This window comes from Cornus florida, unplaced genomic scaffold, assembly GCF_030987335.1.
Source record: "Cornus florida cultivar Cherokee Brave unplaced genomic scaffold, ASM3098733v1 CherokeeBrave_3.0.0_Hap2_Chr11, whole genome shotgun sequence".
Taxonomy (NCBI): Eukaryota; Viridiplantae; Streptophyta; class Magnoliopsida; order Cornales; family Cornaceae; genus Cornus; species Cornus florida.
In genome coordinates, this window is record NW_026775581.1 from 16,373,450 (window position 1) to 16,445,538 (window position 72,089).

The 72,089-nt window shown below is 36.6% G+C and overlaps 4 protein-coding genes and 1 long non-coding RNA gene across 5 annotated transcripts; 1 reads left to right on the forward strand and 4 right to left on the reverse strand.

Annotated features, from left to right (window-relative positions):
* The first annotated feature begins 7,482 nt into the window (after positions 1-7,482).
* LOC132286900 (RNA-dependent RNA polymerase 2) lies at positions 7,483-39,632 on the forward strand. The gene is made up of 4 exons (XM_059789323.1): positions 7,483-8,191; positions 33,013-34,913; positions 38,433-38,583; positions 38,682-39,632. The coding sequence occupies exons 1-4, from the start codon at positions 7,658-7,660 to the stop codon at positions 39,441-39,443; spliced, it is 3,348 nt and encodes a 1,115-aa protein (XP_059645306.1). The 5' UTR covers positions 7,483-7,657; the 3' UTR covers positions 39,444-39,632.
* Positions 15,877-17,466, reverse strand: LOC132286418 (L10-interacting MYB domain-containing protein-like). Its single transcript, XM_059788747.1, has 2 exons — positions 16,940-17,466; positions 15,877-16,852 (listed from the first exon to the last, which is right to left on the reverse strand). The coding sequence occupies exons 1-2, from the start codon at positions 17,315-17,317 to the stop codon at positions 16,652-16,654; spliced, it is 579 nt and encodes a 192-aa protein (XP_059644730.1). The 5' UTR covers positions 17,318-17,466; the 3' UTR covers positions 15,877-16,651.
* Positions 17,770-20,677, reverse strand: LOC132286419 (uncharacterized). The gene is made up of 3 exons (XR_009472783.1): positions 20,565-20,677; positions 20,081-20,158; positions 17,770-18,494 (listed from the first exon to the last, which is right to left on the reverse strand). It is a non-coding gene; the product is annotated as an uncharacterized LOC132286419 (long non-coding RNA).
* Positions 39,633-46,086: 6,454 nt separating the features above from the next.
* Positions 46,087-46,964, reverse strand: LOC132286466 (uncharacterized). The gene has a single exon (XM_059788809.1). It carries the CDS (start codon positions 46,739-46,741, stop codon positions 46,235-46,237), a length of 507 nt encoding a protein of 168 aa, XP_059644792.1. The 5' UTR covers positions 46,742-46,964; the 3' UTR covers positions 46,087-46,234.
* A 3,806-nt stretch (positions 46,965-50,770) lies between these two features.
* On the reverse strand, positions 50,771-53,705 carry LOC132280849 (probable alpha,alpha-trehalose-phosphate synthase [UDP-forming] 9). Its single transcript, XM_059782608.1, has 2 exons — positions 51,784-53,705; positions 50,771-51,231 (listed from the first exon to the last, which is right to left on the reverse strand). The coding sequence occupies exons 1-2, from the start codon at positions 53,703-53,705 to the stop codon at positions 50,904-50,906; spliced, it is 2,250 nt and encodes a 749-aa protein (XP_059638591.1). The 3' UTR covers positions 50,771-50,903.
* Positions 53,706-72,089: the final 18,384 nt, after the last annotated feature.

Below are 72,089 nucleotides of genomic sequence, written 5' to 3' on the forward strand. Positions count from 1 at the left end.
ACAATTAAAAAAATACAATAAATAAATAAATAAATACCGAGACTATCCTTTTAAAATTAGGGGTATTACACCTTTCCCATGAATCATGGAGTTGTTCACCGGGGATTTGGGAGAACGCCATGATCTCTCTTCTCATTTGTGTGGTTTTACCCACAGTGTAGTACTTTTTCAAGAATTCCTATTGCAGCATGTCCCAAGTAGATATTGAATTAGTTGGTAGGGTATGCAACCAAGTTCTTGCCTTGTCCTTGAAAGAAAACTAAAAAGGTCTTATCCTGAAAGAGTGGACAACTTGGTAGTTGAACACAATTCCAAAAACACATCCAAGTGCTTATAAGGATCTTCTATTGCAAACTCATGGAATGTAGGAAGCATTTGGATCATAGCAGGCTTGATCTCAAAGTAGGTAGCATCAGACTGTGGAAATTGAAAGCACGAAGGGGATGTATATGATGTAGGAATGTAATGATCCCTCATTTGTGGGGGAGCAGGTGCAGGTGGCACATGAGCTACCGCTGGTGGTGTATTAGTATCATTAGCCTTGTTTTTCTTAGAGTATTCTCCTAACAATTTAGAATTCTTTTTAGGTATTCTAAATTGCCTAAGAATTTTTTTCTAATTCAAGGTCGTATTCAAGTGTGGTTCTAACAAAGAACGTCGACCTAACATGCACTATGTCCAATTGCACAAGCAGTAACAAAAATTAAAAATTCCAAATAAAGAAAACAACAAGAACTCGCAAAAGGTCTTGAAACCGAAGCTTCTTTTCCTTAGGCGTCTTTGTTCTTGCTGCTAGATTCCTGCACTTGAAAAGAAAAAGAAATAAGGTAAGATATTAAAAAGTCCAAAGACTTAAAAATCAAAATAGGACTAATTGTAAACTCAATAAACCATTACACAGTCCCTGGCAATGGCACCAGAAATTGTTACGTGCAAAATTACTGCTCATAATAGTACGAATCCTTGTAAGATAGAGCTATATTGAAGGTGGCGAACTACAGAGATTGTCGTAGTTTATTTAAGCGTTCAATTAATACGATTTTGATTTAGAGAGAAAAGATTGTTTGATTTGTTTGTTTATCACTAACATAAAATAAGTTTAAACTAAAATAAAGGATAAGATCAGAGAAAATAGATCTTAGGGATTAACTTCACCATGAACCTCATACTATGGTAAACCATTCAACCTTGGGATTTCAACAATTTATGCATCATATGGAATTAAACTCAATAACATTCATTTAATTCATGTTTTAGGAAAGATGTTTCATGAATTTCAACTAACTATAACCTATCTCCGATTAGTACGAATTATCTACCTACCTACTTCGAACTAACGTTGCAGTATAACTCGTCTTTCCTAGGCAAAAATTATGAAAATATTCATTCATAAAAAATGTTGGAACACCATTGCATGATCTCTATTCTTATTGTTGAAAAGCCCTTATACCGCCAATCTCCTACACTAAGAATAGGTTGAAAACAGTTTAAGAACAATTAAATCTAAGACAAGGTATTAATCATTCAAAAATCATTATTTCATTAAAACACCAATTAATCTAAGTCAATTGCTCATAATTATGCAATCAAAATATATAAATTATTAAATTTCTAAAGTTAGAACAATCAAACCAAAATACTCGGATTCGGGTTATATTAATGCCCTAAGAGAAGAATTAGCTACTCATGACGACGCAAAATATCATCTGTGTTGTTGTGGTTTTCATCATCATGTACTACACTTCTCTTCTGAGGATCTTCACCTTCAATACCACCAAAAACCCTAAAAGCCGCCACTAAATCTAGAATAATCAAGAGAGAATTGATAGAGAAAAACAGACATCTTTTTTGTGGCGTGTGCCTCCTTTTATAGAAGAACTGACTTCTAATAAGGCTTGGATAGGCTTTAGGTCTTCTAGGGTCATCTAGGCCCGTCTGGGATGAATTGTGAATTAATTATAATAAATCCCATAACTTGGAAATCTAACTTAACAACAAAGGCTCGAGTAGAGAAGCTTTTGCTTGAGCTTTTTGGGCACAGGTTCGAGCCTTTTAGATGGTGCTCGAGCACAACTTCTATACTTAGTCAAATTTCTTTAGTTATTTTTCGAAGCGTCTTTTTCATCAACACTTAGAATATTTTTTAGAGGATTCTTAATAGTGCTCGAGCCTTAGGACTTCTGCTCAAGCTTTTTAGCAAAGGTTTGAGCTTTCTGACTTCTGCTAGAGGTCTAGAAACATGGAACTTCCGAAGCATCTTTTCACCTTTCGAGGCATATTTTGCTCGAGCACTTTTGCAAAGGCTCAAGCACCTTGTGTCTCTACTCGAGTAAAAACATCTCTGCTTGAGCTTTTTGGCCTTGGTTGATTTCCTTGCTTCAGTTGACTTTGTACTCAAGCTGTGGAACTTATGTTCGAGATTTGGCACTTAAAATTCTCCTAAATCACCATTTTGACTCCAAACTTGTTTCAGATGATTGGCAACGACTCTGTTAGCTTCTATATCAGTCTTTTCTTCTTAAAATCCCGGTTTTAACCATTTCTTAGGGAAAGTACTTACAAACACGAAATAAACATAAATCAGTCTAAAAGTGGATAGAAGTACTACTTAAGGTCTTAACATACGTATATTTAGGGGCTCGAATATGCAATATTCAGTGCTCATCAGAAGCCATGTCTAGCTTCTTCCAAATAGGGTATATGTTTTCATGCTTAAATCATATTAATATTGTTCTTATTCCTAAAAATGAGTCTCCTACTTTAGTTCTCATTACCGACCAATTTCTTTATATAATGTTGTTTATCGAATTATTACAAAAGTGATGACTAATCATTTGAAATGTGTTGTAGATCAAGTTATTAGTGAATCTCAATCTGCATTTATTACAAGGCGTCATATCACCGACAATATTCTTTTTTCTTATGAGATTCTTCATTACTTGAAAAATAAAATGAAGGGGAGGAAAGCTTTTTTGGCGCTCAAGCTAGATATGAGTAAAGCCTATTAGCACAAAGAATGGAAGTTCTTATTCAGTATGCTTAAAAAGTTGGGATTGAATCACCATTGGATTAAAATGTTATACTCATGTCTCTCAATAGTCCCATACTCTTTGGTTATAAATGGCACTTCAGTGGGATTCTTTTATCCATCGCTTAGGTTGCGATAAGGTGACCCTTTATCGCTGTATCTTCTCATGCTTTGTGATGAGGCGTTCTCTATAGCTCTCCAGAGGGCCCAACAAGGAAAAGATTCTTTTAGGGGTGAGGATTTGTAGAGGTGCACCATATATCTCTCACTTGTTCTTTGTAGATGACTCTATTGTCTTTTGCCAGGCTTCTGAATTAGAAATTGGATCTCTAAAGCACATTCTTCATGCTTATGAGATGGCATCGGGACAAAAAGGTGAATTTTGAAAAATCCAGCATTTTCTTCTCCAAGAATGCTCCCATGTAATTACGGCGTGCATTGAGTCAATTGTTGGGATTGTCCGAGGAAGGGTTTAAGACAAAATATCCAGGGATGCCAGCGATTATTGGCCGGTCCAAATATGATGTGTTTAAATTCTTGCTCTAACAAATAAAGGATCGTTTAGCATCTTGGAGGCAACATACACTTTCAGATGGTGGTAAGGAAGTCTTGATAAAGGCAGTGCTTAATACTCTTCCAACCAATATTATGTCTACTTTTCGGTTACCTCGTACTTTGTGTCTTGATTTATTGAAGCAGGTGCAATCATTCTGGTGGATGAAGCATGGTCTACTAAAATCAATTCATTGGGCTACATGGGATTTATTATGCTAAAGTAAGAATGATGGTGGGTTTGGGTTTCGTGGCCTTAAAGCTTTCAACATGCCTTTGTTGGTTAAACCTGCTTAGAATTTCCAAGTTTCTAAATATAGAGTGGCTTATTAGTTGTTCAAAGTGAGATATTTCCTATCATGTTCCTTTCTTGACGCGCATCTAGGATCAAATCCATCCTGGGCTTGGCGTAGTAGTTGGTCGTCGCAGGAGTTGCTGAGGCACGGACTACGCTGAGTGGTAGGAAATGGTAAATCTATCCATTTTTGGAAAGATAAATGGATTCCTCCCCTTTCCTTGCCATTGGGGCTGAGGGAGTTTGAGTCTCGTTATGCTTGGGTTGATGAGCTACATGATGGCAAAGAGTGGCGTATGGATGTTTTGTGGCAATTATTTTCTTCAGTTAAAATCTATCGTATATCTCAGATTTCTTTAAGTCATGGCCAATGGAGGATGTCCAAATTTGGGAAGTTGATGCCTCAGGAAGGTTCAGTGTTAAGTCAGCATACCAATTAGCCGCCTCTCTATATTATAATCCAAGTTTGCGGAAAATGGAGGAAGGATGATGGTCCAAGGGTGTCGGGTCAGTTATGGAGTAAGCCGTGTGATAAGCGCTGAATACTGTATATTCAAGCGCCCTAAATTACATTAACAAAGTCCATTAATTGATTATTTTATGTAGTTTAACTCCATTTGCATGTTTTTGTGCATTTTCAGGTTAAAGTGCAAAAAGGAAGCAAAAATGATGCCTTGTGGAATTTTGAACAAAAAGGGTGCCAATTCTGAATTTCTGGCAGCAGTGAACCTGACTTTTGTCGCCATTTTCGACCTAGCAAACTCAAGAACTGGACTTCCATCATAACATGAAAGATTTAGAGGTCTGAATCAGCTTTCCAAATCTTCAAACGGTTCATCATTCGGAGTTCAGAGCAGAGAGTTATGATCTTCTTAACAGAGGTGCGTGGAACTGCCTGGCAGCACTGAAGTACTGCCTTTCTCCCCATTTTCGACCAACCAGACTTGAGAATTGGGTCTTCATCAAAACATGAAGTTTTTAAATCACTGAATCAGCTCTCCAAATCTTCAAACAGATCATCATTCGGAGTTTGGGGCACAAAGTTATAGCAGTTTTACCAAAGTAGGTCAGTGCTGAGCAAGAAGAGCATGTTGCACATTACACTAATTTAGAGTGCTCGAGACCACTCTTCGAGTGCTCAAAAATCAGGCAGATTGCACTCAGAAATGGCTCAATTTCAGCCACTTGCACATTGGTTTCCTCAATGCCATCTTCCTTCTTTATGAAGTGGTTGGAGGTGTTCCTTGGAGGAGAGAGAGGGTTTTGTTGGAGGACAAAAGGCAACCAAAGGCCACACATTTCATATCCTTGAATTTTGGCAAGATAGAGAAGAGAGAAGAGAGCAAGAAAGGTGTGTTCTTGGAGCTAGAAGAGGGGAGCTCGAAAATGGAGGTCAAGGCTTTGCTTCCTCCTTCCTCTAGTGCATCAATGGGTAACTAAACCTCCATCTAGGGAGGTGATGAAGCTCTACCTTGTAAGCATGTCTAGTTTTTGATTTATTTTGGGGAATGAAATGCATATTTGGCTAGTTCCATGGTCTAGAGCATGTTACAAATTGTAATGAAGATTTTGAATGTTTGAATGACTATGTTGATTTACATACTCTTGTCTTAGATTATTTAATCTCATAGTTGTATGGCTTATAGTTTCATAGTGACAATGGAACTAAGATTATGGAACGGTTTTAATGGCATGGTTTTGAGTAGCTTGTTAATCCATAGCTTAAGAATTTCTTTTGATGAGTTAATCTTGTGACTTGATATCAAGTGCTTCCACCAATTGATTAATTGTTTGACAATCTCTAGCTTAGTGAGCATGTCTAGGGTTGCATCTTAGTTTAGGTAACTCAACCATGTGAAGCTTTGATAGGTTGTTCTTACTCTTTAATTAATTGAATTTCTTGAAGATATTATAGTAGTCATGTATTATTATATATCAAGGTCATTTCTACATTAATTCCCCAAATTAATTATATAATTAGCTTGTGTAGAGGTTTGGAGTGGACTCACTTCCCTAGACTTCCTTCTCTAAATCTTCTCTTTTAATCTCCTTCAATTTATTGTTTTATGCATTCTGAAATTGTAGTTTAGTGACAAACAAAATAAACCCTCTATGAACACCCCTTATCACTCTAAAATGACTCTAGACACTTAGGTTGCCATAGATTAGCGCAGTCCCAGTGGTTCGACTCACCCGACCAATAGCCCTATTTTACAATGATTCGTGCTATTGCGAAGGTTGATGTATAGTTGATCAACCGATCACCGTGGCGTTTGTCTCTACCTTCCAAAGTTAAAAATTTTATTTGGAAATGTTGTTATGGTGTAATCCCAACAGGGTTTGAGTTAGTTCGATGAGGATGCTTGGAGGATCCGGTGTGCCAGCGGTGTGGGTTGGAGGTAGAAGATATTAATCATATATTTTTTTTGATATTCTCACTCGGTTCAGGTATGGAAGTTAACCCCTCTTCACTGGGACTTTATTCAAAATCCTCCTTTATCTTTTGTTGAATGGTGGGATAGAATTTCGGGTGCTGCAGTGCCTTCCAAGTAAAATAAATGTGTAATGGTAAGTTTAGCTTTATTTTGTGTGTGGACGATTTGGAAGGTTAGAAATAAAATGGTTTTGAGAAGGAAATGTGGAATCCTTTGCCGGTGGCTAATCTTGCTACGACTCGTTTTCTGGGAATTTGTGAATGTGCAGAAAAATGCAAACAACTTGTTCCTCCTTCGCAACGGATTGTGTCCTTTAACCGTTGGATTCGTCCTTTGCATGATGTTATTAAATGTAATGTGGATGTTAGTTTTTCAAGGTCTTCTTTATTGGGGAGTGGAGGTGCGGTGTTTCGGCAATCAGATGGATTTGTTCTTCAAGCGCAATAGTTTTTAAGCCGTTTTCCTCCACATCGATGCTTGAGGCTGAGACATTTGCATTTCGTCGTGCAACTTATTGGGCCAGAGTTTTTAATTTTCAATTAGTCTGCTTTGAGTCGGATGCTAAAGTGGTGGTGGATGCCATAGCGGGAGTTCAATATGATTATGGTGCGAATGATTCTATGTTGTCCAATATCTAAAATGAGCTTCAAGCTTTTTCTAAGTTTTCAATTGTGCATGTTCAAAGGGAGGGTAATCGTCTCGCGGAGTGAGATGGAAGCGGACTTGGCAATGGAGTATCTAAGGTAGGGTTGGGCTGGGCTCCAGCCCACCCCAAATTTTTTATTTTATTTTATTTTATTTTATTTTTTTCTATGGGTAATTTTAACCTAACCCAAAAAAAAAATATATATATATTATTATTATTAGTATTAGTTCACCTAAACATGCCGAAGTCAATTAAGCCACAATGCTAAAATAAAGGCCTAAACTAAACAAACCCAAGCCAAACAAGCCCTAATAAAAAAAATATGCTTAAAAAATTGTGTTATTAAATTTATGTTTAATTGTAGTTCATCCCACTAATAATTTTTGGTTCCGCCCTTGGGAACTTGGTGCTCATTGTGTTTCGCCTTTTGGAAGCTTATGTTGCTGATTGTGTATGAGTTTTTTCTTACCTTTTGTGTTGTTGCGACGAAAAAAAATATAAATATATATATCTAAGCATCGTTCAGGTGAGAAAAAACAGGACAATATTTCAAACAAAAAAACAAAACAAAACAAAACAAAAATTATCTATCCATTATCGCTCAGGTGAGATAAAAAGGCAAGGAATCTAAATCCGAGAGCTGAAAACGAGAGGCATAAAAATCTCTCTCTACCTCGGCTCAAGTCTCTCCCTCTCACACCATGACTCTGGTGGACAGACCTACAGTTCGAATCTCAAACATCCCGCGAGCAGCCATAGCCCAAGAGCTTCTCGAATTCTTCGAGTTCACGACCGGCAAAGGATCAATCTTCGCCTGCGAAATCGTCACCGAGCGCAAGAACTGGAAGTCCAGAGGCTTTGGCCGAGTCCAGTTCGAGTCCCTGGAAGCCAAATCAAAGGCCGCATGCCTCTCTCACCAGGGAAAGCTTCTATTCAAAGGGTCAAACCTCACTCTCTCCGATTCCTTCGATGATGTCATTACTCGACCTATCGATCCTCAAAATCGGGTTCAAAATGGGGTTTTGCATACTGGTTTTTTGGTGAAAGATGATTGTATGTGTGTGTTGGAGTCTTGGGAAGGTGTCAAGGCCTGGTTTATGCCTGAAAGGAGGACTATTGAGTTCTGGGTGGGTCATGGTGGGGAGTGTTATAAATTGGAGGTACTGTTTGCTGATGTTTTTGGGGCTTCTGGGTATTCTTCGGATGGTGAGAAAGCTAATGCAGTTCTTCTGAAGGTATAGATTTTTCACATATTTGGTCCCTTTCTTTTCTTTCTTTTATTTATTTATTTATTTATTTCTATTTTTAATTTAATTTTTTTTTTTTAAATTGAAGGGTTTTGTTAATGCTTTGGGAAGTATTTAGATAAGGGTAAAATCACAAATAATCTTCTATTGGATTACTTGATAATTGTGACTTAAGCTTACAACTGACTTCCTGGATGCTTTAGCTTTAATTGGATAGACTTGTCTCATTGCATTTGTTTTTTATTTATGACTTAAATTGATATAAGATCCATATTTGGTAAAGTATTTGTTGGGAATCTTGTCTCAAATTTCTTCTGTGATTATGTTTGCATTTTAGAGTTGTCTTTGGTTTAGGGTAGTTTTTGTTAGGAGTTCTGCTTGAGGTACTATAAACTTGTATTCTGTATTCATCAAGAAACTTGGGTGTAGTATTTTGTAAATAAAAGAGTAGGTTATTGGTTGAAACCTATGACTGAGATATAGTCATGTGATATGATCTGTGAGGTTTCACAGGAGTTTGTGGAGAGATTGGTCATATAGTGGGAAGAACACCAAGGAGGAGGGAAATTTTAGGGCTTAAGTTCATATGCGTGGGTTTTGCTGATACGTGAACTTCACCCTCTTTATTTCCCCTAGAGTTATTGTGATATCTTGTTCTGCTTGTAGGTAAGGCAATTTGGTATTATAGCCAGGTCTGCCCTGGGGAGATCCGTTCTATTTGAAGGAGTCATTGTAAGAACCAGAACATTTAAAAGAAGTTTCAATAGGGCATATGGATTTTAGTTAAATGTTGGAGGCAATCAATCAGCTTCTGTTTAATTACGATGATTGTGAAATTGTGATCAATTACGTAGTGGGGTTTGGATCGACTGTAAGATAGCTTAATGGTAGTTGAGATAAAATGGAGATTATATGGAATTTTATTCAATTTCATTTTGTTATCAAGAAGATCCATATTTGTTGAACTATTTGTTTGGAATTTTGTCTCAAGTTCCACCTATGATTATGTTCATATTTTGGAGTTGTCTACTGTTTAGTGACATTGTTAAGAGTTTTACTTGGGGCACAATAAATTTTTTCCTCTATTCAGCAACAAAATTGGGTATAGGACTTTGTAGATAGAAGCCTAGGTTACTGGGTGAAACTTATGGGAGAGATGTAGTCGTGATATATTTTTGTGCATGTGCCTGGATTTGATATGTGTACTGCACCCTCTTTATTTCCCTTAGAATTATTATTATTTTCCCCCTGTAGATATAGGCAAATTGGTATTAGAGCCATGTCTGCCCTGGCTAGGTTAGTTCTATTTGAAGAAGTCATTGCAACATGAAAACACAAAAGAAGCCTCAGTAGCTGCAAATGGATTTTAAATAAAAGACGTAATCAATCAATTGGCTTCCGCTTAATATGATGATTATAAAAGTATGCTAGATTACTTATCAAAAAAAAAAAAGTGTGATAGATTACACGGTAGGGTTTGGATCAACTGTAAGTTAGCTGAATGGTATTTGAGATAAAAAGGAGATTATTCGGCTTTTTTTCCCCAATTTTATGTTGCGATTTGGTTTCTAAGTTGTAGGCTTTTAGCTCTAATTTTTATTCAGGAAAGTTCTTGTTGGATGTTTTATTTGGGGCATAAGGAATTTGTATCATTTCTTTAATAAGAAATTGGATATATGATTCTTCAAATAGGTTATTGTTAGCAAATATGATAGCCGCGATTTATGGAATGATTTACCATATTAGCAGAGAATTGATTATGTTATAGAATATGGTCTAGAATATGTTGTGATTTGATTTAAGTTTTTTCCTTGTAATATGAGCATGTGCTCTTTTTATCTATAAATACTAAATCTGTGAATGAGTGATTTATCTCATTCAAGCCTTTATACAATTCTCTCATTTCTTTTCTTTTTTATATTTCTACTTGGTGACAGAGCCAGGGTGGTTCGATTGCAATAAGGGCATTGCGAGTTCGGTACCACCCGTTCGGGAATGGTCTAAGGTGACATCACCCATCCGGGAAATGTCAGGTAGGCAGGGTGGTCCGACCTCAATGAGGGCGTTGCGAGTTTGGCACCATATATTCAGTAATGGTCTGAGGAGACATAGTTGTTTCTTTTATGGTCTGAGAGACATAGTTGTTTCTTTTATGGTCTGAGAGACATTGTTGATTCTTTCATCTACATTGTTTAATTATATGTAAATTATTTTTTTTTTTATAAGTAAAATTGTACTAGAAAACGTTCAAAAGGGGAACGCGTCCCAAGAGCTATACAAATGCCGAAACCAAAAAAAGGTGTCCTATGGACCCAAAGAACTCAAAAAGTCCACGATTTCATCTAAAGATGTACAATTTCTCTCCATAACCCAACTAAAAAGAGGACAAATAATAGAAAACTTCAACGCTCCAATGGAGAATTCCTCCCCATTAAAAGATCTTCTATTCCGCTCTTTCCAAAGACCTCACCAAACACATAGGGGGGTCGCCCTCCAATAGTCACGAGCATGAGCCCCCACCCTTTGGCCCCTCCATACGTCAATCAAATCTCTTGAAGTCAGGGGCATAACCCATTGGACGCCAAACAGACCCAAAATAAGACTCCATGAGCCATGGGACAGTGCCAAAGAAGGTGATCTATAGACTCTCCATCATTTTTACACAGATAACATCAATTGACTATGATTTGTCTTATCTTTCTCAAATTGTCCAAAGTCAAAATCGTGCCCCAAGCTGCAGTCCAAACAAAAAAGGCCACACTTAGAGGAGCCTTTAGATGCCAAACCGTTTTCCATGGGAAATTGGAAATTCGGAGAGGCAGAGAAAAAAGGAACGGACCTGAATAGTCCCCTGCGAAGAAGGCACCCAAGTCAAGGAATCCGAACCAGTACCATCCACCTCCTGTCTATACAAAAGGTCCAGCAAGCGAGTGACGGCGTCTAACTCCCAATCTTGAAAGGATCATTGGAACCGCACATCCTAAGACAACCTACCGCTATCGAGTCGATAACAGTCAGCTACCAAAGCATGTCTATCAATAGCAATCTTGAACAACCTTGGGAACAAACAAGACAATGGGCGATCCTCGCACCAAGTATCCTCCCAAAACCGGATGCCTCTTCCTTCCTACCTCTGAATCTAATATGCTTAGTGAACTCATTCCATCCCTTCCCAATGGATTTCCACACCCCCACGCCGACAGCAAATCTGAGCAACCTAGATGACCATCCCCCTCTCTCCTTTCCAAAACGACATAGTAGAATTATATGATAGGGTGGGAGAAATATAAGATTAGAGAGATCGAGAGAAATATGTAATTGCTTTGTTATATAACTCATCCATAGCTCTGTTATTTATACTAGAGGAACACATGTGAATCTTACAATAAAGGAAAGAGAAAAATGATTAACTTAATACAAAAGCCATGAATCGATGCATGTTAAAGGGGGCACAAAGTGGGCAGACCACTCAATCAAGGGAGCAACCTCAATGAATCAAGGTCCCTGATTCTAGGTCCATGATTCAAGGCATGATTAGGGGACACATATATATCAGCTCACACTCCCCCTCAAGCTGTAGGGAAGATATCAACCAAGCTCAACTTGACTATATCAAGACATGAAACAATTGTATCATTTCCACAATAAGACTGCAATGCTACCGAACACACTGGTATCAAAGCCAAGTCAAAGGACAATGTTACCGAACACGCCGACAGCCCCACAAGGCAAAGGACGATGCTACCGAATACATCGACAAACACAAAAAGGCAAAGGACAATGATACCGAACACTCTGGTAGCCACAACAAGGCAAAGATGCTACGACGTCTCCTCAGACCATGGATCAACAATGTTTCTCAGACAATAAAAAAAAAAAAAACCCACGTCTCTTCAGACCATGGATTCAAACTTTCAATGCCCTCATTGCTGTAAACAAATTATATATGAACAAGGAACAAAACCTAATAGAGGCAGAAAACACATTGTCCAGAACAAAAAGCAATCCAAAATAGAGAGCTCTAACAAAATCAAACGACGAAAGAGAAATCTGAAAAATGACAGTAAGCACGTGGTGATGACTACCAGAACGGAATGGCAACGGAGATAGAGACCTTAAAGTTGCAAGAAGGGGATGATGATGGACCGCTGCCGGAGATGAAACTTATGCCGCCATCTCTGGCGGTGGCTCTGATACCATGTAGAATTATATGATAGGATGGGAGAAATATAAGATAAGAGAGATCTAGAGATATATGTAATTGCTTTGTTATATAACTCATCCATAGCTTTATTATTTATACTAGAGGAGCACATGTGAATCTTACAATAAAGGAAACAGAGAAATAATTAACTTAATACAAAAACCATGAATCAAGGCATGTTAAGGGGGGCACAAAGTGGGCAGACCACTCACTCAAGGGAGTAGCCTCAATGAATCAAGGTCCTTGATTTTAGGTCCATGATTCAAGGCATGATTGAGGGGACACATATATATCAACTCACATTATTGAAGATTTAATGGAGAAATCAGTGGAGGAAATTTTTTTCAGTAATTGATGTTGTTTCCTATTATTGAAGATTTGATGCTAGAGAGGAATCAATGGAGAAAAATCCTCCTTATTTCCTATTTTCTATCTCTTTCAATTCTCATAATTTCTTCTCCTATATAATGATTTGACAGAGTATTATAAAAGTGATGTAGCCCTTTGGACTCTTTGTGCCGTGGATGTAGGCCCTAGTGGCTGAACCACGTAATATCTGTGTGTTCTACTCATTTAATTTCTTCGCGTTTTATGTTTTTCAACATGGTATCAAAGCCTAATTTCTCTTCCTAGGTTCGGACCCCTATTTTGGGGTATTCCCTTAGGGCCCGTTTGGCATGCGTTTTACTTTAGGCGTTTTGTTTTTGGCGTTTTGTTTTTGGCTAAAACAGAAATAGCGTTTTTACTATTAGAGTGTTTTGGCAAAAATCGGAAGCACGTTTGGGAACGATGTTTTACTGTAGAAATGTCGGAAACAAAAATATGCAAAACACGTTTGGTAAGTCATGCATTTCAAGAATTTTAAAAACAAAACATGTTTGGTAACTCCAACTGTTGTAAACAAAATAAAACAGAAATAAAAAATATGTTTGGTTAAATTTATTTATAAATTTATTTCTATATAAATAGTCTATATATTTTTAATAAATTTATTAAAATTTGAACACATAAACATATATATATATATATATATATATATATATATATATAAAACCAAAGTGTAATTACAGAAGCAACTGCTTTAGCGAAAATGTAGAATGTTAGTTCTAATAATTGAACCAATAATTTCAACCATTTTGCATGTTATCTTGATCTGAAACTACACTTCAAGTTATTTGAAATTTCTTGGTATAGTTTGTTCCTTTGGTGATGATTGTCCATAGGTTTGTATTTCATTCATTTTGCTCATTTTTCGCATTAGCGAAAGAAGAAAAAAAAATACTACACAGCTCTGATAATAATTTTCGACTCTTGTAAGTTTGCACTGGTGGGAATTTAACTCCAAAATACAGATTCTTGCCTTCTCTTTTGTAAAAAAATGTAAACCCCCACCAAATTATATATATATTAATTTTTGCAATAACTTATTTACAAGTTATTTGCAATAACCTACTTCAAATTTATTATCATTATACCTGTATAGTCCAATTCAATATTAAAAATAAATAATCTCTAGTCACATTTTACTATACTACATGAGAGTCAACATTTGTAAAAAAATTTGCAATAACCTATTTACAAGTTCTTTGCAATAACCTGCTTCAATTTTATTATCATTATACCTGTATAGTCCAACTCAATATTAAAAATAAATAATCTCTAGTCACATTTTATTATACTACATGAGAGTCAACATTTGTGAAAAAAATTTGCAATAACCTATTTACAAGTTCTTTGCAATAACCTGCTTCAATTTTATTATCCTGATACCTGTATAGTCCAACACAACATTAAAATAAAAACAAACTCAATTGAAAGTATAATTGAAATAGAGTGTATAACATTTACAAGTCCTGAAATATTCAACCAACAAATTAAACACGTTTAAGTTGTACATAAAATGTTTGGAACAAAGCATTAACAATACGTAGTTGTCGCTAAAAATTAATAAGAAGTTCATAAAGTGGATAACAATGGCAACGACACATCATCTTCATAACAGCACATGTGGCCTTTAAGAGAGCATCAACACACTTCATATCTGCAATAATAGCATTTAAGTTGAATTATATATCTGCAAAAAATATTTATATTACATATATATATTGCAAGCTCACAATAGCAACAAATATATTACATATAAAAGAAAAAATATACCGTCACCTTCAGAAGGATCAAGAGTGCTGAAGAGAATTCCAAATCTGATCAGCAATAGTATTACGCAATTGATCCATTTCTCGAAGCTGAGCCGAAGGCACATGCTCAACAATCTCATCATCTTCACCATCACTTTGAGGAGGATCATTACCATCAAATATGTCATCAGGCTGATGCTGATTTTTGATAAAATTATGTAATGTGCAACAAGCCATTACAATCAATACTTGTGTTGAAAACTTATAAGGAGGCATTGCCCTCAAAATAGCGAATCTCATCTTCAATGACCCAAAGCATCGCTCAATTATATTTCTCAAAGATGAATGCCTATGATTGAACACTTCCTCCCGACCACGAGGTTGTCTAGTCCTACGGTATTCCTGAAAGTGGTAAGTATGACCTCGAAATGGGGCCAAATAACCAGGCTTATTGGCATACCCTGAGTCCACCAAATAATACTTACCTGCCATGTTTAGAATACATAAAGATATATACAGTATGATAAACTAACCATATATTAAGTGAATTTATAAAAAAATATTACCTGCTGGTGGAGCTGGAAAGTTCATTGCCTCATTTTCAGTACACTCATTTAGGATTCTCGAATCATTAGCTGAGCCTTCCCACCCAGCTAGCACATATGTGAACCTCATGTCAAAGTCACATACAACCATTACATTTTGTGTGGTATAACCCTTTCTACCACGAAATGGAAGTTGTGTTCTTGCTGGCAGAGTTGCAGGAATGTGGGTTCCATCTATAACTCCCACACAATGCCTGAAGTAAGGGTAAAACCTAGAAGACTCTCTAATCTTATTCGGAATCACAGAAAAATTAGGAGGGGTAATGATATGGGTGCCCAACTGACACACTGCATGCAACACAGCATGGAAGTGTCTAGAAATGGTTTCAGTGGAGTGCTGAAATCTCTCTGCTACAACACAATTCCTTTGATTATGAGATAAAGTGAGCAAAAAGATTGCCACTTGTTCATAAACAGTTAAAAATTTAGAATCCTTCAGCCCTATACCTTTCAGGGTACTACACAATATTCTAAAAACTTCAGGGTACATCCTAAAATTTTCATAACATCTTTCTCTATGGCCGTTTAAAATCTCCATAACATATGTTTCCCCTTGTAAAATGGAATCCCTACAACGCCTCTTTTGATAGAAGTTCTGCTCTTCTAAAAGAGCAGCAAATATTAAGACACTCTCATTATCCTCCTCATCGTCAGATAATTGAATTATTCTTCTTATATTGTTCCACACATCCATTGCCCTATTTAAAGATTTAATACATGCAAAGCATTTAAGTTAATAAGCAAATCAATTAAATAATAAACAAAACATTTAAATAATAAAACAAACATTTAAATAATGGTATTAAAGTATTTGAGTACTAACAGGCATCCAAGAAATAAAAGTATTTAAGTTATTATAGCCATCCAAATGTGAGATAATAAAAGTATTTAAGTTATTACAGCAATCCAGATGTGAGATAATAAAAATATTTAAGTTATTACAGTAATCCAAATGTGAGATAATAAAAGTATTTAAGTTATTACAGTTATCCAGATGTGAGATAATAAAAATATTTAAGTTGTTACAGTCATCCAAATGTGAGATAATAAAAGTATTTAAGTTATTACAGTCATCCAAATGTGAGATAGTAATAAGTTAAACGATGACACAAAACACAATCATCCATAAAGAAAAACTCAAACATTCAGTGCCCAACCAATTCTTACATCCTCAGGTGCCGAAAGAAAAAATTTCTGTCACTTCTCAGAATCATGTAATAACTTCGATACCTTAGCGAATTGGGCCATCTCAATTCCAGGTATTTTTTGTAAAAGGAGCATGGAGGCGTCAAACATTTCATAATCTCTATCCTTTTTTGAGGGAGAGAGAACTTCATCATCTCCTTTCTCACATGAAGATACACGAGTAGAAGTAGAAGATGCTTTAGCTGCTTTCTCTATTGCAGCTTCCATTCTCTCAGCTCTCCTCTCAGAATTCTCATTCATGTTTGACAAGAGTGCAGCTATACCAGGAGATAAAGCATCTCTTTTGGCTTTCTTACCTTTACGTAAAGGTGGGGGGACTGACCTCACAACCCTCTTCCTCATCATCGTCATCATTGGGAGTGGGCAAAATGATTGTGGGTGGTGCTGTAGTGGATGGGTGGGCATGCATCCCTCTTGCATATGTGTCCCCAAATATAGTCGACATCTTGTCAAAATGCTTACATCCATACTTTTTATACTTATTTGCATTCGTAACAACCTACAAATTTTGTTACAATATTAACCACATAACCAATAATATACAAGATTTTATTATTTATTTATGACTAATAATTAAATTACTAACCTTGCACAACCTGTCCCATCTCTCTTCCTCAACTATAACCATGCCCGTCTCATGGTTATATCCCACGCCAGTCTCCGATAATAATTTCTTAAACTCAGTATAAATTTTCCTCAAACCATTAAACTTATTCCGAAGTTGGGTTAAACCAAATTTTCTCCCCGTGTGAACATTCATTTGTTTGACTAAATTACTCCAACCACTTTTACTAAATGTTGTGCCACTACGATTATTAGCCTTAACTTCTTCCACCATAATATTCACGAATTTTTCAATGAGTGACTCATCCCATAACAATTTTCCATCGTTCGTAACTTCAGTCACTTCTTCAATTGTGAGAGAATCACCGCATTGTTCCACATTCTCAACATTCATATCCATCTAACATATTAATAACAACACAATAATTAATAACAAAAAAAAAATAATAGTACACATACGTGAGAGGAGAAAGGAAGCACTCTTACTCACAAAATTTCACTAATAATTTTGGGTGAGATTTGTCCAAACTCAAAGGAGTTTCAATGATATTGTAATCTAAACTTAGGGGTGTATGTGAAATTCGCCCTAAAATGTTAGTACTTTGACATTTGAGACAGGTTTGTCATGCATGTCACTGTGGTAAACAAACAAGTAGTATTAAAGAATGATCAATTGATAGGTTAAACCACAGAGGCCTCTGCTTTCTTTGGAGATTGGTATTTCCCAAAATAATATGTTCTTCCAAACTACAAGGAATTATATAAATTATGTGTGTTGCACTCAACCATTTTATGAAATATAGGTCAAACAAAAGAATGAAATTGACATTTCAAAGAACCTCTTTGTAATAGAAGAAAAGTAACTTTGTCCAAGTCAAAAACAAGTCTGTTATTCTACCACAGACACTATTACCCACAATATAATCATTTGTACATGTTAAAATTTGTATGTAAAGGTTAAGGAGTACAAGTCTGTTCAAACTCTTTTCCTTCATTGCATGGGAATCAATTGGATGTTTCTAAGGAACAAGACACCTTTTATACATTTGCTAGAAAGAGCTTAAGATTTTAGGTTTTACTTAGTTCCTAGGAAACATACATATAGTTAATATGGCATAAGTGCTGGAAAGCCCTACGAGAAGTTCACACATTTAATAAAGAATACTGAATCAAAATATAAAAAATAAAAAACAAGAAGAGAAAGGAGAAATTGGTGATAAATATTACAATATTAGGTATTTTACTAAAGGGAAATATGGTCATTTCATTGTAATAGCAATTGTATATATATACACATACGTGAGAGGAGAAGGGAAGCACTCTTACTCACAAAATTTCACTAATAATTGTGTTTTCTTATTCTAGAAATCATAAATTCAATAAGAGTAAAAGATACAGATATTCTTCTGAACTTATGCATGTATATTTAAAAGTATGGGAAATGACATAATGATAAAGACTGAACCAGAAAAGGTGGGTGTGCATAAGAAGCTTACCTCTTTTTGGTGCTGTGAATCTAATGAGAAGAAAAGCTACCAACTCAACAAGAGATATCAAACTCTAGTTCAGTAAAGCAGCTGCAAGAAGGAAGGGTGGAAGAGGTAAAAACAATTATTATTCCAGTTAAAAAGAATGATAAAAATGTAACTAAATATTTAAATATATATCTATAATGCATTGATTATGTTTAATGTTTCAACATGCTACTGCTTATCATAAACATGAATTAGGCATAATCATAGTGACAAAAAAATAAAACAGAATGACTTTGAGAGCCTAACTACAAATAGCCACTAAAGAAAGAATTGCAGTAACAATCTCCGGTGACATGCGTAGGGGAAAAGGACAAAAAAATTCATATTTTAACTACTTTATAGCCACGTTAGAGACACAATACTTTCATGTCAAACACCTAAATGAAACGCCAATTTCCAATTAATTTGCTTCAGGGTCAACATGTGAGAAACCTTAAGTTATCCCAACAATAGATTCCTAAGTCTCTTGGTATATCCATTGTCGTACATATAATATTTAACATTTGCTCTTGTCCATTACAGAGCACGATCTGAATCAACTAGTGTGGATGCTAACTGGACTAATTTCTATTCCCCACAATTAATATCCATCGTCTTGCCTTTTTCTCCTTCCTCAGTTTATATAGTTTCAAAGTTTGCTTTGGTACTCCTCCCCTCATCTAGAAAACCTGTTTCACTTTGGCAGTTAAAAGGATTTTCGAAAGGATATATATTCAATACCATTGGTTTTATTTATTCTCCTTTCCATCAGATCACTTAACTGAAATTACATAATAATTCCCCTCTCAACAGAAAAGATATTCAGGATTCAGAATTGAAAAGGTAGGACAATAAAACCAGACAAGATCACAGTCATGTTTACAACCTTGTATTCATAAACACTTAGAGTTGATTAATGTTTTGTTCCCGTTTTCAATTAGTACCAGTAAAAGTATCATCATGATTCGATTTGAATCCATGATTAAAATATGGTGGTGGGGGGTGGAAGTTAGCTTCTATAACAAGTAGATACGAGTGACATGAGCTAACCAGTATTTATGCTAAAATAGGGAACAAATTATCCTTAGATGCCTCTTAATCTTGCTCCTAGATTTACTGTGGTCTGATTAATATATTGAGGACTTCCATTGTAGTTACATAACAATAGGCATTCTATATTTAAAAGGATAAGCCAGACTATGAAATTAAACAACCAAGCCAAATTGGAGAGAGGAAAAAAAAAAGTTTGAACAGAAAAACAAAGTTCACAACAGTCATTTATACAAATATGTATTTACTCTCTTCTTCTACGACCAATTATGCAAAAATCTCAATAACCATTTTTTTTTTAATAGCCCAAACGGACTACCATACACATCAGAGAATCTCTTATTGTTTTCTAGCCTAAATCTTTAAATGTATCATTTGCATTCCACGTCTAATTGTTCCTTTTTCTATTTTTGGAATCTTTAGTTGAAGTGTTGGCGTCTCATGCACAAGTAGAACCTAACACTCTTGACTGGCATTTTAATGATTTAAAACATTTGTTGCATATGCTTATATAAGGTATTCAAGATTAAAGACAGTACATAACATATGAATTCATATTCATATATAAGAAAAAGTTCAACACTTAGAAATTAAATTACCAGAAGGGGCTTTGCCCTCAGAGATTGAAGTGGACTTGAGTTGGTCTGAGACTTTATCAGCTTCCTTTGAATTTGCCTCTGAAACATGAATAGAAAAACAAAGTATACAAATTATTTTATATATCAAGATATATATATATATATATATATATATATATATATATATATATGAATAATTGTGTCAGATTTACGATTAGGGTTTAGGAGGTTGTGGATGACCTTTGGGAAGATCAGGGTAAAGGTCGGGACATTCAAAATCTGGTCGAAACTCACAGTACTCTACAGGTAAACAGCACATCCCGCAGTACAAGAAGCGGGCTGGTTGGGGTTTCTCCGTCATTTCAATTCTCTCTCTATATATATCTATATATCTGTTTTTCTATCTAGATCGAAGCCCTTCTTTCTCTCTCTTTCTCTATATATATATATCTAATAATCGTTATCGGCAAGAGTATTGAAGAAAAAAATGGGGAAGAACGCATACCTTGCCTTGCAGAGGCAGATCTCGGGCTACTGCTCTTACAGTCAATATCGCGTTTTCATCGCCTCCCAAATCGCCGTCTAGGGTTTCAAAGGAGAGAGATTATAGTCGGGCCAAATGTTGCAAACTTTTACTTCCTCCGCTACAATTTTCATTGTAACTTACTTCCTCCGCTACAGTGGTTTTGTTGGGCCAACAGTATTGAAACAACAAAAAACACCATTTTGGTGTTTCACTTTTGGGCCTAAATTTTGAAAATATTTTAGCACTGTTTAAATCAAAACAATAGCTACCAAACATGTTTTTGGGCCTGAAATGAAGTCCTGTAACAAAAACACCAAAACAAAACAGCTACCAAACGGGCCCTTAGCATCTGAAATGTTGCTAAAGGTTTCTCGGTGCTATTTGTGACTTATTTGGGTTACCGGTTTGTTCGGCAGTAGTGTTTTTCGCCTTTGCCGTGTCTCCGACAGTTTTTATTAACTTGTTTGGGCCGCCGGTGTGTTCGGTAGCATTGTCCTCGCCTTTGCCGTGTCTCCGACAATTTTTTGTTCACTTATTTGGGTTGTCGCTGTGTTCGGTAGCATTGTTCTTTGTCTTCTCTCTTTATCATTCACACTTGTTGCTCGTCATCTCAATGGCAAGTTGGGCATTCATGCTCCAACTTGAGGGGGAGTATTGAAGATTTAATGGAGAAATCAGTGGGGGAAAATCTTTCAGTAATTGATGTTGTTTCCTATTATTGAAGATTTGATATTACAGAGGAATCAGTGGAGAAAAATCCTCCTTGTTTCCTATTTTCTATCTCTTTCCATTCTTATAATTTCTTCTCCTATATAAAGGAGCTTCCACCATTGTATTGTATATGATTTGAGAGAATATTATAAAAGTGATGTAGCCCTTTGGACTCTTTGTGCCGTGGATGTAGGCCTTAGTGGCTGAACCACGTAATATCTGTGTGTTCAACTCGTTCAGTTTCTTCGCTTCCGTTTTATGCTTTTCAACAGATATAAATCAACCTTCCTCCGTAACCCATGTCTTTCGCTACCGAATTTCTATAACCACTTGCCTAGGAGCACTCTGTTGTTGAAAGGGGCCAATCTCTTAATCCCAAGACCGCCCAACTTAAAGTGCAGACCTGCTCCCACAGGATAAGATGAAATTTAAACTCCTCCCCCCGGCCGCCCCAGAAGTTCTGTTGAAGCATCTCAAGTCTTCCAACAATAGAGGAGGGGATCTGGAAAAGCGAAAGAAAATAAGGTGGAAGACTGGATAATGTGCTCTTCACCAAAGTAACATTTCCTCCCTTCGAAAGATATTGCTTTTCCCACTTAGCCAATTTTCTCTCGAAACGCTCTATCACCGGGTCCCAACTTCCCACCCTCCTTGACGAATCACCCAACGGCAAGCCCAAGTAAGAAATAGGGAAGGAGCTCATCTCACACCTTAAAACTGCCGCAAGAGAAGCCACCTCCTGAACCTCCTTTACAGGAACAAGCACGCTCTTGCTCTCGTTGACTTTTAAACTTGAGACTGCCTGAAAGTAGACCAGGACACATCTCAAATATCTCAATTGGGACACATTTGCCTCACAAAAAACTAGAGTGTCATTCGCGAAAAGCAGGTGAGAGATCTCCAACTGCTGAACTGAATCTAGACCAATCCTGAAGCCCCTGATAAATCCCAAATCCACAGCCCTTTTCATCAACCTTCTAATAGCCTCCATAACAATAATGAACAGGAATGGGGAGAATGGGTCCCCTTGCCTCAAACCACGAGAACTGCCAAAAAAAATCCGGATGGAGACCCATTCACCAACACAGAAAATCTGACAGAGGAAATGCACGCGTTGATCCATCTTCCGTCTCTCTCCGAAACCATCCTTTTTAATAGATAAAACAAAAAATTCCAACAAACATGATCATAGCCTTTCTCAATATCAAGCTTACACAGAATTCCAGGAACGTTACTGAGCCTATAATCCACACATTCATTGGTAATGAGAACGGAATCCAGGATCTATCAGCTCCAAATGAACGCATTTTGAGATTCAGAGTTGACTCCGTCTAGAAACTCCTCAATCTTAACGCGAGGACTTTTGCGATAAGCTTATAGATACACCCATTCAGACTTATTGGTCTAAAGTCTTGAACGTCAGAAGCACCGCCCTTCTTAGGAATTAGAGCAATAAAAGATGCATTCAGTGACTTTTCGAACCTCCCATTAGAATGGAACTCATGAAAAGTGCCCATAACCTCCTGTCTAACCACCTTCCAGCTCTCCAATAAAAACCTCATTGTGAAACCATCCAGACCTAAAGCTTTGTTTAAACATATGTATGAAGGGGAATGGTCTGAGGAGACATTGTTGATTCTTCCATCTACATGTTTTAAACATGTATATAAAGGGAAATGGTCTGAGGAGACATGATCGGTTGTTTGTGGTCTGAGGAGACATGATCGGTTGTTTATGGTCTGAGGAGACATTGTTAATTGTTTATGGTATGAGGAGACATTGTTAATTGTTTATGGCTTGAGGAGACATTTTTGATTTGTTGATCGGCACTTCATTGAAGAGAAAATCATCACTAGTTAGATTTGCACTATATTTATCACAATCTCTCAGACATTCTTACAAAGGGCGTTATCAAGATTGTATTTGAGAATGCATTGTTCAAGTTGGGCGTTTCAGATATCCATGCACCAACTTGAGGGGGAGTGTTAGTAGATATGATAGCTACGATTTATTGGGCGTTTTAGATATCCATGCACATGAGGGGGAGTGTTAGTAGATATGATGGCCACGATTTATGGAAAGATTTATCATATTAGCAGATATTTGATTATACCATAGAACATGCCATAGAATATGCTATAATTTGATTTAATTTCATTTCTTGTAATATGAGCATGTGCTCTTTTTATCTATAAATAATAGAGCTGTGAATGAGTAATTTATCTCATTCAAGCCTTTACACAATTCTCTCATTTTTCTTCTATATTATACTTCTACTGTTATTATTGAAGACTTGCGAAAAGAATATAGTCATATGTTTCATTGGAGTTCTTAAAGCGATGGGGTAGAGATGGGAAGAACACCAATGAATAGGGAAAAAGGGTTTGGTTTAGGGCTCAAGTTTGTGTGCTGATGAACTTCAATTGTATGTGTACTTTACCTTTATAATTCTTATATAATTTTAGTGAATTCTCTTCCACCTATAGGTGTAGTTAGAATTTCACTGAATCATGTTAAATATTATATCTCGTGTGATTGTAATATACACACACACACACACACACACACATATATATATGTAAATTGGCACCTTTGATTGTTATTGTCCGTTGGTGAGGGATGTGGGGCCATGCTTCTCACTATTTTCGGTGTTGAGCTTGATTGTTATTGTCCAGTGGCTTAGCAAGTTAGAGAATGGTGGCCTTTGTGGAGGGAAAGGAACAGGAGATCTTTAGATGGGGAGAAGACTACTATCCCTGAATTGAATTTTTTTTATTTTGAGTTCTTTGTTTTTTTGGGTTAAAAGGTAGAACTGTAAATCAATGGGGCATCTTATGTTAGACTTTAAGATATAATCAAATCAAGAGTAAGTGATAAAGAAGAAGAAAAAGAGAGGAAAACGGATGAGAGAAAAAGAAAGAGATGGGGAAAGTGAGAGAGAATGAAAGAATACTTTCATCCTTCCACCACATTCTATTTATAATAACAAGTTTAAGAAATTTCACATAAGCTCCAACATTATTTAAGTAATAACAAATAAGCCCCTGACAATACTCCCCCTTAAGCTGGTGTAAAGATATCTATCATGCCCAGCTTGACTAACATATTTTGTAAGCAAGTCTTGCTCACACCCTTAGTCAAAACATCAGCAACCTGATCATGTCTGTTGACATATGGAGTACAAATCAGCCCAAGACGAAGCTTTTCCTTGATGAAATGTCGATCGACTTCAATGTGCTTTGTCCTGTCATGTTGAACTGGATTGTGGGCAATGCTAATAGCAGCCTTGTTGTCACAATACAACTTCATTGACTCGCGAATAGGATAACCCAACTCACCCAACATCGTACGTAGCCATAACAACTCACAAACTCCATGTGCCATGGATCTGAATTCAGCCTCTGTGCTAGATCTAGCTACTACAGACTGTTTCTTGCTTTGCCATGAAACTAGATTACCTCCAACAAATGTGCAATATCCTGAAGTAGATTGTTGATACAGACCTTACCCAATCAGCATCAGTATAGGCTTCAACATGCAAGTGGCCATGACTGCCAAACATTATCCCCTTACCAGGTGAACCCTTGCGGTAGCGAAGAACATGATGAGCTACCTCAAGGTGAAATGTACGTGGAGCATGCATAAACTGACAGCGTAAGCAACATCGGGGATCGTGAGAGATAAGTAAATCAGTCTCCCAACCAATTGCTAAAATCTTCCCACATCATCTAATGGGTCTCCATCTACATCATCAAGCCTATGGCTCTACTCAATAGGAATATCAATAGGTCTAGCTCTAAGCCTGCCTGTTTCAGCCAACAAATCCAACACATACTTCCATTGACAAATGAACATCCCTTTCTTCGATTGCACACCTCGATGTCAAGAAAGTATCTCAATGATCCGAGGCCTTTAACCTCAAACTCTGTCCCTAAGAATGACTTCATTTGACGAATCTCTTCTGGATCATTTAAAGTGATAAAAATATCATCAACATATACAATAAGGGCAGTGGTGCAGCCTTGGTGCTTCTTGATGGAGAGAGTATGATCTGCCTGACTCTATGTATACCCTACTCTTTTCACAGCTGTGCTGAACCTCTTAAACCAAGCACGTGGCGACTGCTTTAACCCATACAAGGCTTTATTTGGCTTGTACACTAAATTCTGACCATTGGCAAGCTTAAACCCTGGTGGCATAGTCATATACACCTCTTCCTTCAAGTCACCATGAAGGAAAGCATTCTTTACATTCAACTGATGTAAGGGCCAATTCAAATTAGCTGCCAAAGAAAGAAGAATACGTATAGAGTTCATCTTGGCAATTGAAGCAAATGTTTCCAGATAATTAATTCCATAGGTCCGAGTGAAGCCCATACTTTATTGTGTATACCCATTTGCAACCTACTGGTTTCTTACCCCTAGGTAATGGAACAATATCCCAAGTACCATTCTTCTCAAGGGTCTTCATTTCTTCAAGCATGGCTTTCTTCTATGAGTTTGACTGAGAGCATCTGAACACTAAAAGGAATAGGTACGGAGGAGATACACGAAGTGAAAGCACGATATATTGGAGATAAGGCATCATAGGATACAAACTGAGATATGGGGTATTTGTACAACTACGAACACCCTTACGATAGGCAATAGGGACATCAAGATCAACAGGAATGCTATTGGGGAAAGAATCAGGAGTATCAATGTCAACTAAGGAATTACTTGGATCGAGGGAGACCTCTTGGCCCTGGGGTGAGTCAATGACTTATTTTGCCCTCCTAGTGTAGACAATTGGTTGCTTTTCCTGTTGCAAATCATTAGTGTTAGGAGGACTAGATATAGGCACCTTAGTAAGAAGCTCCCCCTGAATGGGAACATGCAAAGGAAGGGGGCATTCTCTCTGAATGGACAACGGATTCTCTACCTATATAGTAATCTCCGCTTGTAGAGAATCCCGAGCAGTGGAAAAAGAAGGAACAGACTCAAAGAATGTAACATCCATGGAGACAAAATGATGATGAGTGGTAGGGTTATAACACCGATACCCTTTCTGAGTGGCGGAGTATCCAAGGAAGACACATCGGATTGCCTTAGGGTCCATTTTGTCCTTGCGATGATGAATGTGAATATAACAAACACAGCCAAACACTGTAGGAGGGACAGTAAACAAGGCAGTGTCATGGTGTAAGACAGAGAAGGGGGATTAATAGCCAAGAACATTAGAAGGTATCCGATTGATAAGGTATGTAGCTGTTAAGGTTGCATCAGCCCAATAACTTTTAGGCGCTCCCATCCCAATTATAAGAGAACGGGTCACCTTCGTAATATGATGGTGTTTTCTTTCACTCACCGTTCTATTGTGGTGTATCGACACGAGAGGTTTGATTGACAATCCCGTTATCAGCAAAAAATGAGGCAAGACCACCATGCATAAACTCTCCTCCATTATCAGATCGAATGATTTTGAGGGGACAACCAAATTGAGTACATACCATCCTACGAAAGGTTTTAAAAATGGAATGAACTTCATCTTTGATTTTTGTTGTAAAGCATAATACGGAAGCGAAGGGAAATTAAACGAGTAGAATACACAGATATTACGTGGTTCAGCCACTAGGGCCTACATCCACGGTACAAAGAGTCCAAAGGGCTACATCACTTTTATAATACTCTCTCAATTCATATACAATACAATGGTGGAAGCTCCTTTATATAGGAGAAGAAATTATGAGAATGGAAAGAATTAGAAAATAGGAAACAAGGAGGATTTTTCTCCACTGATTCCTTTAGTAACACCAAATCTTCAATAATAGGAAACAACATCAATTGCTGAAAGATTTTTCTCCACTGATTCCTCCATTAAATCTTCAATACTCCCCCTCAAGTTGGAGCATGAATGGCCAACTTGCCATTGAGATGACGAGTAACAACATGTGTGAGTGATGAAGAGAGATGAGGGATGGCAAAGAACAATGCTACTGAACACACCGGCAGCACAAACAAGTCAAAACAAAAATTGCTGGAGACATGGTAAAGGCGAAGATAATGCTACCGAACACATCGGCAGCCCAAACAAGTCAAATAAAAATTGCCGGAGATACGGCAAAGGCGAAGACAATGCTACCGAACAAACCGACAGCCCAAACAAATCAATACAAACTGCCGGAGACACGGCAAAGGCGAAGAATAGTACTACCGAACACACCGGCAGTCCAAGCAAGTCACAAATAGCACCAAGAAACCTTTAACAACATTTCTGATGCTAAGGGAATACCCCAAAATAGGGGTCCGAACCTAGGAAGAGAAATTAGGCTCTGATACCATGTTGTAAAGTATAAAACGGAAGCGAAGGGAAATTAAACAAGTAGAACGCACAGATATTATGTGGTTCAGCTACTAGGGCCTATATCCACGGTACAAAGAGCCCAAAGGGCTACATCACTTTTATAATACTCTCTCAATTCATATACAATATAATGGTGGAAGCTCCATTATATAGGAGAAGAAATTATGAGAATGGAAAGAATTAGAAAATAGGAAACTAGGAGGATTTTTCTCTACTGATTCCTCTAGTAACACCAAATCTTCAATAGTTTTCATAAGATAAAGCCAAGTATATCGACTAGAGTCATCAACAAACACAACAAAGCAACGAAAACCAAGTAACGAAGTAGTACATTCAGGACCCCACACATCAGAATGAATAAGCTTCAAATGAGCTATACTTTTATTAATACTAGTAGGATAAGAAGCACGACATTGTTTGGCAAGAATGCATGTTTCACAATTCAACTCAAAAGATTCAACAGAAGCAAACTGGGGAAGCACATGCTTCAAAACAGGAAGAGGTAAATGACCTAGTCTATTATGCCATCACATTAACAGATCTTTATTTATATTACTATTCCTAACACTAGATTGATTTGCAACATGATAAGAAATTGGCCTCGTGTTCAGCAAATACAAGCCATTGTCCTCACGTCCACTTCCAATCGTCTTCCCCGTGTCCGAGTCTTGAAACACACAATGATGGAAAAAAGGTTACACTACAATTCAAGCCTTTTGTAATATGACTGATAGAAAGGAGGTTGTTGGTAAACTTTGGGACATGAAGAACAGAGGATAAGGTAAGATTAGGAAAGACAGAAACAGTGCCCTTCCCCGCAATGGAGGTGAAGGTGCCATCAACCACTCTAACCTTATCCTTACCAGAATATAAACTGTACGAAGAAAAATCAGATGCTATACTAATAATGTGATCAGTGGCTCTTGAATCAATAATCCAGGTTGGCCCACCAGATAATGTGGAAACCTGATGTGCCGAATGAGAGGTACCTGTCTGAGCGAAGTTAGAGGTGGAAATGGAGGAATGTTGTGCTAGTAGATGTCGGGGAGCATCAAGTTCAGCCCCGGACAAAGAACTCGGTGGCCCTGAGGAGGCATGACCAGTAGAAGAAGTCTTAAGCTCTGCAGTATGTGCCGTAGATAACCCCCTAAATGGACCAGGGCCTAGCATTCGCATGAGCAGGAGTTGGAGTAGGGTGATCGTGTAGATTACATCATGTTTCCTAGTGTGGCGTGTACGTCCACAGTGATCACACCTCAACTTGGTCTTGTCATCCTGCTTCCCTCCTTTTAGAGGATTGGGATTGTTCCATTGTTGTGTGGCAAGAGCAGACCTCTTAGACAATGGTACTTCTGGCTCAGGCTTAGTGTATACAAGTGCAGACATAGCCTTCATTCTACTCTCCTCAGCTTGGATATACGAAAACACATCTCTAACAGAAGTAGGGGCTGGATACCTGCCTAACACTTGTACCCTAGCATGCTCATATTTCGGATGCAGACTACCCAAGAACTTATAGATTCGATTCCTTTCTACCCTAGCATGAAATGCTTTAACATCAGCTGCACATATAGGTATGTAGTCTTGGTAATGATCTAACTCCCCATTTACCACGTAGAGTGTGGTAATATGTAGCAAGAGTTTGGTCTTCCTGCTCGAATCTTGAAATCTGTTGTTGGAGTTCATACAGATTTGCAAAATTACCAACCGAGGAATATGTCTCTTCCACAGTCGTCCATAGCTCTTTAGTTATTTTCACAAACAGAAACCCCTTTGCTGATCTGTGACTGCATTGACTACAACAACCACGTCATAACTAGTGCATTATTTGCACTCCACTCTGCAATTCCTTTGATATGGTCGATCATCCTACAACCAGTCATATGCATACGAGCAAATTGAGCCCACTCCATATAGTTTTTCTCATCCAGCCTAATAGTCGTAATACAAAGGCCTGGATGGTGATCACTACTACCTCCGAATACTGGAGTCAGACTAGGAGAAGACCCAGCTTCTTTTGAAGTCACCTCTCAGGCAGACATTTTATCTAGCAATTTTTGGGTATACAATCTTCAGAAACAAAAGCAGCAACAAAATACGTAGAGAACCACCTCTCTACACACAGACTTCAATTTGAAAGATTACCGTCTTCTAAGATGCATAAAAAAGCGACCACACAGTCACCACACAAACCCTAGAAAGCAACAAAGTAGACCATACCAAAATCGCGAACGACGAAGAAAAAACCGCTATTGCAGAACCTTGCGAACACAAAAAAAAAACACCAATTGAGACTGCAATAGATAAAAACACAGGTCCAAAATTTTTTTTAACCCCGAGCAGGGGCGCGCTGCCCCCTGCGACCTGTAGCCAACTCACCGCGGAGTTGGATGCATGGTACACGTGGATGTGATTAACACTACTTCCTTGCAAACAAATCCCATCTTGGAATTTCTTCAAAACTCTTCACACCCACTAGGGTTTACATAAACTTGCCCTAGGGTTTCAACTACACACCTAGAGCTTTTCAAACCATGCTCTGATACCATATTGACTTTTAAGATATAATCAAATCAAGAGTAAGTGATAAAGAAGAAGAAAAAAAAGAAGAGAAGAAAGCGGATGAGAGAAAAAGAGAGCAATGGGGAAAGAGAGAAGGAATGAAAGAATACTTTCATCCTTCCACCACATTCTATTTATAATAACAAGTTTCAGAAATTGCACATAAGCCCCAAATTATATAAGTAATAACAAATAAGCCCCTGACAACATCGTATTGGTTTTGTTGATAGCGTGAGGTTGTAGGATATATGGTTGGTAGTTGTCTATGGGTTTCTTTTGTATACTCTCAGGCGCTCTTCCCGCTTGAGCTGTTTTAATAAAATTACTAATAAGTTTGATTGTTACCATCGTTATTAATGGCTTTAGTTCTAATAACTAGTAAGCTGTGGCTTACCCTTACTTAAAAAAAAAAATCTTGTAGGTTGTGGCTAGGTCATTATTACATTTTCCTTTATAATTGCACTCTCTTCTAAGTGAAAGAGAAGCCACATTCGAAAGGAAAATTACCCAGTACCAATTTATGTCAATTAATGTTGGCTGAGTTTCCAATTAAAAACTTAAATAAAAATTCTGACCTTGTTGGTAGTTGTCAAAAACATGTTAAAGAGAATTTGTGTTCATTTGAAAATGGATGAGTCACTGGATGTTAGAGCATCATTAGTAAAGGCTCAAGGCCCATAAAAGCTCCAAGGTATCCTGGAGTGCCATGCCCTAGATATTAATTTTTCAGAATAAGGGAATTTTTTAGCATTTAATTCAATGGATTAGCTAAATCGATATACACTATCTTTCTTTTTTTTTTCAATTAAATCAATATACGTTCGGAACAATTCAAAATTTGTAACACAACTGATCAAATGTTGTTAAAAATGGAAATTTTGACACATTAACGTAGAGGGGTCAAATAAATCAATGCACATAGATCTTTTTATATGCATGTGCATTAACTAAACCAAATCCTATAAAAAAGGTGTAATAATAGAAAAAATAATTTTGTAGATTTTGAACTTATGTTCTATTATCATAAAAATTCAGAATCAAGAACTTGACGCAATTAGTGTAAGTGGTCAACCATAAGTTCGTGAATTTTGTCAGATGCACCATAAAATTAGACAATATGTTCCTTCGAATATGACCATAATGTGATGTAGAGCATGAAAATTAATGGTCATTTGAGAGAGGATTAAACAATTAATGGTCATGTAAATATGAATGACTGAAGAAGCATGACATGTAATAGGTTGAGGCACTTGGCTGAGCCTTCGGGAGCCTAGGGCATTTTTGGAGCCTACTTGCACCTTTGGTGACTATTTATTAGAGTAGAATTGGATGAAGATATTTGAAGTGCCTTGTATTTTTAACATGAAGGAATTTAAATCGAATTTTTTTTGTTAAGTTGTGCCTATAGAAAAGTCCTTGATTTGCGAGGTTCTTTTTTGGATAAAAATTTATATAAGGTACTCTGTCATAAACACAATAAGAAAATAAGATTTTTATTTAAGAAAATGAAAAAACTCTCATTCATGCTCCTTTAAGAAAATTGGAGTCAACCATTGCCCATACTCAAACATGTTCGCACTCCATGGTAGAGCTTATTTATTTCCACGCCAACAAAGAATTGGGGTTTTGGTTTAAGATGAAAATTGTCGAATATTTCAAATGAATATAATTGCTTTAGCACCTATCAATAAAATGTTATTGCTTTAGCATAGAGTTAAGAGAAGAGGGGGAATAAAATGTAATGGCGTGGTTCGTAATCATGTCATATAGTCATGTGACTTGATCTTTATTTTTCGTACTTAACCGTATCATTTATGTACAAAGATCTAGCGGAATTTAATTATTTTATTTACTATTTAAAGAAGGGAAAAGATAACACTTGTATAAAATAAAATAAGGAAGGGAAACGCTAACCTCCCACATTCATGGAGAGTATTAGAGTGGCCCCACAATTGTATAACCAAAACTATCCCTACTATTTTACTCTTAACAAAATTAATTAGGCGGTTGGATATATAATTTTAGAATATTCAACCAAATTAATTATGGGAAGGCTTCAATTACCAACAGGCCTGTGGCCTAGCGGTACCAAGCCCCTACTTTCCAAAGGGAGGTCAAGAGTTTGAACCTCAGTGGAGGTATGTATGTGTGAGTACCAATTAGGGAAAAAAAGGCTTCAATTGCATCGATAAGTTAGAAAAAGAGAAAAATATTAATCTAATAAGTGAAGGTTGGAGGTTAGCTTATCCCTTTAAATAATACAAATGCATAGAGTGGCTGCCATCTATGTCGCCACGACCTCATGCGACATGGACACTTGATATTGAGATGACACGCCCTCAATGTTGAGAGATGGCTGCATATCAGGTGGCAGATGGTGGATAATAATAGAAATGAAACCACCAAGGATTGTAGCCTAGTGGTACTTCATCACCTTTCATAGTAGAAGGCTGAGGGTTCAAGTCCCCATAGGGACAAAGTGGGTGTGCGAATTCAAATAGGAAAAAAGAAGATAATAATAGAAATGAAGTCAACAAAGAAGATATTACCCTGCAATGGAATTATTATTTTTTATAGCCTATGAACTTTTTTTTATAAGTAAAGATGTATTAAAAAGCATTCAAAAGGGGGAATGCATCCCTCAGAAACGACACTTTATTATCTATGAACTTACCAACTAACATTTTATCTACTCTTCATTTTCATTGGTTTCTGGGCTTGTGAATGTTATGACTATATGTTTTAAGCTGATTTTTCCAATGAAAAAATAATAATAATCTTACTTTAAGCTGTGTTTTTTTTTTTTCCTCAGCTCAAGCATGCGCCAAAGATATACAAGAAAATTTCTGGACCTAATGTTGCCTTGAAGTTCAGCACTGATCGATACCATATCTGCAAGGAAGATTTTGAGTTTCTTTGGGTCCGCACAACAGATTTTTCCAGGATTAGGTCGATTGGACGATCATCTTCACTCTGTTTGGAAATTGCTGAAGGATTTTCTGCTTTAGATATTTTCACTAGTTTTCCATATGATAAGAAAGATCTAAAAGATCTAACTCTAGAAGAATTGGAAGAATTTTGTTCTGCATCTGAGCTGGTTCCATTAGTAACATGCCGATCAGATTCTAATTTAGCATATGAGATCCTTTTCCAGCTCAATTCCCTTGTTCACACACACAAAATTAGCCTTGCTGCAGTGGATGATCTGGTTGACATCCTTAGCAGTTCAGATGTGGACACTGCGATGTTGGTTCTTCAGAAAATGCACAAGTTGGAGTCTACTTGTTATGAGCCAGTGTCGTTTGTTAAAACCCGATTGCATATCCTAGGGAACAGTGGCATGAATATTTCTTCGTTATCACACAGCAGGTTAACAAATCATAATATAATGAGTTGTCATCGAGTCCTAATTACACCTTCAAAGATTTACTGCTTGGGTCCGGAACTTGAATCCTCCAATTATGTTGTTAAGAATTTTGCTTCATATGCTTCAGATTTTTTAAGAGTTACTTTTGTTGAAGAAGATTGGAGCAAGCTTCCTCCAAATGCCGTTTCTACTAGTATTCAGCAAGGTATCTTTTCAAAGCCTTACAGAACCCAAATATATCATCGAATTTTGTCTATTCTTCAAGAGGGGATTGTGATCGGAACCAAAAGGTTTCAATTTTTGGCTTTCTCAGCTAGTCAACTGCGTTCAAATGCTGTGTGGATGTTTGCTTCGAATGAGAATGTGAAAGTAGAAGATATTAGAGATTGGATGGGCTGCTTCAACAAGATCCGCAGTGTGTCAAAATGTGCTGCAAGGATGGGTCAATTATTTAGTTCTTCTACGCAAACTCTGGAAGTTCCTCCAAAGGAAGTTGAGGTTATTCCTGACATTGAGGTTACCTCTGATGGTGTTGGTTATTGTTTCTCTGATGGTATTGGAAAGATTTCCCTCTCTTTTGCTAGGCAAGTTGCTCAAAAGTGTGGATTGAGCCATACTCCTTCAGCGTTTCAGATTCGATATGGTGGTTATAAAGGTGTCATAGCTGTGGATCGTAATTCTTTCCGAAAGCTATCTTTACGAAGTAGTATGCTTAAATTTGAATCGAAAAACAGGATGCTTAACGTCACTAAGTGGAGTGAATCCATGCCTTGCTACTTGAACCGGGAGATTGTTTCACTTTTGTCTACCTTGGGAGTGGAGGATAAAGTTTTTGAGACAATGCAAGATGAACAACTTCGTCTTCTGGACAGAATCCTGACAAGTAGGGAGGCGGCATTGAATGTCTTGGACAGTGTGAATGAGAGTTATATTAAAAGCATTTTAGTAAAGATGTTGCTTCAAGGTTATGAGCCGAATATGGAACCTTACCTCTCTATGATGCTTCAAGCACATCGTGACAGCCAATTGACTGATCTAAGAAGCAGATGCAGGATATTTGTCCCCAAGGGCAGGATCCTAATTGGATGCTTGGATGAAACAGGCATTTTAAACTATGGCCAAGTTTATGTCCGAGTAACCATGACTAAAGCGGAGCTACAATGTGGGGAGCAGGGTTTTTTCAGGAAGGTGGATGAAACCACGTCTATACTGATGGGGAAGGTGGTTGTGTCCAAAAACCCTTGTCTTCACCCAGGAGATGTTAGAGTTCTGGAGGCTGTCTATGAGGTGGTGTTAGAGGAGAAGAATTTGGTGGATTGTATTGTCTTCCCTCAGAAAGGGAAAAGGTACTGAGCTCCTCTAAAGTATATCTTTACCACATATCGTAGTTAGAAATTATGTATTTACTCAATATGCCAATTTCTAAATAGGATCCAATTTCTTTAACTGATAGATCCCACAAATAGCATCTCCTTTTACCGAAACTAAATTTATTTGATATGAAGTTACTTTCTTATTTCACTACATTATCAGAAGGTTTCCAGCTGAGTAAAAATCATTTGAATCAAATTATTTTTGGTAGATGAATATTAGTTCACCAAATGATTAATAAAAGGTTTTGTTGAGTTTTTTTTTTTTAAGCAAGTAAAGATATATAAAAAGGCACTCAAAAGAGGAGCGCATCTCACATACAACTGCACAACGACAAAGGAACCACTATAGCCTCAAACTATCCACAAAAAACATGATATCCTCCACAGATTGACAATATTGCCCATTAACCCAAAAAGTAAGAACTAAGTATAAAGAATCTAAAACCCCAAATAGGAGTCTGCTCCCTTTTGAAGGACGTCCCATTCCTCTCGTGCCAATTATCCCACCATAGGCACAATGAGGCAACCCTTCAAGCATCTCGAGCTGTCTTATTCACTATACACCCTCTCCAAGCTTCGAGCAAGTTCCTCGTAGATAACGCGTGACCCAACTAATACTGAACAAGGCAAGGAGCAAATCTCATTCTTCCATAGTTACTGAATGATGCAAGAGGAGTTAACAATGATCCAGCGTCTTCTCCACATCGATCATCATTATCTTTCCCCAAGGATGCCGCCCATCTAAAAAAAGCCTCCTCCAACGGGGCTTTTGGAGGTGCAAAATAGCCTTCTAGTGGAATGGACTCACTTGCACATCTAATAACCCCCTTTAGAAAAAGTGGACCTTGAATCTCCTATGGGAGGAAGCCGCCCATACCCATTCATCCGTCCCCTCTCCATTTATCTGTTGACTATACAACATATCTAAAAGGATTCGGTTACATTCCCAGCGGGTTTGGGCTCGTGGAAACTTATACGTAGAGGTTGGGATGAATTTTCTAAAAGGATTCGGTTTAAGGTTCAAAGTGGAAGAAATGTCAGATTTTGGGAAGACATATGGTGTGGGGATTTGGCTTTGGCCCGTAGGTTCCTGCTTATGTACCGAATTTCTGTGAATAGAGATGTTTTAGTTGCTGATTATTATCGTCTTGATAATGGTAGGGTGATTTGGGATTTACGGTTTCGTAGACAGTTCCATGATTGGGAACTAGTGGAGGTTACAGGTCTTTTGGCTTTCATTTATAGCCAGATGGTGGTTGGGTTGGGCATGGATGAGATGGTGTGGGTGGGTGCCTCGAGAGGGGTGTTCGAGGTCAAGTCCTTCGTTTTTTAGTATGGTGGAGCTTCTTGGCCTTGTTTTTCCTTGGAAAGCTATTTGGAGGACGAAAGCACCACTGAAGGTAGCTTTTTTTTTGTGGACAGCTGCTTTGGGAAGCATCCTCACTATTGATAATCTATCTTATAAGAAGAAGTCAAGTTGTGGTAAACATGTGCTACACGTGTAAGAAGACTGGGGAATCTGTCAACCATCTTCTTATTCATTGCTCGGTGGCAACGGATGTTTGGACCATGTTTTTGGTTGCTTTTGGTATTCCATGGGTGTTCTCAGATTTTACGGTTGACTTGCTTGAGACTTGGAGAGGGTGTACAGTGGAGAGCCGAGTCAGAGATGCTTGGAGGGCCACTTCCTTGTGTATATGGTGGGGTTTGTGGTGAGAGAAAAATAGGAGATACTTTTGAGGGTGTGGAGTCTCCTATTTGGGCTATTAAGTATAGTATACTTTCTTCTTTATTCTTTTGGGTGAATGGGCGGGATTGTACATTAATGGTAGTCTTTTGGATTTTGTTGATAGCTTGAAACTTTAGTTCTTGGATGGCAGCTGTTTGGTTTGGGAGCGCTGCCCGTTTCAACGTATTTTTAAAGTCTTTTCATTATCTATGAAAAAAAGACTATACAACATATCTAAAGATGAACAAAGTCCTCCACCTCCTAATTTTTAAAATGCCTCCCGAACTGAATATCCCAAACCTATGAAGTACGGACACGAATACGGGACACGGGTATGACACGACACGGATACGGCGACACGGCAAATTTCAAAAAAATAGGACACGGACACGGCGGGGATACGCTTATAAAATTATATATATATATATATATATATATATATATATATATATATTCAAAATATAATTACTAGAATCTTGTACAGATAAATAAAATAATAACAAAGAACAGAATCAATTTCAATAATTTCATCTCCGTTATAAGAAAAATATAGACAAGACAAAACATAAAATAAATGAAAAATAAAGTTGATCCAAATTCCAAACGAAGATGTGCAGAAGAGACATAGCTATAATGAACTAAATATGTATATGAATAAACATATATACTTTTAGTCTTTCACAAAGTTTTGTTCATGTAACTTAAATATATATATATATATATATATATATATCTTGTTCATGAAGAGAGATAATTGAAGAAGAGGAGAGACTGAGAGGAGTGAGAGAAAATAAATTGTCTCACAGAAGTGTCGGACCGTGTGTCCGAGCCTCGGACACGCGTGTCCAATAAAAAATAATATTTGGACACTTTACAGAAGTGTCGGACACGTGTCCGAGCCTCGGACATGGGTGTCGGTGTCAAAAAAGTATCTGACACGGGTATGGGGTCCCTGGGAGGAGTGTCCGTGCTTCATAGTCCCAAACTAATCTTCCGCTATCAAGGTGGTAGCAATCAGTCACTGTAGAGAACGTGTTCGAAGCAATCCAAAAGAGATTTGGATAAACACCCGCCAATAGACGCCCTCCACACTAATCATCCATCCGATACCGAATGTGACGCTCACTACTTACTCTCTTGATATGAGTGGTCTTGAAATCTCACTCATTTTGAAAGGGGATCTAGTTGGATATCGGTTAAGAATTTTAACCTTTTCTTCTTGATAAAAACCTGCTTTATTGTTTTTAACTTTGTTGTACCCAAGAAATTGGGATAAAACCCTGTCATATTCAGTTTTTGTTATTCATAATAGTAATATTAGCATCGGTATATTATAAGGGAATTTGAGGAGATAAAATATTTAGAAATGATGTCTTTAGTATGTCCAACATGTTTGTATTTAATGCCTTCCAGTGAGTAATATTTCCAGTACTCTTGGCAACAACATGCTTTGTTGGTCATGAGTTCTACTTTTCCGTACCGGAAGGAGTATTTCTTTGTCTGTAGTTCTCTATTCAATCTTTTTCATGTTTAAAGAAATTCCGAATGGTTTCATTTACTTATTGAATCTTTTAAGTCGTATCCAATTAAGCAAGACAATATAGGATGGGAGGACTTTGAATATATAATTTTTAATTTTAATTTTAATTTATTTTTGCTCTATCCTTTTTTCTTTTTTCTCATTCTTGGTTGTTTTTTGTTCGGACACAGCTTTAGAGATAGGCATTTAAGAACTTGTACATAGAATAACATTGCATCTACAGGCCTCATCCAAATGAATGCTCCGGTGGTGATCTTGATGGTGATATATACTTTATAAGCTGGGATGAAAATATGATCCCATGCCAAACTGTGACCCCCATGGACTACACTGGGCGAAGACCGCGTATTATGGATCACGATGTGACTTTAGAGGTAATAATTTTGAACTGATCTCCTGTCGTTCATGGAAATGAAATGAGTGGTCTTGAAATCTTACTCTCTCTTAATCCCCATGGCACGGATATTTGCAGGAAATTCATAAATTTTTTGTTGATTACATGATTAATGATACGCTTGGCGCCATCTCTACTGCACATTTGGTACATGCAGACAATGAACCAGATAAAGCTCTTAGTCCAAAATGTCTTCAATTGGCTACCCTTCACTCCATGGCTGTTGACTTTGCAAAGACTGGAGCACCAGCTGAGATGCCTAGGTTTTTGAAACCAAAGGTTTTTCCGGATTTCATGGAGAGGGGTGACAATGTAACATACACCTCTCAGGGGGTACTGGGTAAGCTCTATCGTGCCACCTTCGAAACAACAGTGAACCAACAGTCAAACGTTGTTTGGTCAGAGAAGGTCGCACAAGATGCTTACGATCATGATCTTGAAGTTGATGGTTTTGAAGCCTTCATTACAATTGCAGAGAGCCACAAAAAGATGTATTTGGATAAGATCAGCACTTTGATGAATTATTACGAGGCAGAGAGTGAAGATGAGATATTGACAGGTAATCTGCGGAAAAGGTCGACGTATTTGCAACGTGATAATCGGAGATATTTTGAGACGAAGGATCGGATTTTGGTGTCTATCAAGAACCTGCACAAGGAGGCTAAAGGGTGGTTTGACAGCAGCTGCACGGTGAATGAGCAACAGAAGATGGCATCTGCATGGTATCATGTGTCCTATTTTCCATCATATTATGAAGAAAGCATTAACTGCTTGGGCTTTCCATGGATTGTTGGTCATATTTTGCTAAATATCAAGTCTGCTAGAAGCAGACAATTCTGAGTTTAAATACCTTGTATAAAAGTGAGATAGGGCCTGTTTGGTATGCATTTTGTTTTTGATGTTTTGGTTTTTGTCATGTATTGTAGCAATGAACAGTGGAAAAAAAGTGTTTGGTAAAAAATATTTTCTTTTGCACAATGTCAAAATGTTTCGTGAATAGTGGTGAAAAATCTAGACACTAATTTGGTATTTTTACTTGTTTCAGAATGTACTGTAGCAATGAATAGTATATTATTATTTTTTGAATAACTCTTAAATGACATTTTTCAAAAATATATTTTTCGAACTAGCAAATTTTTTTACCAAATAAGTGTTTCATATTTTTGTTTCTAAAAATTTTGCAAGAAATGGACGTTACCAAACATATTTCGGATTACTATTCAAAATACTGTAACAAATGTTTTGTTTTGTTTTGGGTTAAAATAAAATGTTAAAAACAAAACGCGAACCAAGCATAAGCTTAATATGTGAATTAAGTATGGTTTGGCTTTAGCTTTGATTTTTAATTAAATGTAATACATTAGAGGGCTAAAATCATAAAACACTCATATTGTTTTCCAATTCGTCATATCACGCCCTTCAACTAAGGAAACTATCATATTACTTTCTTGATGTTTTAAAAAGTGTATCATATCACCTCATCCCCTGTTGGTTTTTCGTGTAAAAATAATGGGATCGTATCATGTGACAATCACATGCAATAGGTGCATAAATTTTCTGACTAAAATAACCTTGTAATTTGTAATGACAAATTTGCCCTTCTCACACTTTAAAATCAAGAATTTGTTTAATAAAATATTACCTTAATATAGTATCAAGGGCATTATCGTCATTTCGCAGCAATTTAATGGTTCGTCACGAAAGGGCCTAAATTTATTCTGTATAATCTTATCACTATAGATAGATAGACAGACTTGTAAATAGATCAGATTCGGATTTAAATCAGATTAGTCAGATATGGGTTGAATAAAAAAATCCGATAACCCAATTAAAATTCGAATTCGATAACCCATTAACTTAACAAATCAAATATGAATTATGCTATCCTATCCAAATAAAATTATATATATAATAATATATTATATTATATATATACCAATACTCGTATTAAATTTGTATTAGAGGTAATCAAAAAAATAATAATACTACAATAATCATAATGTTATATGTACGATAGCGTGATCTTCTTACTCACATAATATTAAATCTTCTTATGTACATACTAATAATTTTATAATATTTATTCATTAAAAAATTAAGAAAGAGTAAACATCTAATTTTTTTTTTTCTTTTCCTTCCATATTTTATTTATCTTTTATTTTTTATCATTTTTTTTTCTTCTAATTATTGTTTTTTATCTCTTTTGATATTAATTTCTTTTATTTTCTTTTCCTTTTTATAAAAAAATCAATTAAATTGAATTTTTTTTTTCTTTGCTTAAGAATTAATTGACATCCTTTCTATTCAGCAAAGTTAGTGGCAGCTGGCAATTTAAGCCGAACGCCAAACACTAAGCCCTAAAATACATTCTCATTTTGTCTATTTACAAGAGGTGAGGGTGAGAAGGCCTAAATTTGCATCTAGTTCGTAAGGACCCATTGTTTCCATAGGACATTCGGTAATTCATCCAGCCACTTTCTTTTTTTGTTTTTGAGTTTTTTTTGCCAATCAATCAATCCTCGGCAACGGCGCCAAAAACTTAGCGCTTTATGAGCTGTCTTTCGTTTGACCTTTTGTTTGGTCTCAAAACGATGCTTTTTGCAATAACTTTTATTAATTGCACAATGACCCCTCCAAAAAGTGAAAACTACGTCATCTATTCAAATCTTGAAAAAGATCAAGCGAATTCACTTTTGAATGTGCATAAGGAAAATAAGGAAGCTAACGACTTGCATCGCATGTCGTTAAAAGCCTGCAAAAACCCTAAAAAACTTGTTTTTAACACTTTAAGAGAAGGGTTGCAAGTGTCAGAGCCAAAGTGTTTGTCTGGTCGGATTTCCGTTTTAACAAATCATATATGGATTCACTTACAAAAAAAAATCCATCGAATTATCGGATCGAGTAAAATACTTATTGGATTCGAATCATATCAGATCCGGATCCAATCCATTCACAGATCTACTATCAGGTAGACCTGTCAATGGATCGGATTCGGATCGGATCGATCAAATCCATATCCTATTTGTTAAGCAAACGATTATTGGATTCGGATCACTAACGAGTTCTCGGACTGAATGTCCCAATCCATATCCTAGTTAGCTCAGACTCGGATCGGATTCAAAATCGGATTAAATTAATATTTATTAACATATATAATTATAAAGAGTATGATATTATTAGTATGTGTACTAAGAGATTTATTAGCATGTGGATGAGAACATCACAATATTTTTATATAACATTATTATTATTTTGGATTACCTTTAATACAATTCTAATAAGAGTATTGATGTATATATGTGTAAAATTATTGATAAATAATTATATATATATATAATTATTTATATATATAATTTTAATCGGATCGGATCGGATCAGTATAATCCATATCCGATTTGTTAAACTAACAGATTATCGGATTCGGATCGTAATCGGGTTATCGAATTTTTTGTTCAATCCATATCCGACTAATAGGATCAGATTCGGATCGGATCCTGATCAGGATCCACTCCATTGACAGATCTACTAACAGGTGCTACCCCTGGTTTCTTCCTCACATCCATTCTTAGCATCCTCATTTTTGCGACATGCCTAATAATTGTTCTATGACCTTAGATAAGAAAATGTTCACTTTGGATAATCCTTTGATTTTAAAGTATAACCGTTTCGTCATTAAAAAAAGTTCTCAATCTTGGACCTTTTAGATTCCAAGGCAATCCACCTTTTTTTATTTAATTTTTTTTTTTTAGGAAGGTAAGTTATATATTATAAACTGAGAGTACAAGGGAAAGCCCAAAACAGAGGCCCAAAACAAGCCATACAACAGTTGAAAAAGACAATAATATTCTAGAAGCCCTAGAATAGGCTTGTCTGAAACAACATGACATCCGGTGTGGTGAGTGCGATGAGGCAGAGCCTCTAATGTTCAGTCTGGCTCCGATGGAGGCCTGATGAAAGACTGAGGGAGACCCCATTCAAGAACGATCCTTCTCGCCATAGGAGAATCCCTTACAGTGAAGGAACTAAGCCTTTGCTTCACTAAATCCATGGTGCGCTATAGCAACCTTGTTTGAGTTTGTCTTCTATTTTTGAAGGCTCTTTCATTGCAGTCCATCCAGATCTGATTTACAAAGGTGGATAAAACAAGCTTGTTGATCGAGTTTTGCAGGTTTCGTCCCCTCCAACTAAATGAAGCCCAATCAATGAGATTTTCCCAAGAAGAGGGCAAGGTACGAATTCGACATAAATTGTGCAGAAATTTCCAAATTGGGTTGATGAAGGGGTAGGAAAAGAAGAAGTGATCATGGGTTTCATCAGCAGAGTAGCAAAAAGGGCATAATCTGGATCCGGTGAAAGATTGCATGCATTTCCTGTCATACGTGGAGATGCGATTCTGAATACCCAGCCCAAGAGTGATTTTGCATCGTGGAATGGAGAACGACTGCCAAACCAGATGTTGCCATTGCCTTGGTTGGTGGTGGGGTGCAAGCCAATCAATAGTATGCCTGATAGAGAAGTCACCCGAGGGTGAGGGGATCCATGTGGTGGCATCTGGAGATGAAGATGGAGGATTGATCCGGAGAAGGTCCTGAAATTGCAAGGTAAGTAAAGGTGGAAACTTCCAGCCCTCGTTCCCAATTAGTGAGGATAGACGCTGTCCTGGCGTAATAGGCGAGTTGTGAACTAGGTCAGGGGTGGCTAGGTAAGCGAGTGGCCCAATAGGGAGCCAGTTTTCCTCCCAAAAGTAAGTTCGGTTTCCATCTCCAACCTTCATTTTAATCATAGAGCGAGCAGAACCACGAAGCTGCATAAGCTTCTTCCAGTTACTTGAACAAGCCTGTGGAATATTCATAGTCCAGAAACATATTCCTCGAATGAGATGTGTCTTAACCCATTGAGTCCATAAATTATCCCTACGCTCAAACACGACATTCCAAAGGAGTTTAAGACAAGCAGCATTATTGTAGACCTCTAGGTTCCGAAACCCTAGGCCTCCACAGTTTTTGGGCTGACAAACAGCATGCCATGCAATTTTTGCCCCTGTGGATGAGAGCTCATTCCCTTTCCAAAGGAAGTTCCTTAGAAGCCCATTAATCTCTGACAAAACTGACTTAGGCAAGATGAAGATGTTTAGCCAGTAGCTGACCATGCTGTAAAGCACCGAATGGATTAATTGAATTCTGCCTGCATAGGAGAGAAAGCATGAGGACCAATGAGTGATTCTTCTAGTAACCTTCTCCACCAGGGGTCTACAGTCAGCTGCTGTAAGTGATGAGGAGATTAGAGGAACCCCAAGATATCTCATAGGCAGCTTCCCACATGCAAACCCCAATAAATTCTCAATTTCAATAGCAAGCTCAGAATTGACTCCAGACACAAAGAAGTTGCTTTTTGAGTAGTTGATACTGAGTCCAGAGAGAAGAGTGAATTGGTCAAGAGCCCTCTTTAGTGTACCAATTGAGGTCAGGTCCCCATAGGAAAATAGAAGCAAGTCATCAGCAAAAATGAGCTGAGAGATAGCTAAATTCCTGCATCTTGAGTGAAACTTAAAAGAGGGGTTGGCAGCAATAAATATTTTTGTGATAGATGTGAACACCTCCATAGCAACTACAAAGAGTAGGGGGGAGATAGGGTCCCCTTGCCTCAATCCCTTCACCCTCGAGAAGTGGCCGTGAAACTCCCCATTAATTGAGATGGTAAAAGAGGGAGATGTGATACAAGCTTTCACCCAATTAACAAAGGAGGGTGGAAAGTCAAAGAGAGCAAGTGAGTCCAAGATAAAGTTCCATCCCACTGAATCAAAAGCCTTCCTTAAGTCGACTTTGACAGCACATCTTGGAGGGGCAAGGTGTCTGTGATACCCATGGAATAGCTCTTGGGCAAGGAGTACACTGTCACCAATATGTCTCCCTTTTACAAATGCATTTTGACAGGGGTCAATAATAGAGGGTAGGACTTTCTTGAGCTTATTGGCAATGAGTTTGGCAATGCACTTGTAGATAGTGTTGCAGCATGATATAGGTCGAAAGTTATTCAGTGAGGATGGGTTAGGGACTTTGGGAACCAAAGCTATATAGGAATTGTTAATTTCTTTGAGGAGGTTTCCACTGAGAAAGAAAGCTTTGATACTTAAAACAATGTCATTCCCTATAATAGGCCATGCTTTATAAAAAAAATGTGCATTGTATCCATCAGGTCCCGGAGATTTTTCCTTATTGAGGGCTAGGAAACAAGCTTGAATTTTAGCTTCAGAAGGAATTGAGACAAGGTCATCTAAGAACTGTCTGGGAAGAGATTTTGTGATAAAAGGCTGTAGTTGTGCAATTCCAAGGTAGGGAGGGGGTGATGAACCCAATAGAGTTTTAAAATGGGAAATAATCTCAGCATTAATAAGAGATACTTGGTCAATGGAAGATCCATCTCTAGCAGTCAAGCAGGTGATCTTTTTCCTATTGATTGTTGAATTGAAGATTTTGAAAAAATATAATGTATTGCTGTCCCCAACCTTCAACCATCTGACCCTGGATTTTTGCCTGATAAAATGCTCCTCTGAGAGAGCTAGGGAAGTATACTGCTCCATAAGCTCCTTCTCCACCAACTTTAGGTGCTCATCCATAGGGTTGCAATCCAACTGCTCCTGACAGTTAAAGAGTGTAAGCTTAGCCTGACTAAACATCTCAGAAGCTTGAGAGATCTCCACTCTACATCTTTGCTTGAGCAGCCCTTTTAGAATCTTCAGTTTCTGAACAATCTTGAACATGGCTGACCCCTCAATAGGATTAGCCCAAACCTCCTCAACGGTAGTAAGAAACTGGGGGTTGTCAGCCTAAACCTCCCCAAACGTCTACAATGGACATCTCTATTTTATAGGTCAGATGTGTGTCAACATTTAGTGGTACAATAAACATTAATTTGAGAAAGAAAAAAAAAATTTGAAAAGCAAGAGAAATAAAATGTCTGTTCCCCTATTTTGAATATTCTATCAAACCACTTTATTTCATAATAAATAAAAATAAAAATAAAAATAAAAATAAAGCATCATAAATCATAATTTAAACCAACCAACAAAACCACAATTTCAATATAATAAACACACATGAAAAGAATAGTGATATAGTTGTCAAGTGTTAACTGTCACAAGACACCGGAACATCCCGGACATACTCCTGACTCGGTCCCTATGCGCCCTCCCTATGCGCCCGGGACATACTCTGACCTGATCCCACCTAATATAAAATATGGTAAAATTTTAATTTATAAAAAAATTTATATACAATGCCTCCTTAAATTTTTAATTTTTAAAATTATATTCTAAATTTTTCTTTCCTTTTTCGTTTGCTCTTAATATTCTTTTGACTTTCTTAAAAAAAAAATTAAATTTTCCTTCTTTACTCAAACTCTTTTTAAGCCTCCCAAAGTTCTCATTTTTCTTCCTTTTATTTTTTTTTTCAATCACTAAAATTTTCTTTATAAACAAAGACCATATGAAAATTTTCTTTAATCTCTAATAAACCGAAAAATATATAATAATAATAATAATAAAAAAAAAAAAAAATTCACAAATGGCACAACCTCAATCCTCATCCCACCAACTGGCGCAATTTAGCCAATCCGGCGCACCAACTGGTTTTTCACTCTTCAATACTCACCTGAAATTCAGCCCTACCTTGCCGATAACCATCGACGATCTTCGCCGATGCCGGAACCGGGGAGTACCGAGTCGAGAAGTTCCGAAACCAACCGTCCTCATCGGAATTACCGTTTTGACCCGGCCCTTGGTCGAAGTTGAGGGCGTAACTGAGAGGATCGTATTGGAATTTCGCGTTCCTTCCTCCTCCTCCTCCTCCGACGAGGCTTCTGTTCCGATTGAACCGTCGTATGAAGGTCTTCCACCTGGGACCGGCGACGATCTCCGACCACTCCCGAAGCTTCTTGAGTACTCCGATCCCCCGGGCCCACCAGCCTTCCTCGATCTCCGCCGGCCGCATCCTCTGCCACCAATTCCTTCCGATGGTCGCCGCCAATCTATTGGAACCGAATCTTGGTATGCAGAAACAACAACGTCTCTTCGCGATGAACATTTCTGTAGCCATCTCTTCATGCTCGAAGTGAGAGAATTCACCACCTTCACTACTCATCTCTCTCTCTATATATCTATGTATATATGCACAGAGGTTGGTTTTGAGGTTTTAGGTAAGACTTAGGCACCTATAAAGGAAACATATGAATACAGTTCATTTTAATTTCGCTCCTTCCTTGCTTTGCTTACCCAAATATATATATATATATAGATATATATATATACTGATTTACACCAAGTAGTTAGGCATAACTACATGATCCTCTCCTCACTTATCAGTGATATTTTTGTAGCATTCATTTCTAATAGCAGCTGGCCATTAATGATTGATTTGGCTGATGTCATGGACTTTACGATCTTTAGAATACCCATCATATCCTCCTATTCGAAAAGGATGCAGCCCAAAACGGTGCGGTATTAATGTAGTTTTGAACTAAATTATATTTGATTCTAAATTCAAGTGGCTGATTCGATGCCTTTAGCATAGATATCCTAAATAACATAGGTCTTCCGTTTAAAATATAACCACCTCTGGTTTAGGTCTAAGTGACATTGACTTCCTTTGTCATAAAATATAAGATTAGTATATGATGATATCATCTTTAAAATTTACTTAAAATCTGATAATGTTATTAGAAAGTTTGAAAATGTTATTTTGACTATATGTTTAATTATTAAAATTAAAATGAGTGTAATAGTCATTAAACACATTCAAATCAAGGTCAATATCGATTAACATGGGACATTATCAATGTTATTTTTGAAATTATAAGAAAAATGTTTATTATTTCGGTAATTTATAAAAGAGGTAAATATAGTATTTTTTATTTTTTATTTTTTATTTTTTATTTTTTTTAAAGAAGTGAATGTGTTTTTCAGAGTATATGCTTGAAAATAATTACTCTAATAAATATTTTAAAATATTAATAACTTAAAAATATAATTGACTAATGGGATTTTAGATAGATGTCTATGGAATTGAGTTTGCATCAAGGCATGATTAGTGAGAGTGACAACCCATAAGTACCGGTAAATATGTTTGGCTCATCCGTCATCATCTACCTTACCTAATGCTGGGAAAGGGTATCACGGTAATTTAATAATTTGGTTGGTGAGATGTGATGATGATCTAGTGCTTCGCGAGTGATGGTATGTCAAGGAGGTGGGGTCTCACCAGGTGTGATCAAGTGGGAAGTTAAGTGGGATCCACACGTAATTTATGATTGCCAAGGAGACAAGTGGGGTCAACAAATTGTATTACTCTGGGCCCACCAGGTTGTTGCCAGCAAATCAGGCCATAGGGATTTTCTTTCTGGCAGGAGGCGAGAAAAGGAAAGAAAATCATTTTCAATGGGAGCTGTGAGATAAGGAAAAATTATATGGGATTACATAATGTGACCATCACAACTTAATGCATAAGCAAATGTTTCAACCATAAAATATTTAGAATCAGTGAAATTTAATCATAAATAAGTAAAAAAATAATGATAAACAAGTTGATTTTTCAATGTATCTAATTAACTGATTTATATAAATGTTGATGACATTATTACTGTTATTAAATAAAATGATGTCATTATGTATTCATGTATAATACATATTAATTAATGAAAAATCAAAATAGGCATATTTCTACTCCACTTTTATTAAAAAATAACAAGAAAGTCGTTGAGTTTATTAATGCATCATTACCCATTTTATAATACCTTTTTCGTCTTACCTTATTTACTTTCTTTGCTATATATATTTTTTTATTTTTTACATAAATCCTTAGTCTTTCAATTTTATTGTCAAAAGAGTTCAGACTTTTTATTAACAAGCACACATTAACTTAAATATTCAAATTAATTATAAAAAATCACATCAAAAAAAAAAAAAAAAATCAAATTAAACTCAAAACATAAAATAGAAAGAATTTTTTTTTTTATTTTAAAAAATTACCATTTCCACCATCATACAAATTAATTCTTAAAAATTACATTAGAAAAAAAAAAAATTCAAAGGTAACTCGAAACATAAAAGAAAAATAAAAGAAACAAATTGCCATTCCCATCAGTATTATCATCAAAGTAATTTATGGTTCATGAAGTTTTAATAATTATTCAAATTTTTTTTTTAATGCTAACAAGATTAATTACATAGTTAATCTCTGTTATTTCTTCATTTGTAAAAATTTTCATTATCACTTACAAATATCAATATCTAATGAGAGAGAGAAGAAAAAGTTAGTACAAAATAGAGAGAGAGAGTTTAGAAAGGCAGGAAGTAAGAGAAAAAGAGAGTTTAACCAAAAAAAAAAAAAATATAAGAAACCAAAAACATTAATTGGGAAAGAGGGTGGAGACAAAATGATCTTATCATAACTGAAAAAGGTAATTGTGGTACTTGAAAAAATAATTATTAATTTTTAAATATAGGATTAGAAGTGTACGAATATCGCCTCACAAAATCAAAATCTAAAACATATATATAATTTGTATATATTCATTTGTTTGTCAAATTGCATTAACCATTCTATGTACAGTGATTTATGGTATTACTATATATAATTTGTAAGTAGTATTTATTTGTTGGTCAAATTGCATTAAACCTCTCTGTGTTTTTAAAACGTTTCAAAATATTCCCTTTACTTTCAATTTTTTTATTTTTTATTTTTGCAACAAACACTCTTAATTTACCATTTATTGTGATGATGTAAATAATAAACAATTTTTTAACTTTTAGAACTGATGCCACACTATCATATAAATGTATCAAATGCATGATTCACTTTGGTCTAGTCTAATTTATCAGTTATAAAGATTGTTACTCGAAGTGTTGGAAATAAATGAAATACATATACTCATGATTCACTTTTTCACAATGAGCTCAATTGTGTAAGCATTGAGCTACACTTTACTGGACTTAATTGAGTAATGCGCCTAAGCCAATATTAGTTACAGTTTGGTCTAATGCACTTTTTAGGCTGTTTTTGATGTTCGACCTTATGGATTAGAAAACATTTTCCTTATTCCAGGTAAAGAGTGTTACAAAAATAAATAAATAAATAAATGAGGTATTTCAATGTAAACTACTTTAATTTTAAATTGTAAATTCTTCTTACTCAAGCATGAAATAGTAAGCAGGTAAAAGTAACTTTGGTTACTGAGTTAGGACTAAAACCTAACGTCAATTTCTCAACCCAAAAAAACCACGTGACTGGGAAAAAAATACAAATATAAAATGTTACATCAAGTGTCAAAAAGTACTGACGCGACATTTGAAAATAAGAAGTATATTTTCAATGTGCCTGGTGCACCATGCACGACCATCATAATCGTTCATATCCACGCGTGCTGTGCACGTGAATGTAACGTGTAACATTGAATATCTTATCGAAAATGAGGGATGGATTAAAGATTTCGATTTTGTCTTTTTAGCAATAAAAAGCACAATGGCATAACTCACGCTTCTCGAAAAAATAAAATAAAACAAAATAGAGAAAAGGGAAAAGAATGAGGTATAAGAACAAAATGAGTATAGGTATACCAACTACTGATGTTCTTATATTGTATTTAACGTACTCATTACAAACATCAAAAACTCTGGCTAAGAAGGTAGGTTGCTCCAAAAGATGATGTACATGTTATAGAAAATACACAGCCATCTTTGATGCAAAGTTGCAAACCAATTCATGTTAGACCTATTTTTCTTTTTTATATCTATCCTTACCACTAAACCTGCCAAGTCATGAACTGATTGTATCTGTATGTTAATATGTAACCCAAAATTTAAACCATGTACCTGCACCAGAATCCCTCCATATCCAACCAGTCACACCCTTCCGGCATTTTTATCAATTCCCGACGACAACCAACGAAAGGTGATGTTGCATTGCAACTCAATCAGATGATGAAGTTGAAGCAGCCGCTGCAAGGTCTTGAAGCAATGTCAAAACATCATCAATATCGTCTAGAAAGTATGTGGCTTTACTCGGTTTTTGGCCAACAGTGCATGTGAAGATCTCTGGATTCGAAGGAAGTGATGCACTACAACCTGTGGTGGCTAATATGCTCTCAAACATGTCCTCATCCGATCTATCATCACCAATACACAACACAAAGTCTGGTGGCTTTCCTTTACCAGACATTGTCGAAAGAACTTTCTCTACAACCACACCTTTTGTCACTCCCTGTGCATGTGACGAGGCAATTGTTAGGCCGTTTGGCCATAACAAAAGATCAAGAATCGAGAAAAAAAAGAAAAGAAAAAAAAAAGAGGCTGTATATATGTACCTGTGTTTTAACTTCAATGATATGCTTGCCTCTCTTGACAACTACAGGCTCATTTGCAAGGACATCTTCAAGATGATCCAACATTTCCTTGGCCTGACAGGATCCAAAAATAGGGTCTGCATCTCCGTGGTTCCACACTAACCCACTCTCTTTCGCCTCTATAAAAGAGCCATCAGTTGACTCCAAGTATGTTGCCATAACCGGTTCTGCAAGTCTTTTCCAATCAAAATCAGAAGTTAAGGGACTGGATTCCCAATTGGACATTCTACTCCACCTAAAGAGAAAGCAAAGGAAACCCTCAGTCAGCTAAAAAATTCATCGAAATTGCAGCCAGAAAAATAATAACCATTATATTCACAAAAATAAATAAATAAATAAAAGTAATAACCATAACCATTATATTCACAAAAATAAATAAATAAATAAAAGTAATAACCATAATAAAACCCTTAGTTTCGCTAAAAACAGACTGCCTCTCAATTATTTCACAAAAGGTCGAAGTTAAAAGTGTTGTATGACAAAACATCTAAATAAGACATTATTACTATTATATTTGGATCCAAAAGAGTCTTATTTAGCAAAGTCACCATAAAGTCAAGATAATGTGCAAGAAGAAGGCTGCAGTAGTAAGGAGTGATATAATTTGAGCCGATTAAATCTGGATTCAGCATATAAAGAAGGAAATGGCCTTATGATAAGAGTATAGTGATGGAAAAGTACTAATGCATTCATGTATATGAGACCTAGGCTTTGATCAAGCTGTGTTGACTCGAGCGAGGGCTTGACCACCAAATAAGCAGAGCTAAAAATATTGACAACTACATACCTTACAAAGTATCCATGTTCAGCTGCTATTCCTAGATTCTCGCACTTTGAAAGCCATCCACTTAGAGAGTCTTGCCCCCTTCCGCTAACAACAAAGACAGTGTTCTTAGGGTCACTGCAGAGATTCTCCAGAACAGAAATGACATTAGGATTGGGTTCTTTGACAATAGCAGCATCGGGCACCAATGTACCATCATAATCCAAAAATACCGCCCTGCTTTCTGCCCTCTTATATGCCAAGCCGATATGATTAATAGAAAGCCTCTTAAAAGTTGGAGAAAGTGACATAATAATGTAACCTAGACCAAGACCAAGGCCCCAGCATTGTTTACCATACTGCTCTCTGCATGCTCGCACTAAATCCTGCACAACACTGCGAGCCCAGTAAGTCACATCATGAGAGCTCACATAACGGTAGTGCTTCTCATGCCGCAACTGTTTCTCCAAATTAGACATTGTGATGGCCGCATTTAGTGCTTCAGCTACAGCATCAATATCCCATGGATTAACCCTGATTGCCCCACTTAGAGAAGGTGAGCACCCTATGAACTCTGAAAGGACAAGTGTACTTGTACGAGGGGATCCATCTGCAATACCCATAGCTTCATCCATTTTTGGAGTTCCCTGCCTGCAAACGATGTACTTGTATGGCATAAGGTTCATTCCATCCCTCACAGCATTCACTATGCAACATTCTGCCAAAGCATAATAGGAAGTCTTTTCATAGAGTGGAACATAACGGTCAATTAGGATCACTGGTTCATAGCCTGGAAAGCCATAAGTTTCATTTATCCTTGTGGCAGTTGCATACGTCTCCATTCTTGCTTCCTGAACATCTTTCCCTGTGCTCCTTGCAGGATTCACAATTTGCACCAAGACTAGTTTGCCTTGCCACTCTGGATACTGTTTTAGAAGCTGTTCCACAGCTAATAGTTTCAGACTAATGCCTTTAAAAATGTCCATGTCATCGACGCCCAGAATAAGTTTCTTCCCCTTGAACTGTTCTTGGATTTCTTTGACTTTGGAAAATGACAACGGGTGGTTTAAGACAGATTCAAGTCGGCCCATATGAACCCCCACAGGCAATATCTTGATATACACAGTTCGGCCAAAATAGTCAACTCCAATATAACCCCGCTTAGATTCATAGTTTAGCCCCAACATTCTACTACAACAAGACAGAAAGTGACGAGCATAATCATATGTTTGAAAACCGATTAAATCTGCATTCAGCAGTGCTTTTAGAATTTCGTCCCTTACTGGCAGAGTTCGGTATATTTCTGATGAAGGAAATGGACTGTGAAGAAAGAACCCAACCTTGACTCGATGGGCACGCCTTCTTAAAATTGTGGGGAGAATCATAAGATGATAGTCATGAATCCATACATAATCCTCTTCAGGACTGCTAACCTCCCTGACTTTATCTGCAAACACCTTATTAGCAGAATAATAGGCCTTCCAAAGCGACTGGTCGTAGCGATTGCCATAGTCCGGACACAAGGGCAGCAAGTAATGGAAAAGAGGCCACAGATATTGCTTACAGAACCCGTGATAAAACTTCTCATGTAGTTCACAAGAAAGAAAAGTAGGCACACAGTTAAACTCCTCCAGCAATCTATTGGCTACTTCATCTTGTTCACTTGCATCTACATCAACCTTCAGAGATCCCACATAAAAAACATCAGTTTCACTTCTGAAACCATCCTTCAATTGTAACAAAAGTGAATCCTCGTCAAAACTGAAGCACCATGCGCCTGTCTCTAAATCCTTCTGAGCATGTAGCGGCAGAAAATTTGCCACTATAATCACTTTCCCCCGGGACGATGGGGAGTTAACATCTACATCTTTACTCTCACTACCTTGACCTTCTAGCAGTTCACCAGCAGTTGTCACCACTGGAGGGATTTTAGCAGTTCGAGACATATTTCACAGTTCCCCAAGAACCTGTTTGGAAGGTTTTAGTAAAAAAATATGTCACGATTAGTATGAAAATGACATAATGCTGAAAAATATGTGCAAACATTAAATAGATAGGTACACATCACTTGGAAATAATATATTAGTCCACAAATCTTCCATATAAGGTCAAACATCACTCGAGTTTTTAAACTAAATTACATACTATTCCCTGTTCTTTCCCTCTCCACAGTAGGTCTTTTATGGATCAGACAAATAAACAAACTATGTCATTCAGGGAAAAAAAAAAAAAAAAAACTTTGTCACTGAAGAGAAGAAATGCTAAATGTTTCAACAATCAAATATGAGTTAGAAAGATCCAAATTATAGAAATATTAAAATAACAATGAAGATGGGTTCTTAAATACCAATCAAATATGAGTTAGAAAGATCCAAATTATACAGAGACATGTCCAGGTGTCGTAGATGCCAGAGATACCAATGTGCTGCGGTTACACAACCTTCAGAAATATATATATATATGAAAAATGAAGAAGGAAGAGATAGGACTAAAGCCTCAGATTTTCCATTACAGATGACATTGTTATTTCAAGATTTTGTTTCAAAATCCATGGCTCATATAACTAGTTCATTTACTGATGTAAATCTATGTTAAATATATGGTTCTTCTTAATGGAAATTTATAGTATCATTTTGTTTAAATATAAAACATAAGACCGGATGCTAAATTTCCTAAAGCTCATCATCGTTATGTAAGAAAAAAGTGCATACATCAAAACTTAGTAGGATAGCAAGAAAAAATAGATAAACATCAACCGTTAAGAAGCTGATAAAAGCTCCCATAGCGAGGCAATTGTACCAAGTATCAACATATACCCCATATTAGTTGCAATAGTGAATTTACAACTTTAAGTGGCGGTTGTGACCGCCGCCATAGTATATAACAAGGTCAATTTTATTCCAATCTTTAGCGGCGGTTCTGGCTGCCATTATAAAGACAAATTTCTACCAACCAAATTTGTAAATGCTAATTCAGCAGCCGCCGCCATGCAACAAAAAGGGACGAGCCTCAGGTCTTCCATTACAGATGACATTGTTGATTCAAGTTTTTGTTTAAAAATCCATGGCTCATGTAACTAGTTCATTTACAAATCCATGGCTCATGTAACTAGTTCATTTACTAATGCAACTCTACATTAAATATATGGTTCTTCTTAATAATATTAAAGTTCCTAGGAGAGAAAGGAAATTTATAGTATCATTTTGTTTCAATATAGGACATCAGACCGATGCTAAATTTCCTAAAGCTCATCATCGTTATGTAAGAAAAAGTGCATACATCAAAACTTATTAGGATAGCAAGAAAACAGAGATAAAAGCTCCTATAGAGAGGAAGTTGTACCAAGTATCAACCTATACTCCATATTAGTTGCAATAGTGATTTTACAACTTTAGGTGGCGGTTGTGACCGCCGCCATAGTATAGTGAAGTCAATATTATTCCAATCTTTAGCGATGGTTCTGGCCGCCGTTAGGAAGACAATTTCTACTGTCCAAATATGTAAAGGCTAATTCAGCAGCCGCCGCCATGCCCCCACTAGAACTTTAGCAGCATTTTTTTCAAAATTTAGCAACGGTTTTGACACCCGCTGGAAGCCGTACTTTGTTGTAGTGATATCAATATAGCCACATTTATAATTCTGAAACTAGTACCATTAGTTGGCCTGATACTGATTCCAGGAGGATACTCAAATCAAATAGATTTTAGACTCGGTTGAAATATCTCAAAAACATGAAAAAGAGACTCTGTAAAAGAGAGTTATATTATTCTTTTGCCGTTGGTTTGTAACATTTTCTTACTCAGAATTAGAATATATAAATTTAATGTTCCCAGACAAACAAAGAGGATTTCTTCCAAACAAGAAAAAAAATCCCAAATATCCTTCCAATCATTAACAGAATAGTGAAAATTTCCATTAAAGGAATACACATTGCCATTTATGATGTTCATATCTATATCAATCCTTACTAAACTACAAAATAAGTAAACTATATATAACAATATCCTCACAATATATATCCTTAATACAATGTGTGTATGTGTGTGTAATTTCCAAGATATCCTTCCCTCTTAGCAGGCTTCAAAGCAGTCTTTTTGCTGATTATACTCTTTGGATTTCTAGCAATTTTGGGCATTACACTTGCCAAAAATAAATAAATAAATAAATAACCTAAATATCACCTATATTTTACTAATCCCATTCAATTCATAATGTACCAAATTACAAATTGATCACATATTACTATAATCTAGTTGAAAATTTCAAATAATTATGGAAAGCACATGCATTCTTCTGTTATACAATAAAGAAGGGGTAAAAGCCATTCTTGTATTTTCTTTGAGCAATACCTGTAATTAATTAACAAATTCATAAGCTCCAAAACATTCAGTGCCAAAAAAAAAAAAAAAAACCCAAAATCAACTTTCGAAAAAAATAAATAAAATTCCCAAAATCCCAATTCTGATACCATGCTTCAATGATCGTCTACGGTTCTAAATCTGAAACTAGAGTTCTTCAATTTATAAACTGTTACATTCTTACAGTTTCAAGATTCTTTGAACTGTTCTAAGAAGTTGAACTCAGACAAAATCCATCAACATATAAACATATACAAATGAAATTCACACAGTGTGTTGTATTTAATTGTGTAGAACCTTTGTAATGGAGAGTCTTAACAACAAATTGCTGAGGAAAAGAACCCAAAAATTGTTAATCGAGACATATATATATTTATATATACACACACATTGATATATACATATATATAGATATAGATATACCTACACTGAAAGCTCCAAACCAAGATGACAGCTTCTTGAGAATTGAAATCAGAAAAAAGAAACACCAATAGAGACAATGGTTTGAAACCAACCCAAGAACTGTAACGCTCGAATTCACAATAATTTAGAGAGAAGTTAGAGAGAGAATGAAAGCTAAAGAAGTTACCTTTACACAGAAATCAAAGTGATATATCCAAGAACAGAGCTTCGACTTCGAGAACAATCAGAATAGAAGAAACAGAGGGGTCGCCTTCCTGAGAAAGTGATAGAAAATCAGAGAAAATGACGGGGAAAAAAAAAAAGTAATGAAAACTCAATAGGCTTTAAGAGTCCAAAAAGAACTCACAAGATTATATATATATATATATATATATATATATATATAGGTTGGACAACAAGGGAGAGAAAGCGAGAGGAGAGAGAGAGAATGTTGTAGTAGTCAGAAATACTCAAAATCACAAGAAGAGAGAGAGGGGTTAATATATATATACATATGTGTGTGTTTTTATATCATAAGGTGTGTGTTAGGTCCGAAACTGCTGAGATTTTCTCACTTTTATTTTATGCACTCGAAACGGCCTTAAAATAAGCAAGAAAGTGAGAATTTGAAAAGAGTGTTCATTCAACAATGTAAGCAGACGACAGCTCAATTAGAAATGCAAAAAAAGTCAAAAAAGATAAGTACGTAATATATGACACAACACACCTATTATATATATATACACACACGCACAGTCACACACAAACATATGAGGAAGACGGGGGAGATTGTAAATCGGGTTCAGCCTTACGTTACTTTCCCGTCTCTGTCACCCTCCATAATACCCTCACACTTTAATTATATTACAGAATTACCTTTTCTAGATCACTTTTATGTTGGATTTTACTCGTATATGCGAGTAACGCTATTACTACAATCCCTCCGTGACATGATACATCAATTCCCCGTGTTTTAAATTCAAAGATATATTAAATCATTAATTTGACTTGTCATAAATTTTAAAAAATTATCTAAATTCAGGATATCTCTTTTGTAAATTTTCTTTCCTTACTTAAAAATATGAAATAAATATTTCATATCATGAGTCATCTTTTGCTCATCGTCTCACTGTGAGTAAAAAAAATTTATCAAAAAATATCAAACAGTCATCATATTTAGTGTGGATAAATTTCTTATTCACGTGTGAGCAAAATATTACTTACACACTAACGAGAAAGAAATTTATTCACAACAAGTATAATGTGTAAATAAATAACTCTCACAGTGTTAGAGATCATTTATATGTATTTGTGTATGAACAATGCTTGCCTCAAATCACAAATAAGAATGTCCTTCTGATGCTGACATGGACCAATAAAAATATGACTTGTGTTAAATTTTTTTTAAAATAATTAATAAAAATTATTTGGATCTTTTAGATTTATTTATTTTTTCTTATGCGTTTGAGATTTTCTATTACAAACCCTTCATATTGCAATTGGTTATAGAAGAAGCTAAACAATTAGCCCTGGTAAATTAACCACAATTATAAGACTCCAATTATCAATGGAGTTTTAAGGAAATCAATTTGGCTTCAGATTGCAAGTGATAAATCTCAAAATTTCGGATGTCACTAGAGTTATGCCTATTTATTAATAGGTCGGCGTCTTGAGTCATTCTGAAGATGAGGTTGCAACAGAGATGGTAGGCAACGAATGTGGCAGCTTGAATCATTTCTAAAGATTTGATGTAAAAGATTAAGGTTTGGGAATTGAGGAGGTGGTAAGCAGTGGAGGTGGGTTGGGGAAGAGAGGATTAATATTAGGGAATTGGGGAGATGGTGGGCATCAATGGAGATTGAAGGGGAAGAGAGAAGAATCATGAGTCAAAGAGAAGGAGAGTCTACTACCAGGTCTCACACACGTGTGAGAGAAAATACTGTTCCTTTTTTGATGACTCGTGAAAAGATCCGAATGATTCAGGTTTAATAGGCAAGCTTTTTCCTTTGTGTATGTACACATGTATGGGCACATATAGATATGCCTTTCCATATATGCTTACATATTTCAATTATCTAATTTGAAAAGTAACTCATTTTATATAATTCATTTTCAAGTTTTTCAAGTTACTTTCAGTTAAAAATTTGTATCAAATATTCACCAAAAAGAAAAATGGTATAAAATACAAACAATCTAACATGTTGTGAGATAGGTCTCCGGTTCGTGAACCAAATGTCTCACCTATCGATTCCAAACACATTTGAGTCCCGGAACTATAGATGGGATTAGAAATGCCAAGGCTCGAAGACCTCTGGGACATGGAACAATACTTTAAGGTTGTTTGTGCCCCTTTTGACAACCAAGTCACAACGGCAACAATGTATCTCTTTGGGAATGCGAAGCTGTAGTCACGGATATTAGGGTGTCCTTGTTGAAAGTGCATCTGTTTAGAATTCAATCCCCAGTTGCTACAGTTCCTAACCAAAATTAGTGTCTGCCATTATGAGGAGTCCTCAAGTTAAATGTTGCCTCTGATGGGTCTGCCTTCAAGAAAACTAGGGTGTTTTTAACCATTGAAATCGTTAGGGTGTCCTTGTCAGAAGTGCATCTGTTTCATTTCAACAAGTGGCATTAGATTTAGTTGTAGAAGCGCTTGCACTTTGTCATAATCGAAAGAGATTATCAGTTTTTCACCTTAAATTTTGGAGGTAGTCCTAAGCGTGACCTTGGAAGACTTTTAATTCTTGATCAACCAATTCTTTGCACTCAAAATAGATATTGATTGCTTGGTCACATAAGAGAACCCACACATGTAGTCAGCAGTGCCACGTGTACTCCAAGCACTGAGACTCTACTCGATTGTCCAGCTTAGCATTGCCCAACTACACCTCTCGCAAGTCAGACTATGAGTATTGAACTGCACTATAAGTTTATCAAAGGTCTAAACAAAGTACCAACCCTTCACTTCACTTACGGTGTGTAGTGTGTTATGATAAATAGGGGAGAAAAGAAATAAAATGATAGTATTAGTTAGGAGAGAAAAGAAATGATAGTAATAATTTATATTCGTGTTTGGATAGATAGGGGAGAAAAGAAAAGAAAGGATATTTATTCTTGTTTGGATAAGATAGAGGAGAGAAAAGAAAAGAAAGGATAGTGACCAAATTACTATCCTACCATTTCATAATCACTCCATACATTATCCATTTCCAAAATCTTCTTCCTTTTTTTTTTTTTTTTTTTTTTTTTTTTTGTTGTTGTATAATTCAATGCCATGGGTAAAAACAAAAGTAAAAAAAAAAAAGGAAAAAAAAAAAAAAAAGTATCACAAGGCTAAGATGAACCATTCAACATGGTTGAAGGTAATAGCAGTCTTTAACCTTTTTTATGAGCATATGAAAAATTTATTTTTGTTGCATCTGTTATACCTATCTGACTCAATCCATTCCCATCCTAAAATTTTTAATAATATTTAGCATTGTCATACATCCTTGCATTCCACTAAGCATATTGGGACATAAATGGAATTACATTTTTATATGTGGATTTATAGAGGGCATTTTTGGTATTAATAATTTATAACTTACTATCCCTCCTTATCTTTCCCTATCTTCTCAAATTAGGAGAGAAATGATATAAATGATAGGGAGGGATAGCTATCCCTCTATATCTTTCCCTATCCTCTCTTTTCTCTCCACTTAAACCACTCAAACACATTCTCACACTATCCTCTCTTAGAAACCACTAGTAGAGACTTTGTCCAGAAAATTCCAATTAAAACTGCCAGCATAAATCGTCTAGAAGATGCCATCATGCTTAGAAGAAGTCACATGAAGTCCATCTATCCAATCAAGCATAGGTGTATTAAATGCACATATCACTTCAGGGGAGACTGTGATTGTAACACATTCAATGCAAAATAACCATACACATGCATAGTTATCCCTCAATTCCTATTCCTCTCTCCTAAAGCTATCATATCCTTATGTTCATCCGAGCCACTTGTTGTCAATTCATCCAAGCCGTCAGTTCTTAATTCATCCGAGCAATCCAGTAAAGTTTGATTCGATGGTCAAGCCTCCTCAATTTTGTCTATAAATAAGACCCTTAATAGTTCATTCAAAAGGTTTAGCACCAAACACATGACATTCAATTTGTCAAACCCTTAATGCTATGTTTGGTGTGAAGGAATGGAATGGAATGGAATGCCCATTCCAACCATCCCTTTATTTGGTATGTAACTTGGGAATGGCCATTTCATTGGAATGAAAATTCATTTCACAACTAAACCTATGGAATGGCCATTCCATTCCCAAGTAATTTATTTAAAAAAATCAGCTTCCCAAAACACCCTCATATACCAAGTCCAAAAACCACCATTACCTTCCATCACAATCATCTTCGCCTTTCACCACCACCACCACTACCACTGCCTTCCACCACCATCGACTTTCACCATCGCCCACCACTTTCCACCACCACCACCACCGTCACCTTTCACCACCGCTACCGCCACCACCTTCCACCATCACTACTGCCATTAACTTTCACCACCGACGCCATCGTCTTTCACCACTGCCACCACTTTCCACCACCACCACTGCTACCGCCTTTCTCTACTACCACCACCTTCCACCACTGTCACAGCCCTACACCACCACCACCGCCACTGCCACCTTTCACCATTACCGCGCCTTCCACAACCACTAACGCCGCCACCATCGCCTTCCACCACCACCAACGCCGCCGCCACCGCCTTCCACCACTGCCATCACCTTCTTCCACCTTCCACCACCGCCACTACCACCGCCTTTCACCACCACCGCCACAGCTACCACTTCCACTGCCGCCGCCTTCCACCACCACCACCATCGTCACCACCTTCCACCACCATTACCATCGCCACCACCTTTCACCACCACCACTACCGCCACTTCCACTGCTTTCCACCACCGGTCCACCACCACTGCCACCACTACCACCACCTTCCACCACCACCACCACCACCACCATCGTCACCACCTTCCACCACCACCACCACTGCCACTTCCACTGCCTTCCACCATATTATTGCCACCGCTTTCCACCAACACCACTGCCACCTTCCACCACCACTGCTGCCACCAATTTCCACCATTGCCACCACTGCCGCCTTCCAACACCACCACCTACACTACTAACTCTTTCCACCATCCACCATTGCCACTGCCACCATTTATTTTTTTTAAAAATTATTAGAGAATATCATTTTGCTAATTTAATTTAATTTAATTTATTTGTTACTAAGAGGGATATTTTGGAGAATTCAATTAGAAATTTATTCCATTCTAATTTTTAAATTGGTCCAACCAAACACTAGAATGGTTATTATCATTTCATTCCTACAAATTTCATATTTACAACCAAACAATAGAATGAGAATGACCATTCCATTCCATTCCCATTCTCATTCCATTCCTACTTGCATTCTATTTCATTCCTGTACACCAAACGTAACATAAGTGGTTTTTATAGTCCCAATTTAATTTATTATGTTTAAAGTTTAAAGTTTGCTTTGGCAGTCATGCCATTTCAATTAACGGACTTTACATTTATAAGCTAACTTTCGTTCCACGTCTTTACTGTTTTCCTTACATTGATCTCATTTACAACATTCTTTTACTGTTTTTCTTACTTTGGTCACATTTATAACACTGTTTACTATTTTCCTCACTTTGGTGGCATTTTTAGCTTTGTTTACTGCTTTTGTCCATTACTTTTCAAGTTCGTTCTAACTGCTAGTAACTAGTTTTAAGATGGGACCAGTCTTGTGAGGTGGAGATTGGTGGCTAAATGTTGCTCGCTGTAATACCCCTAATTTTAAAAGGATAATCTCCGTATTTATTTTATGATTTTATTGCATTTTAAATTAATTTTTTAATTATTTGTTTATTTGTTTAATTGATAATTGTTTATGTGAGTTATTTGATTATTTGGTCATTTGTTTAATTATTTGTGTTTATTTAAATTGTATGCTTATGTGGAAATTGAATTGATTGTTTTATGTGTTAAGTGCTTAGTTGTAATTAAATATTTAAATTAGGGTTTATTTTATTTGAAGGAGTTGGGCTTGGATAGTAGTAATGGACCAATGGCTTTGGTCACATGGATTACTTGGATAGGAGGTTAAATGGGTACAGCTTATACCCATAGATGGTTATACATATATATATATGGGTATATATGTATATTATGTTAGTTTAATTATTATTTATTACTAATGATTAAATTAGTCTTATTATTCATTATATATGTATTATATAATTTTAGGGTTTTATATATTTTTATGAAGTCACGTTGTGGGATAGCCGACTTATATACATATATTTGTTTTATATTATATTTTCTTTTTCTTTTTCTTTTCCGTCTCCTTATATAATTAGAATTAGGGTTTATTTTTTTTATAAGCCTATATATATAGCTTTATATGTCGGCCAAGGGTTAAAAACCCTATTCACGTACACACAAAGGCTGAGTGATATACAGAGAGGTTTGAGAGAAAACTGAGAGAACTATTTACGGTTTTGGCCATAGATTAAGGGTCGGACCAAGGAGGAAAGAAGGAGGTTGCTTGTCGATTGAACCAGGAGCAGTAGAGGAGTTGAGAACAGTGAAGGAATTGCCAGAAATCTAGGAAGACGACGTTAAGATTTTAGTCTGAAATCTCAAAGGCAAGTTCTATATCTTACTCCTTCCCTTAGAGTTGTGTACTGTGCATGCCTAGATAATCTCCATGATTTAATCAGATTATAAAACTGATCTTGTATGCATATTAATTTAGAGTTTTAACTGGATTATGTATTGTTAATTGAAAATTGATGTATCGTATCAGTTGTTTCATATTAGGTATTTTAAATTGTTGTTAATGATGCATACTGTGTTTTATAAATTTATGGGATTATTTGGGACATAGATTAAAGCCTAGGAACCTTAATAAAACATTACAGAGGGTTCTGCAACATCGCCAGAGGTTTCAGTGATGGCTCTTTGGGAGAGAGAGAGCCGTCTCTCCAAATGAGGGAGCCAGCTCCAGAAGAGAGAGAGAGCCGGCTCTCCATGAGGGAGAGCCGGCTCCACAAGGAGTAGAGCTTGCTCCCCATGGGGGAGAACTAGCTCCACAAAGGGAGGAGCCGGCTCCTTCTTTGGTAGAGATGGCTCCCTTACTGGCAGTGCACCTACAGGTGTATATTTGACATTTTTGGAACTTCAGAGGCTAAAACGTGGTTCTGGACCTTAATGGGGGGTTTTTAAATGATTTAGATAAACATGTTAAAATCCCAGGATTGCTAATATATGCTAATATGCTAAAATATTGGACATCATGGAATTTAAATACTTATTTGCATGCTGTCAATGGATATGGAAGATTTAATTGCTGGTTGTTGTTCTAGCAAGTTAAATGGATTAGTATGATTATACTCTTGGATAATTCAATATAATGTGCTTAGTTACTTATTTGATTTTCATTATATCATTCTCTGGATTTTAATTGATGAACTACTTATTTCTGTTTTATCAATTATTGGATTGTTTTGTGGATTATATGCATCTTTCTAGGACGGTTTCATATTAGGGATGGATTAGTTCAAAACACTAAATCCTACCTATTCTGGAATAAGGGAATGAATTAACTACAATATTAAATCCTACTTATATTCATGTCAGATCAACGGAACAGTTGGATGACATATTGGATGTTTAGTTTATGTTCAGGATTAGGATGGATTATATTTATATATATATAGTTATGAACCATGATATGAGCTTGAGTCTCAGGATCATGGTTAGGGTGCGTATATTGCCTGGGATGGATAACTGGATATAGTAGACATTTGGGTGCCCTGGTAAGTCTAGGTATACATGCCCACTATATGTGCGATTTGCATGTTACATTCTATTCAGGTTGAGACAGACTTATGGACTAGTGAGCGTCCTGTAGTGTGTATTTATACATATATGGACTATTTAGCTACTGTTGAGTTGTCTAGGATGTATCTGCGTATCGAGTCTCTGTTTGGAATGTAGTATAGTAGAATTTGTTTGTGGACCTGACCCATTATTATTTTTTGAAGTATTGGACGGTTCCAGTCTTAGAGCTTGTTCGTGGTAAGCAGAGACAGTCACTCATTCCTACGACTACGTAGGACTATTATTTATGTTTTAGTTTTGGTTTTCCTTTTTAGTTCAGTTAGGATATTATTAGGGGTCCACTAGATGAATACTCGAGTTGTAATATTGGAGGTTTTGGTATTATTGGATTATTTAATTAGTTATTCAAGGATTATTATTTATATTCTTTTCAGCTTAATTATTTAGTCTTTAATTTTTCTTGTATTCTATGTTTGTTTATATACTAAATTGTTTGGTATCTCTCAGATCTGTGCTCGGACTTGATCACTCGTCGCTCTAGAATCGAGGGGTATCACAGTTGCTATTAGAGCACTCTTGGTTCAAGTGTCTCTAGGGTTAATTCATAATAAGACTTCCGCGTAGTGTATTATCTTATTAAGAGCTTAAGTTTAGGATTCGTTGTATTCCTATACGGTCCGTCTGTCTTTCTATGTTAATAGAATGGTTAACGTTAGAAGAGGACAGAACATGCAAGGAAACAGGTGGCAAAGGAGAGCGGCATGTAGGCAGCAATATCTCCTACAGCGTCAGCAAATGGGGGAAGAGCAGCAATTGCCTGGGTTTTAGGATGATGATGGTCAGTTTCACATCAAGTAGGAGGACGTACAGCAGACTCAGGAGTCTTAAGATTGGGGCTACGATCAAGGCAGGAATCCAGAGTAGTCTCCTCAGTTAGTTTACATCATTAATCAGGCTGTAGTTGCAGGCGTAGCAACTGCACTTCAGAATCAGTCACATGTTCAGCAGACACTAGAAATAGTACCAGTGGTGCAGAATATATTTAAAGGTCATTGTTTTGCCTACAGAGATTATGGGCATACAGCCAAACAATGTCCTGGGTAAGCTCAGAGACAGCAGAATGGGGGACTACAGGCAGGACAGGGTCAGCCACAGGTTAACCAACAAAGGAGAAAATTTGGTACTTTTCAAGTTAGTTGCTATACTTGTGGAGAGTTTGGTCACACTTTCAGGCAGTGTCCTAAATGAGGAGATACCGGGCCGTCCAAGCGAGAGGGTACCGAATCACAAGGAAGAAGGCTCTTTTAAGCGTGATTTTATTACTAGTAGTAGTGGAAGTATTATTTGAAGAATAGTACTGTTTAAATTACGTACACTAGTATTATTTAAAAAAATATATGAAGATTATTCTTTTGGAAGTTTATGATTTAAAGAAGTTCTTAATGAAGTGAACTAGTGGTTTTGTCTATCTCTATTGTGTTTTATGATAGCATTTTTAGTGATATTTACATAAATGGTTTTGTTAAACTATATTGGAATGTGTATGATACGATGATAAAGGAATATCACAGTGGAGAGATTGGTTTTTGGGCAGGTAAACAAATTGTTGCTTATAACTACGTTGTGTGGGTATTTTATATACTTTATGTGTTTTGCTCTACGGAGTATTTAGCAATTTTGGTTTTTATAGTTTAGTTGGTGACACAAGTATGTGATTGACCCCATAGTATTTCTATACCTTTAGGCGATATAGCCATTTAACATGAGAGTGATGGTTATGTGACACTAGATATTGGCAGACTTAGATGTCCAGCCAATCTAGTGGTCCTGGACATGCACATTTATGATGTGATACTTGGGATGGATTGGTTATCTCACTACCATGCCCAAGTTAATTGTTATGATAGGTTTATTGTTTTCACTATACCTGGTCAGGATTTTGTACGTCGTCGCTATGCTACGTCCCAACGAGGTTATTAGCACATATTTGTTCTATATGGAGGAGGAAATTGAGGAGGAGATTATTGTGTCACTGGATAACATTCCAATTGTACAGGAATTTCTGGATGTTTTTTAAGAGATTCCAGGGTTACCACCTAGTCGAGAGATAGACTTTGTGATTGACTTAGCTCTAGGTACTATGCCTATTGCTAGAGCACCATACAGGATGGCACCAGTGGAGATGCGAGAGCTGAGGGATCAAATTCAGCAATTGCTCAGTCAGGGTTTTATTCGTACGAGTACTTCACCTTGGGGAGCACCAGTTTTGTTTGTAAAGAAAAAGAAAGGTTCATTTTGCCTGTGTATAGATTAGAGGGAGTTAAACAAGGTTACTATTCGTAACAAGTACCCTTTACCCAGAATTGATTATCTTTTTGATCAGTTAAAGGGAGCTACATACTTCTCTAAAATTGATCTGCGTTCCGGATATCATCAACTTTGGGTCAGGGATAAGATGTTCCTAGGATAGCGTTTCTCACTAGATATGGTTCTTATGAGTTTCGTGTCATGCCTTTCAGATTGACTAACACACCAGCAGTCTTCATGGATTTAATGAACAGAGTCTTCAAGGATTATGTAGATCAGTTTGTCATTGTTTTCATTGATGATATCTTGATCTATTCTAAGTCGGAGAACAATCATGCTAGACATCTTCGCATAGTGTTGCAGACGCTTTGTGAACACCAGTTATATGCCAAATTTGAGAAGTGTGAATTTTGCCAGCGGGAAGTGAAGTTTTTGGGTACGTAGTGTCAAAATGGGGAATAACGGTAGATCCAGCCAATGTTTCAACAGTGGTAGAATAGGGATAACCTACTTCACTTACTGAGATTCGGAGTTTCCTTGGATTGGCAGGATACAATCATAGGTTCATTTAGGGGTTCTCAAAGATAGCGGGACTACTCACTCGCTTAACTAAGAAGGGGGTACAGTTCGTATGGGATGAACACTGTCAGAAAGCTTTTGATGAGCTAAAAAGCAAGTTGACTTCTACACTGGTTCTATCTACTCCACAGAGCGGGATAGAGTATCTTGTCTACACAGATGCTTCTTTGCAAGGTCTTAGGTGTGTGTTGATGCAGGAGGAATGACCAATTTCGTATGGATCTCGTAAACTTAAGCCTCATGAGCTTACTTATCCAACACATGATTTGGAGTTGGCAGTTGTGGTCTTTGCCTTACGCATTTGGAGGCATTATCTGTTGGGCGAGTCCTTCAGATTATTTAGTGATCACAAAAGTCTGTAATATTTGTTCACTCATTGGGAGCTGAATATGAGACAGTGCAGATGGTTAGAGTTTGTGAAAGACTATCATTTCTCTATACAATATCATCCAGGGAAAGCAAAGGTGGTGGCAGATGCACTCAGTCGCCGACCCTATGCGAGTTTTTCTGCTTTATTCACCACTGAGTGGAATGCTTTGAAGACCATTGATGAGTTATCTGATGCTTTTATGGCATGCATGGTAGTTACACATTCTATCATTCACAAGGTCTTGAAGGCACAACTCATGGTTCAGCAGTGCATTGACAAAGTTGCAGAGATAGCTTCTAGGGAGGTTCCATTTTACTATGTTGGGACTGATAGAGGTTTGAGGTACAAAGGGCATTTAGTATTACCTTTTACTGACGATTTGATGAAGGATGTGATAATTGAGACTCATCATTCTGAGGTTTCTGTTCACCCGGGAGGAGACAAAATGTATCAGGATATAAAGCGGCAGTTTTGGTGGGTAGGTATGAAAAATGAGATTGCTATTTTTGTCTCTCAGTGTAGTACTTGTCAGATAGTTAAGATTGATCATCAGAGGCCGCCAGGAGCTCTACAGCCACTACCTATACCAGAGTGGAAGTGGGAGAGCATTTTTATGGATTTTGTAGAGGGATTGCCTAATTCATTTAAAGATCACAATTCCATTTGGGTCATCGTTGATAAGTTGAATAAATCAGCTCATTTCTTATCTATTCACACTGATTTCACTTCGGAACAGTTAGCGAGACTTTACATTTCAGAGATTGTGAAGTTACATGGGATTCTGTTATCTATTATATCGGACAGGGATTTGAGCTTTGTGTCAGGATTTTTGGAAGAGTTTTCAGCAGGCTTTGGGTACAGAGTTGCATCTTAGCACTACTTATCATCCTCAGACAGATGGTCAGACCGAGAGGGTTAATTAAATTATGGAGGACATGCTTCGTTCAAGTGTTCTTAACTTTGAGGGCCACTGGGAGAATTATTTGCTACTGGTAGAGTTTTGCGTATAATAATAGCTTCCAGAAGACTATTGGTATGGCATCGCTTGAGGCATTGTACGGCCGACCATGTCGATCTCCTGTTTGTTGGATAGAGGTTAGGGAGAGCAGATTTTTGGGTTTTAAGTTCATTAAGGATACTTCAGAGTAGATTGTTCTTATTAGGGATCGCATGCGTACTGCCCAGAGTAGGCAGAAGGGTTATGCCGATCGTTGTACTCGTGTATTGGAGTTTCAGGTTGGGGATCAGGTTATACTCAAAGTGTCTCTTATGAAAGGAGTAATGCGCTTTGTGAAGAAAGGAAAGTTGTCACCACGGTTTATCGTCCATTCATGATTACGGATCGAGTTAACGCTGTAGCTATCGGTTAACACTTCCGGATCATTTGGATCATGTGCACAATGTGTTTCATGTTTCCATGTTGTGAAAATTTCTGCGTGATGAGGATCGGTATCAGCATATCGATGTTGGTGAGATTGAGTTACCACCGTATTATATTGTAGATCGTAGAGATTAAATTCTTCGCAATAAGGTTATACCGTTAGTGCATGTTCAGTGGAGTCATCATAATGAGGCTGAGTCTACTTGGGTACGGGAGGATGCTATTCGCTCGCAGTTTCCTGAAATAATGAAAGAAGGTAAGAGTGAATTCCGAGGACGGAATTCCTTTTGTTAGGGAGGAAGAATGTAATACCCCTAATTTTAAAAGGATAGTCTCCGTATTTATTTTATGGTTTTATTGCATTTTAAATTCATTTTTTTTTTATTATTTGGTTATTTGTTTAATTGATAATTGTTTACGTGAGTTATTTGGTTATTTGTTTAATTATTTCATTATTTACGTGCATTATTTGTGTTTATTTAAATTGTATGCTTATGTTGAAATTGAACTAATTGTTTTATGTGTTAAGTGCTTAGTTGTAACTAAATATTTAAATTAGGGTTTATTTTATTTGAAGGAGTTGGGCTTGGATAGTAGTAATGGACCAACGGTTTTAGTCACATGGATTACTTAGATAGGAGGTTAAATGGGTACAGTTTATACCCATGGATGGTTATACATATATATGGGTATATATGTATATCAGGTTAGTTTAATTATTATTTATTACGAATGGTTAAATTAGTCTTATTATTCATTATATATGTATTATATAATTTTAGGGTTTTATATATTTTTATGAAGTCCCATTATGGGATAGCCGACTTATATACATGTACTTGTTTTATATTATATATTTTTTTTCTTTGTCTTTTTCGTCTCCTTATATAATTAGAATTATTTGTTTTATTTATAAGCCTATATATATAGCTTTATATGTCTGCCAATGGTTAAAAACCTTATTCACGTACATACAGAGGCTGAGTAATATACAGCTTGAGAGAAAACTGAGAGACCAAGTTAGGGTTTCGGCTATAGATTAAGGGTTAGACCAAGGAGGAAGGAAGAAGGTTGCTTGTGGGTTGAACTAGGAGCAGTAGATGAGTTAAGAACAATGAAGGAATTTCCGAAAATCTAGAAAGATGACGTTGAGATTTTAGTCCGAAAACTCAAAGGCAAGTTCTATATCTTACTCCTTCCCTTAGACTTGTGTGCATGCCTAGATAATCTCCATGATTTAATCAGATTTTAAAACTGATCTTGTATGCATATTAATTTAAAGTTTTAACTGGATTATGTGTTGTTAATTGAAAATTGATGTATCGTATCAGTTGTTTCATATTAGGTATTTTAAATTGTTATTAATGATGTATACTATGTTTTATAAATTTTTAGATTATTTGGGACATAGATTAAAGCCTAGGAACCTTAATAAAACATTACAGAGGGTTCTGTAACATCGCCGGAGGCGAAGAAAATGAAATGTTTCAGTGACGGCTCTCTGGGAGAGAGAGACCCGACTCTCTAAAAGAGGGAGTTGGCTCCAGGAGAGAAAGAGCCGGCTCTCCATGAGGGAGAGCCGGCTCCATAAGGAGTAGAGTTGGCTCCCCATGGGGGAGAGTCGGCTCCACAAAAGGAGGAGCCGGCTTCCTCTTTGGGAGAGGCGGCTCCCGTGATGGCAGTGCACCTACGAGTGTATATTTAATATTTTTGGAACTTCAGGGGCTGAAACGTGGTTTTGGACTTTAATGGGGGGTTTTAAATGATTTAGATAAACATCTTAAAATCCCGGGATTGCTAGTATATGCTAATATGCTAGAATATTGGACATCATGGAATTTAAATACTTATTTGCATGCGAATGGATATGGAAGATTTATTTGCTGGTTGTTGTTCTAGCAAGTTAAATGGATTAGTATGATTATACTCTTGGATAATTCAATATAATGTGCTCAGTTAGTTATCTAATTTTCATTATATCATTCTCTAGATTTTAATTGATGAACTACTTATTTCTGTTTTATCAATTATTGGATTATTTTGTGGATTATATGCACCGGTATAGGACGATCGCATATTAGGGATGGATTAGTTCAAAACACTAAATCCTACATATTCTAGAATAAGGGAATGGATTAACTACAATATTAAATCCTACTTATATTCATGTCAGATCAACGGAACAGTTGGATGACATATTGGATGTTTAGTTTATGTTCAGGATTATGATGGATTATATATATATATATATATATATATATATATATATATAGTTATGAACCATGATATGACCTTGAGTCTCAAGATCATGGTTAGGGTGCGTATATTGCCTGGGATGGATATAGTAGACATAGTAGACATCTGGACATAGTAGACATCTGGGTGCCCTAGTAGGTCTAGGTATACATGTTCACTTTATGTGCGATTTGCATGTTATCTTCTATTCAGGTTGAGACAGACCTATGGACTAGTGAACGTCCTATAGTGTGTATTTATACATACATGGACTATATAGCTACTGTTGAGTTGTCTAGGATATATCCGTGTATTGAGTCTCTATTTGAATTGTAGTAGAGTATAACTTATTCGTGGGTTTGACTCACTATTATTTTTTCAGGTATCAGACCGTTTCAGTCTTAGAGCTTGTTCGTGCTAAGTAGAGACAGTCACTCACTCCTCCGACTATGTAGGACTATTATTTATGTTTTAGTTTTGGTTTTCCTTTTTAGTTTGGTTATTTATTTTCCAACTGGGATATTATTAGGGGTCCACTAGGTGGATTCCCGAGTTGTAATATTGGAGGTTTTGGTATTATTTGATTATTTAATTAGTTATTCAAGGATTATTATTTAGATTCTTTTCAACTTATTTACTTATTCTTTAATTTTTCTTGTATTCTATGCTTGTTTATATACTAAATTGTTTGGTATCCCTCAGATCTGTGCTCAGATTTGATCACCCACGGCTCTAGAATCGAGGGGTATCACACTCGCTTCCATAGTGTTTGACGGGTGGTTTCCTCTCT

Bases quoted from the DNA above. Each gene is read 5' to 3' on its own strand.
- LOC132286900 (XM_059789323.1), top strand. From the start codon at position 7,658: ATGACTCTGGTGGACAGACCTACAGTTCGAATCTCAAACATCCCGCGA. The intron at 8,192-33,012 runs GTATAGATTTTT...TTTTTTCCTCAG, and splicing joins CTAATGCAGTTCTTCTGAAG to CTCAAGCATGCGCCAAAGAT. The intron at 34,914-38,432 runs GTACTGAGCTCC...TTGCATCTACAG, and splicing joins TTCCCTCAGAAAGGGAAAAG to GCCTCATCCAAATGAATGCT.
- LOC132286418 (XM_059788747.1), bottom strand. From the start codon at position 17,317: ATGGATATGAATGTTGAGAATGTGGAACAATGCGGTGATTCTCTCACA. The intron at 16,853-16,939 runs GTTAGTAATTTA...CAAAATTTGTAG, and splicing joins GATGGGACAGGTTGTGCAAG to GTTGTTACGAATGCAAATAA.
- LOC132286466 (XM_059788809.1), bottom strand. From the start codon at position 46,741: ATGAGTAGTGAAGGTGGTGAATTCTCTCACTTCGAGCATGAAGAGATG.
- LOC132280849 (XM_059782608.1), bottom strand. From the start codon at position 53,705: ATGTCTCGAACTGCTAAAATCCCTCCAGTGGTGACAACTGCTGGTGAA. The intron at 51,232-51,783 runs GTATGTAGTTGT...CTTTCTCTTTAG, and splicing joins GAACATGGATACTTTGTAAG to GTGGAGTAGAATGTCCAATT.